General features: G+C 40.6%; 1 protein-coding gene across 1 annotated transcript; it reads right to left on the bottom strand.

Annotated features, from left to right (window-relative positions):
- Window positions 1-17,830: 17,830 nt before the first annotated feature.
- LOC126278833 (odorant receptor Or2-like) lies at window positions 17,831-51,969 on the bottom strand. The gene is made up of 6 exons (XM_049979109.1): window positions 51,631-51,969; window positions 48,872-49,320; window positions 36,908-37,007; window positions 28,051-28,155; window positions 23,881-24,042; window positions 17,831-17,910 (listed from the first exon to the last, which is right to left on the bottom strand). Exons 1-6 carry the CDS (start codon window positions 51,967-51,969, stop codon window positions 17,848-17,850), a joined length of 1,218 nt encoding a protein of 405 aa, XP_049835066.1. The 3' UTR covers window positions 17,831-17,847.
- Between the last annotated feature and the right edge of the window lie 20,120 nt (window positions 51,970-72,089).

The raw sequence follows: 72,089 nt of genomic DNA, 5'->3' as shown, positions 1-72,089 counted from the left end.
ACATTCAGAGGGTACGTACATTCGCGTGCGAGTAGTTGCGGTCTGATGAGAAATTTTCATTGTGAAATAATTTCGTCGTAACAAACTCGGAGATTGCGAACGTACATTCAGAGTAGAGGCACGTACGTTCTATCATTCCCCGTGGCCTGGGTAAAAGAATGGCAATTATTTAAATCTAAGAGTATTTCTTTTGCATCGGACTAGTATTTTTATAAGAAAAAGAAGATTGCAGGTTCTGAATGTCTCGGCAAAACGAATCGGAAGTAATTTTAGCGGCCACGAAAGGAAAGTAGAGAGCACAATCACCTACCTCTATTGTTGAGCAGCGCCGTTTTGAAGATCTTCGGTTCCATCTAAAACTCGCCTTCTCTGTTTAACATAAATACTCCATAGGCATGGGAATAAGGCTTGTTGTGCGATGAAAATAATATAAAACACATCTTGCGTCTTTTAACTCATTCATTTACCACACACACACACACTAGTAATTAGACAGTACGACATCCCACCAGCCCATCAGAACAAGAAGGTAGTCTTTCATACAAGAAATAAAAAACGAAGGGCGAAATTGTTCCTATATCTCTCAAAGATAAAAAGTTTACCAGATATTTCTCTGGTGTGTCACTGGAACAATTTTTCAGCACCTCTGTGATTAAATCACAATATTTTCAGTTCCTTTACATCGCCCCCTTGGGCGAATTGTCTGAAGAAATGTCAATTTTGCGGGCAATGAGCCCAAACACTTTGCACACTGGTAGTCCTTGACTGTTATTCACACGTAATGGGATTGCACTGTCAGTGTCTCTCTCCCGATCACTTCATTCTACAAACATGGTTTTGATGCCAGTTTTGACACATGACAATGAGGACAAAACATTTATATAAGGATACACAGAACACATGTAAGACACACATAAACTTACATACTATACACACAAAATTATTACATCGTCCTTGACACAAAATTATTACATCGTCCTTGACACAAAATCATCACATTTGGATAATTGTTACATCCTCCTATTACCTTCTTTCTTCTCTCTTTTTTTTGTATTGTATACACAAAATTATTTTATTATTTCTTGGTACATCGCATTATACAAAGGTATTACATTGTTTTATACATAGTCTATCGCTATATAAATAGTCTTCTTTTACAGTTGCTGCTCATAAAATTCATAATTCCTAAGTCTTTTTTTTTTATTAAAAAAAATTTTCAGGAAAGTCACATATTTATTAGAGTGTTCGGATCTAGATTGTGGATTAATAGTCGTGTCTGGGGCAGCAAGAGGCATTAGCTCTTGCTTAGAGTTGGTTCTGCTTTCCACTGCTTCTCTCTTCTACGCCAAGATCTGCTTAGTGACATCCTTTCCGTATTTTGATATTGTCTCGTCATGGGTAATATAAACATGTAACAAACAAAAATTCACATGGATTAATACTTAGTCTAACTTAATACTAATACATATATATACATATAAACATAGGCGTTGTTCAAAGGTAACGTGGGGCGTGAATCATGAGCTGGGGTAGTCAGACTTTATTTCGGGTTTCAGGAATCTGTGTTTCTACATGTCTTGGCACTTCGTTGGGTGTCCATTTAAACGTAGATTTTGCTTTGCATTTAAATTGTCCTTCCATGTTATGCCGTTAGCCAATAATGTGTCATATGCACATAACTGCACTCCCAACAATCAGTTTGGTGGCGCGCTGCGCGCCGTGTGGAACTCGGCAGTTGCGCGGGCCCACCGCCGTAAAGCGATGCCGCGCGTCTCGGTCCAAACTTTTCAGTGTCTCGTGCAGTGTTCGCAGAGTTTGCAAAAAAAACCAACCGCACTTGTTTCCACTTGCTGTACACCTTGGCTGTGGGAAGGGACCACTCGGTGCCTCGAAGTCCACTGCACAAAGGTAAGTACTGCACTTCACTATTTGGCTAGCAACGGCACACTGTCCTATGTAGTGCACAAACATTTGTACCGCCGCAGTCTTCGTCGATTCACTATGTCTCTTTTACCTCGAAGGAAAAGGTTCGTGATATGAAACGTATTTTCACTTGTCTATTTGCATATAGCTCACAGGTCACTGACACTGAATAACATTGTCACACTGTCCTGTCCATTCAGAAACCAAACTGTAGCTCACGATATCACTAGCTTGTCTTTTATGATAAATCCCCAAGTTCGTTATTTGTTCCAGCGATTTTTTACTGAACCTTGTCGGCGTACCTTTTTGCTCATAACATTTTTATTACATAAATTGGTAGGTGATTGTGTTCTCAGAAAGTACGTGCCTCTAATACTATATTTCGCGATCGTGACACTGTCTGACATCTCATAGAGCATAGGAGAACACGTTTGAGAACAACAGCACTTTTTTACTCTATGTCATGCTACTGATGCACTTATGTATTGAAATAACAATACTAGGACATGAACGCAATATAAGTGCTTTTAGAAGTTGTCTCCAAATGAGGCAAAGTTTGTTCATTCTCTACCCGCGAGTTACTATGTGGGAGGGGGGATTCTTTCATCCTTTCGTCACCCAAGTTTGTAACAACGCATGGTACACACACATCATAAACATAAAGGAATAAAATAATAATAGGAAATGAGTAAACAGACATAAATAAATCACTATACATAAATTGCTAGGTAGTACAAACAACAGATTAATAATGAAGCTTGGCTGCTGTGCGCTACTGCCTCTAAAGTCTGTGCTCGCGTATATGGTGTTTATTTTTTTTTTGTGTTCAATTTTGTGTTACTTCTTCTCCTTCCATCAAATATCTTCCGCTCAGATTGGTCAAAATATTATAAACACATACAAAAAATCAATGTACTGCATCCCTCTAAAGTCAGCGTACATCCTTCGTATTTTCATACTAAAAAAAATAGATTATTAAAATTCTTTGGCGTTACTGGGTATCACGTAGTGTGTTTCTCAGTGATCTTGGTAATGTTTTATTACGTCAATTGTCAGTCATAGTGACATTAATGTAACTTCATGACTTTTCCCCACCGATTGAAGTCTCGCAGTATCTCGCCGAGCGCCACCTGTAAATAATTGTGTTTGTTTCGGTGTTACCTCATTTTTTCGGCTAGTTGGCTACCTGTAACTTACCTTATACATACTCCTTTATTTTTTTTTTAAGGGACGGTGTCATGTTTGCTTCAGTTAACATTCACAGATTGTATCTCAACATCGTACTTGCATTCAAACATGTATATAAAGTTAAAAAAAATTATCTGTATGACAGTAAGATCACACAAGTTGTTATTCATGTATCCTATCTTTAGGTGCACTTTCCTTAGATCAAGTTACTGTGCGTATGGTATATATAGTACCCTACACTTTCATTAGCAGTTAGGAATCCTTTTTTATAATTGCAGCATACAAAAAAAATTTAAGGTCGTGTTTTGTGCGATATATTTATAGATAAAAACTCGTGGTGTGGATACGTCAAAGACACAAAATACTTTCTCAGCAACCTATCGTGTACTTGCGTCACAAATTTAACCTTTGTACCTTAGGGAGTCCAATATTTTTCTTTGTAACTTACCCTGTACCTTACTGCCTTGATACACAAGTGGCAAAAAAAAAAAGAATAAATAACTTACATGTATTTTGCTGTGAGGTCTGTGCCAATTGTTCGCTCCAGATACCTCCGTACATAAACTTAAAACTAAAATACCACTGTGACCAAACAAAAAACATTCCGTCAAAACTTACAAGTACACTTCGTGTTAAACATCGCTAGTCACCAACTGACGTGTATGTCCTAGCTTACCTGTGTCTTGCGTCCACGTTCACTGACAAATGTAAACAGAAATAGTGAAATGCTCTGATTCACTTAGCTGCATAAGATGTATTTTCTTTATCCTAATCGTGCTCGTTCCTTTTTTTACAGTAACTTATTTTATACTTGTGCATTATTAGATATGACTTATGATACTTAATTATAGTAGAATTTTCTTAAGTCTCTGTGTGCATACAACCCTTTGATCTTACCACTGTGAGGGTATGCAAGTAAATAACAACCGTCGTGCGGAATATGTGCGATTACGTACGGACCAGTATATTTCATTTGCCACTTAGCGTTTTTCTTAGCTAGCAAGGAAGATTTCACGTGAGTTTTGAGTAACACCTTTTCTCTGATTGTAAATCTGGTAACACCATGTAGCCGTTTATCATAATGCTTCTTTCGGCATTGGGCCTGTTGTGTGATAGAGATTAATACTTGCCTTATTTTTTCATTTAGGTCGACGGGTTGTCTAGGAAAAGACGGGATAGGGTTTACCCGTTCATTATTTTCTTTCTTATTGCATATTAGTTCTGACGGCGTAACTGCAGTGTCGTATATTGGGAGATTGTTTACCACCTGTTCAAAAACGTTTAAGTATTCAATCCATTTAGACTGCTTGTTGGCTACGTATGTCCTCATAAACCTATTCAATTCACGGAATATTCTTTCAATAGGGTTTGATTGCGGGCTATACCGGGATATCAGTATTTGTTTAACCTGTTGTTCTTTCAGAAATTTTTTCCAAGCATGGCACGTAAAATTGGTTGCGTTATCTGTTAAGATCGCCTGTGGTTTCCCAACAGACGGGAAGTAGTCGTTTAGCATACGTCTGATAATAGGCTTGGCTGCAGTTGTTTTCGTGGCATATAATTTCACATACTTTGAAAATACATCATATACTCCAATAATATATTTTACACCTCCCCTGGCAGAGGGTAAAGGACCCATAGCATCTACGCATACTAGCTCTAGTGGGTTTTTTGGTAAAATAGGATGCAACTCTGTCTCGCAGTTCAGATTGACAGGCTTAACCTTCTGACAAATAATACAAGTTTTCAAAATTTGTTGTGTGCGTCGAAGCATATTGGGAAAGTAACAGTACATATTTAATTTCTTATAGCACTTGCGGGCACCGTAGTGTCTCCAAGCGTAGTGAGTATGCCAAATTAAACTTTTCTCATATGCTTCGGGCACACAAACGCACCATGTATCGCTGTACATGTTCTTCCTGTAAAATAATACATCCTTGTGTAATTTGTAATGTTGTCTTATGGGTAAAGGGGGGTTATTGTTTAACTGGAATCTAACTTTTCTCCACCGGTCATCTTCTTCCTGTAATTTGGCCATATTATTGCACATATCCAAAAAATATTTCCTGAATTTTGTGTCCTTGATGGGCATAACTTTAAATTCTGTGTTCTCTCCTACCAATTCTTCGAACTCAGGTAGTCCTTGTGGTAATCTTGACAGTGCGTCGGCGATTACGTTATCCTTGCCATTCACATATATAATTTCAAAATCATAAGACTGCAAAAATAACGTCCACCGCGCAAGGCGATTGTGTAGCAACCTACAAGTGAGTAAAAAACTTAATGCCTGATGGTCGCTGTAGATTCGTATATGTTTGCCAAATAGATAATAGTGGAATTTTTTAATAGCCCACAAAATAGAAAGGGCTTCCAATTCTGTTGTGGAATACCTGCGCTCGCATTCTGACAGAGTATGGCTAGCAAAACTAATTATCTTAACATTGTCGGAGCTAGCGCCTATGTCCAGCTGAAATAGACAGGCTCCTAGTCCCGAAAATGAAGCATCCGCCGCTATACAGAAATCTTTGCTCATGTCAGGATGTTCTAGTATTTTAGAATTAACCAAAGCATGTTTTATTTTTTCAAACTCGGTCTGGCATTGAGGCGTCCAGATCCACTGTTTGTCCTTCTTTAAGAGGCCCAATAATGCAGGTCTATTGAGCAATTGGTTCGGCACGAACCTGCGAAAGAAAGAACACAATCCCACAAATGCCTTTAGCTGTCGTTTTGTGCACGGCGCGGGTAAGTTTTTTATGGCTAACAGTTTTTCTGGGTCGGGTCTTATCCCTGCCGGCGAAATTATGTGACCGAGAAATTTTATGTCTTTTCTCACAAATTTTGATTTGCTAAGGTTTGCTGTGACACCTGCCGCTGAAAACCTTTGTAACATTCTTTCCAAAAGCTCTATATGTTCATCCCATGTAGGTGTTGCTATTAATATGTCATCTATATAAACTGTGAGTTTGTCAAGAAGGTCAGGTCCTAAAACAGTGTCGAGCGCAGTTATGAAAACGCCGGCACTAACGTTCAATCCGAACGGTAGAACACAATACTGGTAGGACCTACCTGCAAATATGAATGCTGTATACTTCCTACTATCAGGTGATAGTGGGATTTGCCAATATGAACTACGGAGGTCTACACTAGTTAAAAATTGCACCCCATGAAAACGCTGCAGCTGTTCTTCCAGGTTTTCAGCTCGGGTGGTTACTGGAACTATAATCTTATTAATTTCCCTTGCGTCGAGAACGAGTCCCACCGAATTGTCGGCTTTCTTGACCGCTAATAGTGGACTGCAATAAGGCGATAATGAAGTCTCTATGATATTCCACGAGAGCATTTTCTTTATTTCTTGAGCCACTGCCTCTCTTTGTGACCAAGGTATAGAATAGGTATTCTTACAGAAAGTGTCGTGGGGCCGGAGATCCATGCTATACTGATACGTCCTAATGACCCCGGGTCTTTTATCAAACACACGAGCATAGCGTAACAATACACTTCTAAGATCACCCTTCTGTTGTTGTGAGATTTCCGAGCATTCAGATATTTTCTGTTCAATTTCATACTGCTCTACCTGCTGATACCACAGTTCACTCGAGTCGCTATTTCGTGAAGTATTGACCTTTAGGATTTGGATGTGTATATTTCGACAAGCTTTGTCGTTCCTACTCTTGACTTTTATTAAATCCACACTACACTTCTTTCCGTTAATATATAAATGACACTTTCCAGATTCCAAGTCAATTTTAGCACACTTTTCCCTTAAGAAGTCCATGCCGAAAATGCACCGTTCTGTCAACCCTTCTACAACTAGAAAAATTGACTGAAAAACAATGTCTTCAATCTGCACTTCGACCATGGTTTGCATTTTAATTAACTTGGATTTACCGCCTATGGCTCCTAATATCCTACAATTTTGTACTGGATAGGTCGGTAAAGTCGTGTAGATATTAATCTCTTTAAATAGTGCCTTGGATATCACACTAATTTTTGCACCAGTATCTACAAGGATATGCGTAGGTACTTTTCCTACTACGGCCTGTAAATTAGCTTGTACTATACTATCACCTTCACATGACTGTGGTTCTTCCTCCTTGGTCAATAAATCACGCATATCCGTTTCATCTTGGTACCTGAGCAATTTACTTTCATGACAGCATGGATCGCCCCCACGACAACCTATGGCCAACACTGGGGAGTATAATGAGGCCATGTTTAGTTTAACGCTCCACGGTTCATATCTGTTTGTGTTTCGTTTGCGACTTCAATTATGTTTACCCCTGACGTGTTGCTCCTTAGTTGAGTATTTCTGTCGTGGTTTTGCCCTGAGTTTAGCGGAATAGTGTCACCTAGCGTTTCTGATTGATAGGCTTGGCTGTTAGCAGGATATTGCCACTGCCTACTTTGATGATCTCCCGTGTGGTCGCGGCTAAATTCAGGCTGGAAATTATTATAACTATTTCCCCACTGGTTCCTATTGCCATTTCTGTACCAGTTACGTTTTCGGTCTCCGGAATAACCAGAAAAAATTCCTATCCCCGTTTTTTCTTTTTCTATTGTATTGCGGATGGCAGGTCTGATTGTAGCAGTTGTAATTTCCTCCCGAACTCGGGCCTGGCATCTGTGCTGTAGGGGCGCGATCGACAAAAGCCGGTCGCGATTCAGCCGCGCACGCTACATTGTTGACGCCGTAATGCGGCTGGCGCTGTATAAGCTGGTTGCTACCGCTGCCACGAAAATTGTTTTGGTAGGCTTGATTTTGCCTAGCATCCTCATTAATTAAATCGATAGAATCTAATACAGATAGGAAATATTCGAGATTGCTCTCTGGTACTTGTACTAATTTTTCTCTGATACTGATCGGTAATTTTGCCTTCAGGATGCGCAGTACGTCTGTGTGTGTGACGGGCTCGTCCCAGAATCGCGTTTTGTTTAAGTATTTTTCAAAATACTTCCGGAGTGATCCAAATTCTGGATTGTATGGCTCCGGGTTAAACAGAGCTTTTCTCAATCTCTCTTGTACACCATGGGACCAATACTTAGATAAAAATGCAGCTTCAAATTGTTCTAATGTCTGACAATTTTCCGACATTTCCATTGCCCATAGGGCACCATCCCCTTGAATATATCCAGTTACATACTGTATTTTTTGCTTTTCAGACCAGGTCTTAGGCAACACATTCTTAAATGACTTTATAAAAATTACCGGGTGGACGGATTTTTTTCTGGGATAAACACTTGAAACTGCCTGTGTTTTATAAGGCTTTCCTCTAACAGAACATCCGACAAAGTTGGTTCGGTTGTCTGGTGTCTCTCTCGTTCGTCGCGGTAATGTTGATTACCGTAACGACCTTGGTTTGGTGAAAACATGGGTACATCGGGATAAAGATAACTGTTTTCTGCGTCGTCACTCTTACCTGTGCATCTGTCATCAAATTCCTCTTCTGAATGTTGTTCTCTTTCGTTCTGTGTATGGTGTTTACTCTTTAGTTGCTCGTCTACATGTTTTTTCCAGTCAGGTAAGTCCTGCGTCAGAGTCTTTTGTAACTGAACTAGATCAGTTTGAAGTTTAGTTACAGATGTGTTTTGGGTAGTGTACACCTATTCTACAGTGTTAGTTATTGCTTTTTTCAGTTCTGTTTCTAATGTATGGTTGATATGTTTGTCTTTTTCCTCTAAAATTCGTCAAACTGCTGTTTTTGTTGTTTCGTCATGTCATCAACTTGGTCTACAGCCTCCTTCATTTTGACACTAAGCTCGGTCTGTTGAAAACTCATAGCTTCAAAATTTTCGGTTAAGGTACGGATCTGTTCTGGCATATCCTTAACTGTGGACTTTAAGTTATCAATGTCTTGGCTCATGTAATTTAAATCTTCGCGTACTACCTCTATCACTAGATCTGCTACCTCTCTTTTTAACTGGGTCAGTTGAGTCGTCAGATTATTTTGCATGTCGGTCAGGTTCTTCACGTCATTGTCTATTTTGTCCATTTGTGTCGTTACACTGGCTATCTGGGTAGTGACAGCGTTTATCTGCGCTGTGACATTGTCTGTGTGAGCTTGCATTTGTGCTGCAACATTTTCTACTCGTGTGTTAACAGTACCTATCTGAGCTGCAACATTTTCTGTGTGAGCTTGCATTTGTGCTGCAACATTTTCTACTCGTGTGTTAACAGTACCTATCTGAGCTGCAACATTTTCTGTGTGAGCTTGCAGTTGTGACGCAACATTTTCTACAACTTGAGCTGTAAACTGCGACATTAAATTTGTCTGCATCTCTCTAAACATGCATATAAGGTCTGTTTCTACTGGGTCTTGTGTATTGTCAGTATTCGTATTTGTTTCTGTAGTCGACATATTGTCGCCCGTCGCCTGCGACTGAGCACTGCCGGTCGCTGCGACTGTGTTTTCGGTATTCGCAGTACTTTCGGCCTCAAAGTTTTGTAAGGGTTGGACTATTGATTCCTCATCTGACGAACTATCCATGGTTTTTGTCTGAGATCTGAGTTTCACCATGCCGATTCACAACACAAAACAGCGTGCAGCCGAACTTCACTATCACTACAGCTCGTACTACACGTAAATAAATCACAGATGGCTTTGCACTCGTCCGTGAAAATTCACGTAGTAAAATATGTCTCTGGCAAAACAGAAGACTGATAAATGACTCTTACTTTTTTCGCGCTCAATCAATAAAAATTGTCCGCCATCTTGTGATGCATTTACATATAGAAAATGAACTAATGCAATTTTTACGTAAACTAAAAAGAAATGGAAAAGAATTTGGAAAAAGGAATTTATGCGTTCTACGCAGTGGGTGTCGAAAAGATGAAAAAAAAACTGTCCCACATTTACTTTCAACTAAAGCGGATTAGTGTTGTTGTTCTTACCTTACGTGTGTTTTCTGACGGTTTTGTAGTGAGAAGAATTAACATTAAATGGTCCAAAACTTTTTTCCGAAAATTAGTAATTTCCATGTGGTTTTTCGTTTCTGGTAAGTAGCTCGCATGACATGCAACAGAAACAATATGTTGTAGTGGCAATAATGGCTGGCAAGAAAAAAAGCTTAAATATTTCAACTAACAATTCTACTGATTTTTACCGAAATTATGATCATGTCCTGTCACGGTCGCCATTGTAACGTTCCCTCTTTCTGTTTATTTAGGTTTGATTTGTTTGATTGTTATTCTTTATTTCTATTATTCGGAATCTTTTTTTTTTATTAAATTGAGCCTGAAACTTACGTAATAAATACTTCGCGTGAAGTACGATTTGCAGCATAAACAAAAATTAATTTCGGAAATGTAATCCACTGAATATTAAAAGTAAAGCTTTTGAACAACGCGCGTGACTGACTAGATACATTCAGAGGGTACGTACATTCGCGTGCGAGTGGTTGCGGTCTGATGAGAAATTTTCATTGTGAAATAATTTCGTCGTAACACACTCGGAGATTGCGAACGTACATTCAGAGTAGAGGCACGTACGTTCTATCATTCCCCGTGGCCTGGGTAAAAGAATGGCAATTATTTAAATCTAAGAGTATTTCTCTTGCATCGGACTAGTATTTTTATAAGAAAAAGAAGATTGCAGGTTCTGAATGTCTCGGCAAAACGAATCGGAAGTAATTTTAGCGGCCACGAAAGGAAAGTAGAGAGCACAATCACCTACCTCTATTGTTGAGCAGCGCCGTTTTGAAGATCTTCGGTTCCATCTAAAATTCGCCTTCTCTGTTTAACATAAATACTCCATAGGCATGGGAATAAGGCTTGTTGTGCGATGAAAATAATATAAAACACATCTTGCGTCTTTTAACTCATTCATTTACCACACACACACACTAGTAATTAGACAGTACGACATCCCACCAGCCCATCAGAACAAAAAGGTTGTCGTTCATACAAGAAATAAAAAACGAAGGGCGAAATTGTTCCTATGTCTCTCAAAGATAAAAAGTTTACCAGATATTTCTCTGGTGTGTCACTGGAACAATTTTTCAACACCTGTGCGATTAAATCACAATATTTTCAGTTCCTTTACAGAGTGTATAGGAAAATCAACAGATATGCATCTGAATCACGAAAGAAGGACAACTGAAGATGGAGGAGTGTGCAATCTACTACGGGAGACAAAAGGACTATGTGATGTTGTAAGTTAATGAACGAAAAAATTATTCAAGTTCACTGGCCGCCTAGGTGCACCCGCTTTCTACCAGTTTTACAGCAACTTCTGTCAGAGTTGCTGTGAATGCTATTCTTTTTTGGAAGCAGAGAAACTACGAACGGAGCCCTCAGTGACCCATGAAAGAGAGGAGTTCAAAAGTATGTGTGGAGCTTTGAGCCTGCTGGATTACTCAATGATGACTTACAATTCCAAAGACCGCATGAGGAGCAGAAATTTCTGTTTCATCACGCAAACGCATTGAAATCTTCTTACGGAAACTATGGATCAAGAAAAAGTAACAGCACTTGCAGTGATGTCTGTTGAACGAGACATTGTTTTAGGAATTCCTGACTGTAATAAAAGAGTGATTGAAAAATATGCAAATATGAAGGAAGGAAGAATGAAGTTCCTGTACAAGTGATCGTCAATACATCAAAATGCACAGATACTATCGAAAGGCATCACAATCTGTCCTCCTGAAAGTATCAGTTTGCCTACTACTTTTTGTGCACACAGAGTTGCAATTCATCTTAATTCCTTTAATTCCGCAAAGTAATACCTCATTATGTGTGCATGGTTTGGTTATATTACGATTAGACGCTGTACTGACATGAGCGAGCGATATGTTTATATCGTGCGTTACAAAGTAATCAGCTCTCTCTCCTTTGCCAGTGTATTTGGTGTTCAAAGTGCTCCATTGCCACAGCCTCCCCTTTAGGTAACTAGCTGCCACTGAATTATAAACATATGTGAAAACATTTCTTCATGAATAGGTTGTAACTTTTCGCTTTGAGTCAATGATATTCGACTGTTTTTAGATTTATTTCACTATCATGTATACCTTGCGATGATTTACTAATGCTTGGAACGAAAGAATGTAAAAAACTATGTCGTTAATTAAGTAGAAAAACCATTAAAAACAAACGTTAGTATTAGAGATACTTTATCGCTGCTTGTGGCGTTGGTTCATTCCAACTGTCAGATGGCCACAGTTACGACAGCAGTGAGTTTCGCGACTGCTTTGATGAGTGCCAACGCAAGGAATTCTGTCATAAGATTGAAGTAGCACGACCCTTGAGACTTTCTCTCCTTGGAAAGTACATATTGTGTAGGATTGATGTTTGAAGCCTCTCGATTTAAGTTAGAACTGTAGTTGTGCACTGCACGATAGATTTGCTGTACTAAAGGGTGACTGGGTAAATGATGCACCATGTAACAGCCATTACTGTCTGTTACATCTCGCATTGAGTGTCACACAAGAGTATAATTGTTCTGTATGAAAATCAGAAGCAACTAAGAGGCTGATTTGTGTAAATGACTAATCTATTGGCCTACCTCAGCCAGCCCGACCCATTGGTACTGTACTTTCATTTGTTGACTATTTGTACCACTTAAATCTACTGATGCACCGTTGTACATGTTCATGTCCTTGTACAGAGGCAGTGAAACATTTTGACCTAACTCTAACGGGCTGCCTTCTGAGAAGCACTGGTAACATTCTTAGCCCCACATTCGTACACTGTCAAATCCACGACTATCATGAAATCGTACATATGGTTTAAATATTTCTTCTTGTCTCCAGAATGAGATTTTCACTCTGCAGCGGAGTGTGATCTGATAAGGAACCTCCTGGCAGATTAAAACTGTGTGCCTGACCGAGACTCGAACTCGGACTTTTGCCTTCCGCTGTAGAGCACTTGCCCGCTGAAGGCAATATCCCGAGTTCGAGTCTCGGTCAGGCACACAGTTTTAATCTGCCAGGTGGTTTCATTTCCTCTTGTCGTTTGTTCTTTTAGAACTTGCGGTTCGACAGATTCCGTTCAAACTTTGAACTTGCTAGTATTGGGGAAGCCAACGAATAAAATAAATTCCAAGCTTAGGATATGATGAGTGATTATTTATTAACATAAAAAGCAGGACGATATATGAATATAAAATTGATTTGGCTGAACTCAGTACTGCTGAAAGAAAAAAGTGGCCATGCGAGCACATTGGAAGCTGGAGAAGTTACTCGTGTGACAATTATTGGTAGAGACTTTATGTGATACCCTTCGAGACCGTACCAGTAACTGTCACTTATTTTCCACTTTCACCTGCACCAGAACCTGTCTATTCTGACATTGTTTGATCACTAAACGAGTTTTACCTCGCATTAATGTCATTAATCGTGACTCAGGTGTAAGTTAATTTGTTTTAGTTTAAACTCTAGGCAAATGCCTTTAGCGCAAGTAAATCATGACTGCAAGCCACTGAGTGAACTGGCCTGAAATGAAATTATTAGTGGTAGAGACATGTATAAATACTAAGTATACCTTTGTATTACCGAAAGAAAAATTGAATAGAACACATTTGCTTGATATTTATCAGAGGATGTGCAACATCACTGTAAGATAACGATAAAATGTTTGTGCGACGGCAGTTGTTAGCATTCGACGTCCGGCGTCTTGGGATTTACTGAAACTAAAAAGGATTTACTATGATCCGTGCTGGTCGGCCTCACGTAGCCGTCGGAAACGGGCTGCAAATCATGAACCTCTTTCAGGAGTTCGTGTCTCATCCGGCAACCTATGTAGCTCAGTACCTGACCCCAAGTGGCTCCTTTAAAAAAGTAATTAAAACTGTTTTTATGATTGTGACTGGAATATGTTACTCATGTGAGAACCAGTAACTGCTACTCATTTCCCACCTTCAGTCGAGTCAGCTTCTTTTAACCTCAAAGCTTTTACTTTTGTAGTACGTGTATTTGATTTTGGTATTAGTAATAATGATACTCCTAGTACTGGTGATGGCCGGTTGGGAGTAGCTATTGTAAGGGCAGGCGGTACGTCTCCAGTTGCTGCTGCGTTGAAGAGTTTTGATTCCCGTAATCTGATTCCTAATCGAGCTTCCCATGTTGGCGAGAAGGCAAACAAAGACTTTCGTAGGTCGTGCCATGTTTTTGATATGGAGCTGATTATCTGTATCTGCACCTGACGTAAGTCCTTTAATAATTAAGATTAGAGATATGCCAACTAGGGTTTTGTAGACTAATTTGGTAAAGAAAAATGTAAACAAATGACCTTCAAATGACATTGAATAACTAGAAAACTGTGACGTCCAGAGAAATCGTATCCTAGTGTCATCAGCCTTACGTACGAATTGAGGTATTTCTATCGTTGTATGAAACCGCCTTTTATATGGCACCAAAAGTTTCTCCTGCATAACACTTGATACTGCTGCTACTAGTTTCGACGTACCGTCGTCGGCTGTTAGACTTTACATTTAAAAGTGTTATGAACGTAAATTACAATTTGAAGGAATCGTCTAGCATAATGACCATTCTTTTGCACTTAACGTCATAGATAAATCACTATTGGAGAACTGTGCAAATAAACGAACAGCACAAATGTATGACCAACCAGCAGTCATATGTGGCTCGTCAAGTGGGGTATAGGCTATTGTTACGGTATAGTTTTCCAGTGGACCATACATTCGTTGCTAAGTCCGCCAGATGAATTTCATTAAACTGAAAACTGTCCCGATTAATGAAATTCTGTTAATATTTTTTACTACTTCTCAGGGACTTCGCAGCTTCTTTTTAGACAGAAATGCTCAAAGAAATGACACGCCAACAGTTGCTTCGTTCAGGGTCTATTCGTTAGAATTACAGTAAAACAGTGTCAATACTCTTTTCGAATATAGGATACTTATTATCAAGTGCATTAATAATATTAGCAATGAGGATAAACTGTGTAATGGAAAAACAGTCCTACGCTGCTGTGACGTAGCAACGATTTTAAAGGTTGCGATCTAATTTTCTGGCTTTCGTTTTCTCATATAATTATGATCCATGATGATATGGAAGTTCTGGTCTTACGTTAAATCAGTAAGTGACTCGAAACAGTATATCCAGACAATCCGGGATGATGATGGCATTGAAACAGAGGATTAAGGCAGAATGTCGAAGGAAGTCGGCCGTGCTCTTTCACAGGAACCATCCAGACATTTGCTGAAGCGATTTAGAGAAATCATAGGCAACCTAAATCAGGATCGCCGGACGCGGGTTTGAACCGTCGTCCTCACGAATGCGAGTCCAGTGTGCTAACCACTGCGCCACCTCACTCAGTAATGTATAATGCACGCAAGATAGAGGCATATAGACATAAATACTTATAACGAAATAATTTGACGATTCATGTCAATGGGTAAATACACAATCTATAGAGACGCTCTTCAAGATGTGATTCGTGCCATTTCATGAATAGCACTGCATTGTATGTGCGTAAATGTTTATTTGGCCTCAGATGTACTCCTGACAGTCATGTGGATGTAATAAAGAAAAGTGCAGGGCGTGCTATGTTTAACAAAGTTAAAATCTGTAACACGCGTTCAGAGGCATGCGAGAAGAGAAGAGAACGTCGGTCTTCTCTTACGTAAATCCATTTTCCAATGGGCCAGATCTTTCTGAGAAACAGTAACTTTGATTTCAAATACTGGAAAAGATTATCAGATGCATGTGAATGGAGAGACTGTACAATGTGTGGGTGAAGCATTCCCTAGAAGTCCACGTAAATCCATTTGTCACGCTGGTAGCCCTGGTCGGTCCCAGTTGGACGGTGCGCGAAATTGTGCATAAATGTCTGTGGTTGCGTTCTTAATCCTATTTCTGCACCACAATAAGCCTGAGGATCACTGCAGGTGATGTGGTCTTGCTGTTGGAATGTTGCGTCGTATAGATTACCTCAAAGCACAGCTGTTGAGCGATGAATCTACATTCCACGTCTTTGGTACTTTTAACCAACTATCGAATGTGGAGAGGTGAGAATCCAGGAGAAGCGACTGAGTACGAAACGGACAACCAAAAATTAAAGTGTGGTTGGGATTACATAAGGATGCTGTGATTCGTCCATTTTTGCGGAGTCTACAGTGACGAGGTACACCTATTTCGACATGTTGGTGAAATACGCAGTTCCACATACGCCCCCTACCGTCTTTTTCCAGCAAGATGGTGCCCCACCGCACTGTCTTGGGGACGTTACCACATTTCTCCATGAGACGTTTCTTGAGTGTTGGATCGGAAAGAGTGGTCCCACTGCGTGGCCCACTCAGTCTCCCGAAGTTTCTCCGCTGGATTACAGTGCGTGGAATTTTATCAACGAGATTATTTACAGAAAGAAAGTTCGAAATCTGATAGATTTGAGACGGTGTATCTACGATACGTTAGAGGACATAAAGCCTATCTGCCTATCAACGTGTGGCGAAAAGTGGAGCTACAAACGATGCTCACATTGAACTGTACCAACATGCATAAAAACTGAGAACGAAATTTTCAGTCTGCAGCAGAGTGTATGCTGATATGAAACTTCCTGGCAGATTAAAAGTGCGTGTAGACCGAGAGATGTGTACAACAGTGCATCTGCAGGAAGTGACGGGAACACTAGGAACCAGTAGGGCCCATGAATTCTACAGTTAGAGAAAAGTAATGGTACCAAGCACAGCAAACCTCTCACACACGTATACTAATGCGAGTGTATTTAAGAATACATACATCCATATTTAATTGGAATTTGTAAGAGACTGACTTAAATTCAGAGAGATGTGTACAACAGTGCATCCGCAGAAAGTGATAAAGATTACAAAGACGATCTTTACCTGTGTCCTATAAAATCTTCCCCTATGAGATTGGATATTCAACGTCGAAGGTCTAGATATATCATTGAATCGTATTCTATTCTCCATACGCACCTCAAACTGCAGTTGACCCGAATAGGTTACTGTTTGCGTGTTGACCAGCATAATCAAGTGTATTCTGACGAATAACGCTTTATCCTGTAGTACAGTAATAACCGCATCCGGTTTCGACGTTATAGTGGTGATCAGTCAGATATACAACACTGTATGCACGTAGATCCGAACATCATGTCTATGTTACTAGAGCACTTTATGCTACATCTGCCGCACCTAAGAGGGTTTAAGCTCCAATAAAAGCCTATCTTTACGCAGTTCTCGAAGCCATATTCTAACAGAACAACGACCAGTCGTCACATTCGGTGGGGATATGAAAGTCTTCTTGTTCCTAACAGGGTCCGTACTGAGTGACGCAATTTCTCGAACATTAGCTTAAAAAAATTCTTTTCCTGTGATGAGAAATCGCTCTCAACGAATGGTATGTTGAGTTATTAGTCATACGAATCTGACAAATCGCTACTCCTTAGGTTGACAAATGTGTTAGTTACAGTGATAGGTAAAATAAGTCGGATGATAGAGGCCAAAAATCTACTTTATTGGTTGAAGGAAGCTACGTCTAGTACATTTTCACTCAACTTATTCATAAATCCTCTGCTCAGACAAAAGTACATTTTATGAATTGAGTAGTACTGCTTATGGCTGTATCTGGTCCAGACTATTTTTCATATTGGGCACGCCGTTCGCATGCACGTTTAAGGAATTTCTCTCTGCCGCTATACTAATTTACGGTATTAAATTACGCAAGTGACGATTTCAGAAAAAAAATATACCGTTCCTTACAATTACTAATGTAATCTACTTCTGTAACCGAAGAAAGTGTGAAAGCAGTGATCCAATCAGAAGTGCGCTACTCCTCTTCATTCTTGAAATTTCGTAGAATTGCGAAAAATGAGTAAGACACATTGACGACCTGCAAAAGAAAAAAATTATGGGTAGCTGATTTCTCATGTATTGAGTTGTTTGTTAAGAAATACACCAGAGTTTATTATTACACATCGACTGTCTCTAACACCACACCTGATACAGCCTTTCGCACATGATTATGAGTTTTTAACGCATTACGAAATGACAAAGGTAATGTTTAGTTTCCTTACTGTTGCTCGTATTAACTATTCAACGAACGTAACATCTTCTGGCAATATAGCATTACATTTAAAGCGTTTTCAAGTGTAGACTGGCCACAGCAAGGAAAGCGTTTCTGAAGAAGAGAAATTTGTATCATAGTGTATAGATTTATGGGCCAGAAAATCTTTCCTGAAAGTATTTGTATGTAGTGTAGCAAAGTGTGCAAGAGAAACAAGGACCATAAACAGTTTAGAAGATAAGAGAATACCAGATGTCGAAATATGGTGCTACACAATAATTCTGAAGATTAGATGGGGAGATCACGCAGCTAATGAGGAGGTACTGAACATAATTGGGGCGAAGAGAACTTTGTGGTAGAACTTGGCTATAAGAAGGCGTCGGTTCGTAGGAAACGTTCTGGGGCATCAAGGGATCATCAATTTAGTATTGGAAGAGATCATGGACGATAAAAATTGTATAGAGGGAGACGTACAGGGAGATGAATAGGTTTGGACAGGATAGAGAAGCATGCAGAGTTGCATCAAACCTGTCTTTGGGCTAAAAACCACAACAAGATGACCATTTACCAGTAAATAAGTTCACAGTGATTTGTAATGTTTTAAGTATCCGAAGATAGGTGTTTTTTTAATATCAGTGATATTAGTACTTTGCGTGTCTCTGTAAGAGTCACGTCAGAATGCTTCTCACTTTATCCTGGTTAGCTAAGTGCTGCAAACACGGCCATCAAATTATCCACTTAAATGATACGATGTTCTTTACAGCATTCAACGTCGTTGTCTAGCCTGCGCTGTAACTAACTTTTTAAATTTCTCGCGAATATCCTGCCGATACGGTTGCGCTATCGGTCGGAGGATGGAATCACTTATCGTACAGCCGTTACGGTGCCTTCCATGACCTCCAGCGGCGTACTTCGGCCCTACATAATGCAACCCAAAACAACAGGGAACCTCCACCTAGCTGCATTCACTAGACAGTATGTCTAAGGCGTTCAGCCTGACCAGGTTATCTCCAAACATGTTTGGTTGAAGGCATATGTGACATTCATCGGTCAGGAGAACGTGATTTCAATCCTGAGCAGTCCATTCGGCTTGTTGTTGGGCCCATCTCTACCGTGCAGCATGGTGTCGTGGTTGCAAAGATGGACCTCGCCATGGACGTCGGAAGTAAAGCTGCGAATTATGCAGCGTATTGCGCACAATTTGAGTCGTAACACGACCTCCAGTGGCTGCGCGAAAAGTATTATTCAACATAGTGGCGCTGCTGTCAGGGTTCCTCCGAGCCATAATCCGTAAGGAGCTGTCATCCACAGCAGTAGTAGCTCTTGGGCGGCCTGAGCGAGGCATGTCATCGACAGTTCCCGTCTCTCTGTAACTCCTCAATATCTGAATAACTTCGCTTTGGTTCACTCCGAGACGCCTGGACACTTCCCATGTTGAGAGCCCTTCCTGGCACAGAGTAACAACGTGGATGTGATGGAACAGCGGCATTGACCGTCTAGGCATGACAACTACAGAGATCACAAGCTGTGTACCTTCTTCCTGGTGGAATGACTGGAACTGATCAGCTGTCGGACCCCCTCCATCTAATAGGCGCTGCTCGTGCAAGGTTGTTTCACAATCTTTGGGCGGGTTTAGTGACATCTCTGAACAGTGAAATGGACTGCGTCTGTGATACAATATCTACCTTCAGATGTTCTGGGAACTGGGGTGCAGCAAAACTTTTTTCATGTTTACATAAAAGAATTTAAAATAACATTTAGAAAGATCCAAATTATGTTATCTAATTACTTTTTAACTATATATTGCAGTTAATTTACTTAACCATCATACTTCTCAAATGATGATGCAGTTAGGTGGAAGTTCTGCCCACTTTTCCCTTGTTATTAACCTTCCTTTGTTATTAACCGTAACTGTACTGTAAATCTTTGTTCCTATCTACCTGTCAATTGTGTGGATTAATTGTGTAGTGGTTTTAATTCTTCGACAGTTCTGTAGCAGTTCATAATAATAGCAAGTCTAACACAGTTAGATTTTCACCTGACTGAAGTTATTCAGTTTCATTATTTTACTGATCCACTTGTTCACTGAAAACACGTTTTCTGTAATTACGTTTGTTAACTGACCATGACCACTTTTTAGGATCACATTTTCTGTTTCTTACTATGTTGTGAGCAATTACCTCATCGTTTGTGTAACAAACTACTCAACATTTCATTTTTTGTATTGTAGTAATGATCGTTGTTGAATTGTGTGTGTCACTTCACAATCTATGTATAATACGCAGTATGGCGTTACGAAGCTAATCATGATACAGCAGTTTGTAGCCAACGGTGAATGTTCTCTTACATTGTAATTAATTTTATCTGATTGAATGCAGATCGCTTGTAATTTTGTTGACAACAAACGATAACCACCAGCTTGGGTGCTTTAGGTCATGTACATGTTCGAAGACCTTGCGTCTTTTTTAACATCATTTTTAATGACATATGACCATTCTGTGAAATCAACTTTAACCTTCCTGTTACATTTTACACAATTATTTTTCAACTATGTTGTATAATTATTCACCGGCATTCATAGCTGTCAAATGACGAGGTACTTTAGTGTAAGTACTATCAACGGTTCCCTTATTATTGTGAATACTTAAGGTTTTGACGTTGCTTGTAACGATTATGATCGCACAGTCGTCTATCGCACTGGACAGGGACCAGATACTACGTTCAAATGTTGACTTCTGTCGTGAGGCTGCCCTGTGTTCGTGGTCTGCGATACGCAGCATGCCTTGGCTGCTCGCCATACTTCCAGCATGTGGTAGGCAGAATGTATTTGATGACAGTTTTGGGATGTGGTTTTTAACATTACATACAACCAGACCATTTGTGTCATTACTTTAGCAAAACTCGATTAGGATTTAGTACAAAGCTTTTGTCAGTATAAATTGCTTATTTGTACGTTCAGATGCTGTACGTTTTGCGTATAATTCTTTTTTGTTTAACTGGAGGCAACCTGAAGGTGCTCAACGGTCGAAACTAGTCGTAACAGAATAAATGTAAATAATACTGCTGAGGTAGTTTTCACTAAACATAAGAGTGAACTATCGTGTTTAACATGATCAATATTGTTAAATGGTCAAGATTGTGTTTTTAAATATTTGACAATGGTGTCACTAGAGAGACAATGTTTTCTACGTTTTGTGAAACGTAAATGCTAGATCTGTGTCATTTTTGCATTACTTTCTCTGTTTTGATGTCCTAAGTTCTACAGAAAGTTCAAGTAAAGTGTCGATGAGGCGGGTAATACAATAACACACTTCGTCACTTCCCACCCTGGAACAGTGTGTGAAAAAAGGAACACAAACATTTTATTCGATATTCTTAGATGAAAAAAGCTATATCCAATGCTCCAGAGAAATAGATTCTGATACGCTGGAGTCACTAATGATATCAGTGAGATCACTACACAAGCTACGATAGAAGATTGTGTTATTTATTTTATTAAGTTTCTGGCTTACTCCAGTTAAATGCCGAGGAACAACGAACACAAACATGTTCTTGATAGAAGTTCAGGTTGGATACTAATTTGTTAAGTGATACCTAAGGAAGTTTCTGAAAAAGGGTTTTGACAAATATTGCACATCGCTAATAATTTTAATTATGTATCATCCGATATGTTTTTCTACTACTTTTTTCGTAATGTTAGGTAATTTTTGATCTTATGGTTAAGTATCTGATTGTTTCCCATTTTTTTTCAAAATTACCTTTCGGCTGCTATAAGCATAACAGGTAACCAAGGAACGATTCTTCAATGGTTTTTGTATGTCCATCCTTCGGATAGATGGTTTGTGGAACTTTGGTCGTTAATTTATCTAATAAGATGAAAAAGCTGCAGCCGTCGTTTCGGATGGTGTTTTGAGTCGTATAATAAATAATATCAAACCGACGAGTGCAACTGTTTCATTTTATTTCGTTTTTTCTAACAGTAACGCTAAATTCTTCTAGTACTGCTTTCTTAGATAGCATGTTCAAGTCAGTCAAACTACCTCTTGTAAGACAAGAGAATTCTAGAAAGCGAGTGGCAAGTTCTCTTAATCACAAAAATTGTGCTTATGTGGTGGCTTTTAGACAGCATGTCAATGCAAAGCTTGGCGTTTGCATTTGAAAAAAAAAAAAAAAAGTATGAACTATCTGACATATCGAGACATGTTTAAGAAACTCACCATAGATTTTCACTGACAAAATAAACATCCTACCACGGCAACAATCCAGATATATGTCAAAATGCTTCAGAAGAGGATAAAGTATCTTACGTCGTCGAGGTCATTAGAGGCTAAGATCACATAACATGAGATAGAGGGATGGAGCAGCTTATTATCTTTTCAAAGAATCGTCCTGATCATTACGGAATCTAAGGAAAACCTAAAGAGGTGTCTGAGAGGTGGAAGTGAACCCAGCTCTTACTGAAGACGAATGTCGTGTAATCACCCTTTCGCCTTATCAGTTGATAAAATCCTTTGAGAATATGGAGAGGACGACCAATTACGTTAGCAAATCCTTTGCATTAAAGGGATTTAAAGATCTGGGTTCCAGAAAAATAAAAGAGATGGCGTCATCCTTCCGACTGAGTCCCTAGAAGCTCTCTAGAATGGGTGTAACATAGGTAGTATTTTGCCACTAACAGCAGATCATATTTGGAAAATTCTAGGTTCGAGAAATGTTTGTGGTTAAATTTTATAGTATATGAACTTCAGATCATGTTTCACTTACAGAATTTATGAGTGCACACACCTCAGACGTTATTGGAATGCGTAAGCATGTTTACGCATATTAGCTTCTCGTCCGTTTCAGCATTGAGTAAATCTGCATTACTAGGTTGCTCCTCCGAAAATGTAGTCATCTTACTGCAAAGAGCACAAAAAATTAAATGATAGTATGACGCCGCCGGCCGAAAGGCCCCATCCGTGGAAGTTCGGCCGCTGAGTGCAAGTCTTATTTCAGTCGACGCCACATGGTGCGACTCGCACGCCGGGGATAAGAATGAAATAATGATGAGGGCAGCACGACACCCAGTCCATGAGCGAAGAAGATTTCCAACCCGGCCAGGAATCGAACCCGGGCCAGCTACATGGTAGGCAAGCACCTAACCATTTTCCAAAATCTCATTTTTGTTCGTAAATGATCGTTGTATTTGTTTGGGGTCGACGTCCTGTGACAGTTGTTTAAGTTCAGCATTGATCCATTAGTTCGTTTCTGTAATTACAAAGGGCAGCTAATCCTTTGAGCGGTCACGCTGAGCTACTTTGCCGGCTAACCACTCAGCTAAGCAGGCGGACTGTAACGATTGCTACACTATTCGTGTGATGTGCATGACGTATGTACGTCACAGCGACACGATACCTCGAGTGTTGCAGCCCAGCTATGGAAGCTTGAAATCTGTCCAGGCAAAAAAACTTTCAAGATTCGGTTTTTGAGCAGTAAGAGTTCGTATTCATCGCAAATGTGGTACATTTCTTTTGCAGTGATTCAGACTGCCATCTGGACAACAAACTCAGCAGTCTTGCTGCAATTAACAGTAGCCTCAATTAATATTTCTGTGTTCGAGTACGAGGCAAGAGAAGTTATTATTTCGCGTCAGTTAAGTACTATGAGAAGTATCGTACAGAAGGATGCGTATAGAGTTGTACGGTGCGAATGTGTAAAAGTGATGCGGTTCAAAGTAATAATTCTCTTAAATACTCTGCACTGTACGTGGAACATGAATTATAGAATTATTGAGAAATACCAGAACAGTCTCCTTACCGAGACAAAGGACTCCCTGGAGAGTGGGAAGAATCCACCGGCTGTGACGCGCAACGGTCGCTGCGCTCGATGCATCAGAAGCAGCAGCGACCGCTTGAGGGACAGGGGGCACTCCTGCAGTGACGTCACGGCGTCGTATGCTGCCAGGGCCAGATTCTCGCTCTGCAACAGTCCACCACTATCTGCAGGAAAGTCGGTGTAACTCACAGCGATAATTTTATTCATCACAATTTTAACATTAAAATGACATGTATTTCTGACATGGGGGCAATCTGCAGTGTATGGTAACTGAAGAATACTTCACTAGTCAAGATCGCTAAAAATGCATTTTGTTGGATGGTTGGTTTCTACAGACCTATGCTGCCATCATCGGATCTTATGTGTTTTGATATTGATGGATAATATGTTGTATAGGTTCAAAAGCGTAATAACCGGTGGAGCTAAGAACCAGTGATGCCACCATAGCTCTGGCGTAACCGGTCATCCAATAAAACGCTTTTTCACCGATCTTGGGTAGTGAAGTAAAATAAGTTGAAATTGGAATGTCATATATTACTACATTCTCCTAAGCAGAGACTTTCAACTTCCCGATAAAAGCTTCAGAAGCTATTAAATCTGCTACTTAATACTGCCAGAATCACAATCGAAATATAACATTTTAGAAATCACTATACTCATTATTAAATTATTATTACTCACGCTAAAATAGTAGGGAGCGTGATACAACATATAACAGAAAGTGAATTACAACTGATGACGGTAGGGCTCAGTTATCGGACGTATGGTATCTATTTATTCCCATATTCAGTTTGACTTGAAACAGGAGATGAAAAGAGATCTCTTTTATATGGCATAAATACCTACTTCTACTCTGGAACATAGGGTGTAATGATATGAAACTTCTGGAGAGTCATTGTTTGCTGAACTGCTGAATGCATCTATACCCTACCCTCCTTCGGAATTAGCGGTCGAGTAAATACTTGACCGCTTCTCTGAAAATACACTCCTGGAAATGGATAGAAGAACACATTGACACCGGTGTGTCAGACCCACCATACGTGCTCCGGACACTGCGACAGGGCTGTACAAGCAATGATCACACGCACGGCACAGAGGACACACCAGGAACCGCGGTGTTAACCGTCGAATGGCGCTAGCTGCGCAGCATTTGTGCACCGAGGCCGTCAGTGTCAGCCAGTTTGCCGTGGCATACGGAGCTCCATCGCAGTCTTTAACACTGGTAGCATGCCGCGACAGCGTGGACGTGAACCGTATGTGCAGTTGACGGACTTTGAGCGAGGGCGTATAGTGGGCATGCGGGAGGCCGGGTGGACGTACCGCCGAATTGCTCAACACGTGGGGCGTGAGGTTTCCACACTACATCGATGTTGTCGCCAGTGGTCGGCGGAAGGTGCACGTGCCCGTCGACCTGGGACCGGACCGCAGCGACGCACGGATGCACGCCAAGACCGTAGAATCCTACGCAGTTAACTACCCTGGCCAGCAAGATCTCCGGATCTGTCCCCCATTGAGCATGTTTGGGACTGGATGAAGCGTCTTCTCACGCGGTCTGCACGTCCAGCACGAACGCTGGTCCAACTGACGCGCCAGGTGGAAATGGCATGGCAAGCCGTTCCATAGGACTACATCCAGCATCTCTACGATGGTCTCCATGGGAGAATAGCAGCCTGCATTGCTGCGAAAGGTGGATATACACTGTACTAGTGCCGACATTGTGCATGCTCTGTTGCCTGTGTCTATGTGCCTGTGGTTCTGTCAGTGTGATCATGTGATGTATCTGACCCCAGGAATGTGTTAATAAAGTTTCCCCTTCCTGGGACAGTGAATTCACGGTGTTCTTATTTCAGTTTCCTGGAGTGTATATTCCAGTGTGAGGAAAACTGCACTATTCACAAATACAGCTCCAGAAGCGAAACATTATTTCCAGCAACCAGTAGTGAACCTAATATACCGTCTCTGAAGATAAAATAGTACAGCTAAAGGTATTAACTATTCGATAACCAGCCAGGAAAATTAATTTCCTGATATACGCCAATCCATTTTCTAAGTAATACTCATTTTTTTTTTTTAAATTCCCCTACACAAGTGATAAATGCTTCAAGGAATTCATCTATAATATTACATGCCTGCATTATACACTCCTGGAAATTGAAATAAGAACACCGTGAATTCATTGTCCCAGGAAGGGGAAACTTTATTGACACATTCCTGGGGTCAGATACATCACATGATCACACTGACAGAACCACAGGCACATAGACACAGGCAACAGAGCATGCACACTGTCGGCACTAGTACAGTGTATATCCACCTTTCGCAGCAATGCAGGCTGCTATTCTCCCATGGAGACGATCGTAGAGATGCTGGATGTAGTCCTGTGGAACGGCTTGCCATGCCATTTCCACCTGGCGCCTCAGTTGGACCAGCGTTCGTGCTGGACGTGCAGACCGCGTGAGCCGACACTTCATACAGTCCCAAACATGCTCAATGGGGGACAGATCCGGGGATCTTGCTGGCCACGGTAGTTGACTTACACCTTCTAGAGCACGTTGGGTGGCACGGGATACATGCGGACGTGCATTGTCCTGTTGGAACAGCAAGTTCCCTTGCCGGTCTAGGAATGGTAGAACGATGGGTTCGATGACGGTTTGGATGTACCGCGCACTATTCAGTGTCCCCTCGACGATCACCAGAGGTGTACGGCCAGTGTAGGAGATCGCTCCCCACACCATGATGCCGGGTGTTGGCCCTGTGTGCCTCGGTCGTATGCAGTCCTGATTGTGGCGCTCACCTGCACGACGCCAAACACGCATACGACCATCACTGGCACCAAGGCAGAAGCGACTCTCATCGCTGAAGACGACACGTCTCTATTCGTCCCTCCATTCACGCCTGTCGCGACACCACTGGAGGCGGGCTACACGATGTTGGGGCGTGAGCGGAAGACGGCCTAACGGTGTGCAGGACCGTAGCCCAGCTTCATGGAGACGGTTGCGAATGGTCCTCGCCGATACCCCATGAGCAACAGTGTCCCTAATTTGCTGGGAAGTGGCGGTGCGGTCCCCTACGGCACCTCGTAGGATCCTACGGTCTTGGCGTGCATCCGTGCGTCGCTGCGGTCCGGTCCCAGGTCGACGGGCACGTGCACCTTCCGCCGACCACTGGCGACAACATCGATGTACTGTGGAGACCTCACGCCTCACGTGTTGAGCAATTGGGCGGTACGTCCACCCGGCCTCCCGCATGCCCACTATACGCCCTCGCTCAAAGTCCGTCAACTGCACATACGGTTCACGTCCACGCTGTCGCGGCATGCTACCAGTGTTAAAGACTGCGATGGAGCTCCGTATGCCACGGCAAACTGGCTGACACTGACGGCGGCGGTGCACATATGCTGCGCAGCTAGCGCCATTCGACGGCCAACACCGCGGTTCCTGGTGTGTCCGCTGTGCCGTGCGTGTGATCATTGCTTGTACAGCCCTCTCGCAGTGTCCGGAGCAAGTATGGTGGGTCTGACACACCGGTGTCAATGTGTTCTTTTTTCCATTTCTAGGAGTGTATCATTGTTTCCTCAGAAAGTATTAGTGACCTATCGTGAGTATGATATACTCAGTAACTATGTTCTGACTTCATTAGTTTATCAGTAATGCTAAAAAAACTAAAATAAAGAAATAAATTAAATAAAGTAATAAAAGTGACATTTATCTTGTACCATATTTCTCTCGACATTTTCCCACATTCCATTGTTACACATCGACATGACTTACATTAGTATAAAAACTTCTGTCACGATTGGAAACAGCAGATGTTTTGATGTTACAGATGTTTTCATACTACCCATTTCTCGTCTCCTGCTACGAAAAAAAACAACCTACATGTCCTCAAACCTGATAAGGCTTCCATTATCGATTAGTGTGGGAGCTTTGTACTTTACCCTTACTTTATAAACAGGCATATTTAATGGAGAATCCGTATTTCTGAGTATTAAATTTATATGGTAGTGGGTACATAGAACTACAAGCTCTTCACTTTCATGTGTGCCAAAATGTTCCTGTTACTATGAAATAATTTGTATGCTTCAACTAAACTTGATAGTTAATTACGACCACCTGCTATAGCTAATCACATGTTCCTCTATGAATAACTCACTTCTGTAATGAGGTCATCTCCAAACCAGCAGTAAACAAAGAGCTCAGCAAGCATTGCAAACAAGTAGCAGATAAACTTCCCAGTTTGTTGGAGACCATTGGCACTCTGCAAAAGAGGTAGTATTAGACGAAAGAAATCTTAGTACCATGTACATTATCAATGGTGTATCATCAGTACCTTAAATGTTACATTAGCCCTTAGTGTTGAATTAGCACAGTTTTGCTATTTTGAATTACCACACAAAACATATCTATCTGTATTAAGCAATTGTACTATCGAATCCCTTTCTCTATCTTGCCATACTACCCTCTATTACAAATTGCTTCAAACTAAACTTTGAATTGAGCTACCATGATAACGAAGTTAAAGTATGTAGTAAAAGTTATGAAAATTACAACTTTTATAGTATTATCAATAAAAAAGGAAACAATTGGATAATATCTATTCTATTTTCATAATCATTACTACAGTAACAACCGTACAATAATTACATCTATAGACATTAATGGGAAACTAATACTAGTCATCAGCATACTCAGAAAAATATTATGAAACAGATAGGCTTGTTAAAAAGTCCAGTACAGTTCAAGAGAGAAAATGATAAATCAGTGGATGTGAAGAAAGTGGAAAATGTGGACATGGGTAGAGGAACTTCGATGGTGAGAGGGCTAACAGAAATGTGGTGGATCGAGATGGAAGCAAATTATAATCTGAAGGGGCATATACTTTTCGAAAACAGATGAGATTAGAGTCTTCAACAGGTTGTTAGTAGTTTATTTTAGATACTTTTGAGACTACATCTAGAATTTATAGAACAGAGGCTGATAATATTATTCCCTTCTTAGTTGTTTAATGTTGCTGAATAACAGAAGTAAGGTTTCAGCATCATCTGTGGACTAGTTATTTTCTGTGGGCCCTTTCAAAGTAGATCTGTTGTCCATGTATTGTCTAAATGACAAAATCCTTCTTCTTTCCTAGCATCGGTATATTTGCTCTTCGAATTTTTATGGGTTGGATGTCACGTAATTTCAAGAAGTTGTGAACTGGTTCTTGTGATTACCTACACTGGTTTTGAAACGAGGCTCCCTGCACAGCCATATATTACTGGTTTGGGATTTCTTGAAGGCGTTTCTTTTCATCTTTGAAATCTGAAAGAGCCAAATGCATATTTTATGACAAAACCTGTCATAGTATCTTTAAGATGATACATGTTTGTGTCTGTACCAACTTCCTTGATAGTTGAGTATTGTGATACGACTATTTGGTGTTTCACAAGTGTGTATGATTTCATGTTTCTTGATTCCTTTCTTATTGAAATCAAATACTTACTTTAGTGGAATGTAATTACCCTTTTTAACCAGAAAGACAAATTCCACATTTTGAAAGTTACATGGTGTATCTCCAAATCATTTCATTAATATACAAATCATAACAGAATTTTCATTGAGCCCCTCACATCAGTATGATACTGCACGAAATGAAGTGTATTCTGCCATATTAGCGGAATTCAAATAATCAAACACACATAACGCTACTGCATTAGAATCTTTCAGGACCTCGTATTCTCTCTGCATGTAGGTATTTAAATTTTCAGGTCCAATAGATCTTTCACTGTTCCTTATAACGGCAGTGAATTTGAATATATAGAACTACTTAGAGTAATAGATTCATTTATCTGGTAGTGGGGGCTGTACTACGATATTTTTCAGTCAAATGACACTATTAATTTTGATAAATCTTCGTCTTGTAGGAGTTCAAAAGAACACTTTAGCACGAGCTTTACATATACACAGTTGTGCCGCTAGGGCTGCATGTTCTGTCATGTCTTTGGCTGAAGAGGTCCATCCTTAAAGTTGTAAGCTCAAGGAGAACATGTCTGATCTAGGAGATCGAAAACCCAAGTTATAAGTGGTGCTGAAAACAATTATGAAATAGTTTTCCCTTACTGTCAGATTTTCTTTAACCCACATATACAACCTGCACAGTCGTGTGTTGTTTAATTCTGAAGGTTTTCTGCCCTGTGCCAGGTCAAACATTCGAGTTCTTTAGTTCACGTAAAGATAAGTTATCTCATTGCGATATTTAAGCTTACTGTTAAATATATCAGTTTCCTTTATGTATTACTCAAGAAAACGCGAAAAGATCGTAAGGTCGGTTTGTAATATTACATTGACATATGTTTTGGCACAATTAACATAGAGAATCCCGCTTAACTGTTTCTTTCCAACAATTTGAGTTGAACGTGTTCATTCACTGTGAAGTTCATATTTTCGGAAAGTAGCGTAGATCTTAATCTGTTTGATCTAGAATACAGAGTTTTTACATATATTAAGACAGAACACAAGCACAAAAACATTGAGACCAAAAGATTTCTTAGTGATCAGCACATAGAAGAGTGGGCTTATGAATTAATGATGAAAAATAGTTCACTTTTAATTATAACTGTGTCTAGATCCGCACTGGGAAATTTTGAACTATTTATGAGGTATCCCTATCCTTTACTGTACTCTCTGTCAGAGAGTAGTGAGCAGTTAATAGTCTATGGTGACTTCTGTTCAGATTTTCTAAATGATTCTGCCAGAAAAATTTATGCGGAAAAATATTTCGATCCTACAGTTTGGTCTCAGTGATTAACTTTCCAACACATTTGGATAAACACAGTACGACCTTAACTGAAAGTTTTTTCTTTGATGAAGCACAAGCTAGAAAATAACAATGTACTGTTAGTTAGGATAAATTGCACAGGGCATTAGAGTGTCGCACTCCTAAGTGGGAATTACAATCATTAATGACTCCATAACAAATGATTTTAGAGTACTTTACAGGAGATGACATGAAATGTAATTTACAATGAAACAAAATTGAATCTATTCCATGATAAATTCACATTATTATTTGAAAACAGCTTTCTGCATAGGCTAATCATAAAGGATACTAATCAACCAGGTTAAAAGCCACATATCACTAGAGGAGTTGAGATATTATGTGAGGGCAAAAGCGAAATTTGTCTTTTGACTGGAACAAGTAGGGATCTTGGAGTAGTAGCATACTACAAAAACTACTCCAAATTGCTAATAAAGGCTGGGAAATAATCATTGCACATACCAGGAATCAATACTTTTCACAACAGATTTAATGCAGTATGGAATGTACTGAAACGAAAGTAAGGACTACCACCCACAAAACGGGACGGTATCAAAGCTGAACGGAATGGTTTGGGCTATAAATGATGAATCACAGGCAGCAAATACATTATTAATCATTTCTTAAATGTAGTACAAAGGATGTGGACAAACAGCTCAAGAGCAAACTCACAGGTGTTGCTGAAAATGTAACGTCCAAAAAATTGAGCATTATGAATGTATCACCAACCTCTTCTTCTGAATTTAAAATAATGATACTTTCTCTCAAAACAAAAGCTCTTGTGATGTTGGTGACATTCTCAATAGATTACTTCCAGCGTAACGATCCCAGTCTCATCTGAAAAAGGGAATACATCACTAACTCAAGGCACTTTTTGTGAAACTGAAATATGCAGTTGGTAAACCCCATTTTAAGTAAGGTGATAAGAGATATGTCAATAACTACCAATCTGATTCACTGCCGACAACATATTCCAAAATTTTTGTAAAGGTGGTGTATTCTGCAATAGCAACAGTAGTACCCTTAGTAAATAACAGTGGGTGTTTCAGAATGATAACCCTAGGGCACCACGGACCTTGCCGTTGGTGGGGAGGCTTGCATGCCTCAACGATACAGACAGCCATATCGTAGGTGCATCCACAATGGAGGGGTGTCTGTTGAGAGGCCAGACAAACGTGTGGTTCCTGAAGAGGGGCAGCAGCCTTTTCAGTAGCTGCAAGGGCAACCGTCTGGATGATTGACTGATCTGGCCTTGTAACACTAACCAAAATGGCTTTGCTGTTCTGGTACAATTGAAAAGACTGGGGGAAAGTAATACATTAGAAGAAGAATGGGTGGCTTTGAGAGATGAAGTAGTGAAGGCAGCAGAGGATCTAGTACGTAAAAAGACGAGGACTAGTAGAAATCCTTGGGTAACAGAAGAAATATTGAATTTAATTGAGGAAAGGAGAAAATATAAAAATGCAGTAAATGAAGCAGGCAAAAAGGAATACAAACGTCTCAAAAATGAAATCGACAGGAAGTGCAAAACGGTTAACCAGGGATGGCTAGAGGACATATGTAAGGATGTAGAGGCTTATCTCACTACAGGTAAGATAGATACTGCCTACAGGAAAATTAAAGAGATCTTTGGAGAAAGGAGAACCACTTGCATGAATATCAAGAGCTTTGATGTAAACTCAGTTCTAAGCAAAGAAGGGAAAGCAGAAATTTGGAAGGAGTATATAGAGGGTCTATACAAGTGCGATGTACTTGGGGACAATATTATGGAAATGGAAGAGGATGTAGATGAAGATGAAATGGGAGATATGATACTGCGTGAAGAGTTTGACAGAGCACATAAGTACCTGAGTCGAAACAAGGACCCCGAGTAGACAACATTCAATTAGAACTACTGACAGCCTTGGGAGAACCATTGATGACGAACCTCTACCATATGGTGAGCAAGATGTATGAGACAGGCGAAATACCCTCAGGCTTCAAGAAGAATACAATAATTCCAATCCCAAGGAAAACATGTGTTGACAGATGTGAAAATTACCAAACTATCAGTTTAATAAGTCACAGCTGCAAAATACTAACGCGAATTCTTTACAGACGAATGTAAAAACTACTAGAAACCAACCTCGGGGAAGATCAGTTTGGATTCCGTATAAATGTTGGAACTCGTGAGGCAATACTGACCTTATGACTTATGTCAGAAGAAAGATTAAGGAAAGGCAAACCTACGTTTCTAGCATTTGCAGACTTAGAGAAAGCTTTTAACCATGTTGATTGGAAAACTCTCTTTCAAATTCTGAAGGTGACTGGGGTAAAATACAGGGAGTGAAAGGCTATTTACAATTTGTACAGAAATCAGATGGCAGTTATAAGAGTCGAGGGGCATGAAAGGGAAGCTGTGGTTGGGAAGGGAGTGAGACAGGGTTGTAGCCTATCCCCAACCTTATTCAATATGTATATTGGGCAAGCAGTAACGGAAACAAAAGAAAAGTTCGGAGTAGGTATTAAAAACCATGGGGAAGAAATAGAAACTTTGAGGCTCGCCGATGACATTGTAATTCTGTCAGAGACAGCAAAGGACTAGGAAGAGCAGTGGAACGGAATGGACAGTCTCTTGAAAGGAGGGTATAAGATGAACATCAACAAAAGCAGAACGAGGATAATGGAAAATAATCGAATTAAGTCGGGTGATGCTGCGGGAATTAGATTAGGAAATAAGACACTTTAAGTAGTAGAGGAGTTTTGCTATTTGGGGAGCAAAATAGCTGATGATGGTAGAGGTAGAGAGGATATGAAATGTAGACTGGCAATGGCAAGGAAAGCGTTTCTGAAAGAGGAAAATTTGTTAACATTGAGTATAGATTTAAAGATCAGGAATTCGTTTCTGAAAGTATTTGTATGGAGTGTGGCCATGTATGGAAGTGAAACGTGCATGGTAAATAGTTTAGACACAAAGAGAATAGAAGCTTTCGAAATGTGATGCTACAGAAGAATGTTGAAGATTAGATGGGTACATCACATAACTAATGAGGAGGTATTGAACAGAATTGGGGAGGAGAGGAGCATGTGGCACAGCTTGACTATATGAAGGGATCGATTGGTAGGACATGTTCTGAGACATTGAAGGATCACCAATTTAGTAGTGGGGGGCAGCGTGGAGGGTGAAATTCGTAGACATGGTCCAAGAGATTAATACACTAAGCAGATTCAGAAGGATGTAGGCTGCATAGATACTGGGAGATGAAAAAGCTTGCACAGGATAGAGTAGCATGGAGAGCTGCATCAAACAAGTCTCAGGACTGAAGACCACAAAAACAACAACAACAACTCTAGTGTGAATGCCATTTACACATTCACTCACCAGATATTACAAGCATTAAATAATAAAATATCGCCGTTTTGTATTGTAATCGACCTCTGTAAGGCATTTGACTGTGTGAATCACAGTGTACTGCTTATCAATTGAAGTTTCATGGGATTGATTGTATAGCCCACCAATGTATAATGTCATATCTGACCAAAATAATACTGCAAGCAGTACTTAGTAATAGAGGAACTATAGTTTGAGAACAGATTCTGACTGGGAGACGAACTGTATATGGCGTTCCCTAAGGTTCAATCTCAGGTCCACTCATGATCCACATATATACCAATGATCTTCCACCTAGGAGACAACCACCAGAATTATTTCTTTTTGCAGATGATACTAGTATTGTTTCAGTAAGGCATATGTACCGATACAGAAGGAATGGTGAACAAAGTTCGTAAAAGTGTCATTGACTGGTTTTCTCCAAATTGTCTCACCCTCAATTTTACAAAGACAACGTATTTGGTTCTGCACATCTAGAGGTACTAAATCAGTGACAAGAGTAACAAATGGTGAGGAAATAATAAAAAAGTTGGAAACTTAAAAATTCTTGTGAGTCCATATTTCTGAGAATTTTAATGAGAAAAAATACATTTAGGAACTCCTGAATCAACTCAGTTCACCATATTTGCAATTAGACTGAACGGAAGCTTTGGGAAAACACAAATCAGTAATTTCACATGTTTTGCATATTTTCATTCAATAATGTCATATGGAATAATATTCTGGGGTAACTTATCTTTAAGAAAGAAAGTCTTCATTGCGCAAAAACCTGGTATGAGAATACTATGTGGTTCTCATCCATGATCAACTTGTAGACAACTGTTTAAGGAGTGGGCTTTCTGACTGGTGCTTCACAGTATATTTATTCCCTTGTGAAGTTTGTTGTACAGAATCCACTTTAGTTCAAGAGGAGCAATGAGGTTCACAATTACAATATCAGAAAGAAAAAAGACATTCATTACACCACATTAAGTTGGTCTTTAGCACAAAAAGTGGTGCACGATGCGGCAACAAAAAGTTTTGATCACTTACCCAGTGACAAACTGAAAAGTAAAATTTGATAACAAAATGAGAAAGTCTCTCGTATACAACTCCTCCTACTATCATCTGCTTTCAGTTATTGCAATATGTAGAAGGTGGTGGGTAGTAATTACTAAGTCACATGTGCACATCTTCTATTTTTCTTTTAAAAAATTAGAACTCTTTGTAATGTAACTTTATGTACAAATTAATTTGCTATGTATATGTAATATGACGTGTTCCACATCATTAAGATCTATCATGTGAAAGAACTAGTGTAACTTGTAACTAACTAACTAACTTCAGTTACCCTTTTCCCTGCAGTGTTGTGATTCTACACACTTAAGAGTGTTGGTGAACTGAATCACACATCGTTTCTTATCTTGATATCAATCCTTTCTGCAAAAATCAACTGTCTTATAATTGATATTTCCACTATGCTAATATTTCTTTTGGATAGTATTAACTTGCGTGGCAGCTATACCAATAACAGAGAGAAATGACTCTCTATCCACTCAAACATCGCTTTCTGGTTTGGCACTAATAAAGTACTCTGCTGTTGCATGGTTCTTTGTATCAGTTCCTTTTGCTGCTGTTCTTCGGGCTACTTTATGAGTATGTTTTACAATGAAGTGGATTTGAATACCTCTTTCATGCTCTTTATAGAACGTTTCGTTAAAATGCATTTTTAGTGTTAAACGTTTTTGCATATTTTGGTCTTCATGATTACGTTGTGGGTGAATGGGCTACTCTTTGCTTTGTACCTATAGAAAGAAAGAAAAGAAATAACAAGTGTTTCATAATTCAACCATGAAGACCTACCTAACCTCGACAAGCTTTATACATAATGATGTGACCAATAAGAAACTTTGTAGGCGTAATGTAATTTGGATTCACATTAATCTTCTGCTGTGTATAACTGTCTATGACAATGAAATATATTTTTCTCTCTTAACATCACATTTTAATTAGCTTTAGTTTATGTTGAGTAAAAATATTGAACCACTGACCAACCTTCTTCTATGGTTCAGGCTGTGAAATAACTTTAGTGCATTTATCGCCCTCCGAAGTAATATTAAGGTCCTTGTTTTACAGAAAGATTCTACATATAATAGAAAATTCGGTTAATAATTGTAGCTTATAGCAATTAAGAATAACTTTCAATGCAAACTATTTATCTCAAATAATCAAGTAACTTCGTCGCAAATGGAAGGCTGTCATTGACTGGCGCTGCCTTGGAGTCATTCTGTCCTTTATCTGAGGGAGAAAGTACTGTATGTTTCCAACAGTGATTCTCTCGTCCGTGCATGTAGACACCAACCGATTAGTGGATCATGTTCTTTTGGAAGAAACACACTGAAGCTAACAATCAATAACCTCATTTTAGATAATTTTGGAGAAAGTGCAGTTTTATTTTAGGCTACATAATTTCCCTTTGTACCTGAATGATGCACACATCATTATTACATCGTAGCTGTTTTCACATTCAATTTTTCCAGCTGTTGTGTGATCTTCTACTGTTGGATTTTATTGTATTTCATCATTTGGATTCGTACTGTGCTGACCATCATCCTTAATCCAGTTATATATCCTGCATGCATTTAGCAGTCTCAGAATGCTCAACACAAAGTAGTCTACAGCAGTAAACAGAAGTGGTTTCAAAGTTAACTCTTTCCACACTAATGGAAACAAATGTAGTTCATGGTCTACTTAAACTACAGTAAAGCGTAGATCAACTATTCGACATCGTCCAGATAATAATATAGGAGAACCAATGTGTACTGGCAGAGCTCCGTGTTACAGTTATTGGGTGTGTTCACTGACCGTGGCAATTTGGAACATCTGGAAGCATGCAGAGGCACCGATGGACAAGCTCTGCGCCAATAACATCGCTCCGAGGCTCCTCTCCAACAAGTCAGCGTTCCTGTTGAAATACATAGCAGAGGAAATTGACCGCTAGACTTCAGCCAGACGCGTTTCAGAACTACATAATAGTAAACAACATCCACACTAGGGAAATCTGATACCCAACTACCCCATAACGATAGATTTCATACAATTTAAAGGTTTATTACGCTTGAGATTAATGTCACAAGCTTCAGTCATTAAGAACAAGAAGGATGCATCGAGCTGAGACACATTTTGTATTAGAATTTAGCTACATCGAAATACACTACTGAAGTATGATTTTGAGAATTCAGCGTAGTCTCAGGATCTTCCGTGCTGTAAACAACTTCTAAGCGTTCTGGCCTAAAACATGAAATGTTCCGGCCAAGTTACTGGCATACCTCACTGCACGTACATTGTTTGCGGATTCACTAACTAACAGTGTTTGCTGCAGTATCGCGACATACGTTATAGTCTCCCGCACTAGCGGGAAGTAGCTTTATCACGGTACTACGTACAGCCAGAGCGATGCGTGTTCTTCCATCACAAGGTAAACATGGAAAGTGGTCCCACAAAATGTCTTAAAGGCTACACCGACAGCCTGCGCTTCGCGTTATTCAATTTACTGGCCATTGGACTGTTTAATGAGTGTTCCTAGTGATGGGAAAATTGCGGGATGTGCAAACTAACTGTTAATGAGAGTTAGTGGTACGCATTTTCCGGCAAGAGGGGCATGACGGCAAACAGTGTGATTAACGAACGTATCCCAAAGGACGTCTGGATATAAATATCTCATTGACAACATGGATAAGTGTGTTGTTAGACAGTAATACCTCTAATACAATGAACAGTTTGTATAAAGGTGGTAAGGCAGCTAAGACAGGCCACCCAAAACATATCCTGAATGAATAAATATATCGATGTGCGGTTCTCCCCAAGTCTTAGCGGACAATATGGGGAATGCACTAACGGTCGTAGGTAATGTTTATACTTTATAGTAGCCAAATTACGTCAGAAATTTTGTTTCTTTTCTGATGGAACTGGATACTTTTAGCTGTGGCACTTCGAAGAGGGTTCTGAGAGAGCTTCAGTGACACAACTCGCTTGGAACTTGATCAACAGTCACAAAATATCAGCGGTGCAAACCACTGTCGCGCCGTTTGGAGAAGAGTTTTACAAATGTTTGTCCTATTGCACCAAACGTAAACACAAAAGTAACTCAGATGTGGTTCGTGTGTTTGTTATCACAACTGTCATACAAAGTGCTGAAAATGGTGACTTTGAGCGTAGCCACAAACTATAAAATAATGCCGGAAAAACAATACTGCACTTTGAACTTCGTCTGGCGTTAACGATAGCACAGGTTCGCGTTATAAGGCATTTCGCTCATTCTGAAGTTGTCAATGTTTTCTAAAAGACCTCATGTTTTAATTTTCGCCACAGATAACAATACACAAGGGTTAAGTTTGTTGAGTGTGGAAATCATTTCTCGTTTCCTGAGCGATGTTCTAATGCTCTGCAGATGTTCTATTAAGAGGGTTTTTCATTAGATGTGTGGAATGGAAGGGACATCCGTCACGTTTGCACCACACAAACTGCCTTATATCCAATGCTATATCTTCCAACAACTGCGGCAGCCACGTGGCTTTAGAATTCGAGCTATTTGCGTGTATTTAGGTTAAGCCAGATATGTCATGTGGACATCGGATGGAATTCCCAAACATTGCTAAGGAAGCAGTAGAGACCTCGTGAACATCAGCTGCGATAGATATGGGCACCAAGCCATGGAAGTTAAATTAATTTTTGATAATGATGTTAAAAGATTTAGATGTGGTCACACAAGACATATGAATCATAATTGCAGAGAAAGCATTACTGGATACGCAGAAGATGTGGACATTCTGAGCAGAATTATAATGAAAGAAACTTCCAGAGGCAGGGAGACAGTCACAGGGTTAAACTTGCAACCCACAGTTACATGGGGTGGGGGTGGTATGTCCATTGTACAATACTCGCGATGGGAGTTAGCGTAAGTAAATAATCAGTGGTTGACTTTCTCACAATTGCTTGTGTAAAAGGAAAGTTGTGTACATTTTTATTAGATGCTTGAGCTCACGTATCTGTGGGAAGTGTGGGTATTTTCAGTAACATAAAATTAAATTGGCCATCCTGGGCGGTATGTGGTGTAAGTGGGGGTCATCTAGATTCTCAGGTTAAATTCCATTGTTGCACATTGTGCCATAGTTGACTGGGAACAGTGTATGAAAGCAATGGATGGATTCTTCTTTCATCTTGCTTTTATGGCTGGAAAATAATTATTCTTGCTTATACCTAGGCCAAGGACGGCCACCTAAATTTCGTACAAGGTCCATTAAAGATATGTGAGGATATGGCATAATCTAAATGACTGAAAATATCATTTGGGTCGATAGACAGCTAATCTGATGGTGAATTCTACGAGTTTTTCTGAAAATAAAGAACTTGATAATGTAAAATGCTTTGCACAACACAGTTTATCCTACTGATGGGAAAAAGAAGAAAGTAAAAGTCGTGCCTATCCATATTCATGACTTTAGCCCTGAGGAAGTGCAGCTATCATGTGGTACTCTGATAACTAATTTAGAAATACTAGATGCATTCGAATCGGACAGGGAATTCATGTTAACTTACAGGAGACTGGGACAGACCATAGGCTTGGCCAAACTAAGAAATAGAGTAGCACATTTAGAGAGACAGGACAAGGAGGACATCGTTAGACTTTCGGAGAGACACGTAGAATTACTTAATCCTCCAGGCTCATTGCCTGATACACTATTTGCTCACAATTATACTTCCAATGGAAAGAGAGAACCCGTCTACACGGAACTATATCGACTATTTCGAAGCCTACATCCAATAATGAAAGATTCGAAAAGTCAACACCTTAGAGGATAGGATTACAGAAATAAGTAATAGTCCCTCATCACGACTCATGCTCATCATGCCCAAAAAATCTCCAGAGGGTTGCACAGCGTATCAGTTCTATTGTGTTACTAGTACTTTAATCGTCTAGGTGATCATCGCAAAACTCATGGTGTCACAACACTATTAAGACTTAGTTCCCAGCAATCTACTCTATTTTGAACTGGACTACTGACCCCTTGATGTTTAAACAGTTTCTGAACAAAAAGATGTTGGGTCATCTACTGCTTAGCCGGCCAATGAGTTTTAGGCGCTTCAGTCCGGAACCACACTGCTGCTACCGTCGCAGATTCGAATCCCGCATCAGGCATTGCTGTGTGTGATGTCCTTAGGCTAGATAGGTTTATGTAGGTCTAAATATAGGGGACTGATAACCTCAGATGTTAGGTCCCATAGTGCTTAGAGCCATTTTAACCACTTGATACATAGCTCAGGAATGTCACCCACAAATGTGGCCTGACTGTGTTACAAACTATGTATCATGGAGTGTGGTGATGTACACAAGGATGAAAGAAGGAAATATAAAGTATTAACTCGCATTTCCATAGTTTTGCAGTTTTCCAGAGAGCTGTAATTCGGCATGGAGCATGGAGTGTGGTGTAGCAAGACAAAGTGCCGGCTACACATTTTAGTACCAGAGAAATTACGAAACAAGGATCTGAGGCAGGCCCACGATTCGATTTCAGCGGTAAACACTGGTCACAAGGTAGCAGAATGCAGAAAAAACACAACTGCTGGCAGGTAACATACAGACAAGACATCGGTCGATAGTCAAGAATTTCACTGCACGTGGACCAAGGGTGAAACTCATTCACGAAAGGATATTGTTACAAAGAGTACCCTAGGCAATTAAACCATTTCAAATGATTGGGATCGGTATTATTGGGCAATTCACACAAACAGCAACTGAAACTCGTTATTTGCAGATCAAGAAACTTCAGATTAGCACTTTACATACACAAGCAATTGTTTGAAGAGAGAGGATTCATCAGACGATTGCTAAAAAGGTTAAGGTACTACATTAACTCATCTTTGTATCAAGTTGATTTTGGCCAGAAAATGCCTTTCCTCTTTGAATTTTGTAAGCCTCCGACAGTAATTGATATTACTGCAAAGTAAGACACATGTGAAAGACACGAACACGAAGGCTTTGGAACAAAGTCTGCAAAACCATAATTGGAAACCTGTTTAATTGCTTTAAGTATCAAGTAGGTCAATGAGTTATGATAAATAACCCACAGGAACTGAAAGGAAAAACTAAGGAGAGAGTTACACGTTTCAGGCTCACTTTAAGGTTATGTAAATTACGTCAACTTTTAGCGTTATGCTACAACTCCCAACTCATCCCATAATGATTCATGTCAATCAAATTCATCCTTTTAATGGAACCATACAGATGCTGCCACCACCACTAGCGACGCCTTCAGGAGAGGAAAGGGGGCGAAGGACAAAAGGAAAACAGGGGAAAGGTCAGGTAACGAAAGCGAAACAATTCTGTAGTTGCCCAAACAAATTACTTTGCATTAGGTCACAAGTCAGAGTAATGAATTAACAATAGAGAGCCTTCGTCTTTCGGAGCACAAAATTGTACATCAAGAAGAGAGGAAGCAATTCCAGCACGCAACATGGTGCTTTGGATGAAAGGAAAGGAACACGAGAAGTCTCATCATAATAAGTCTACTACTCGTATGCTATTGAAGAGTAACAGAAGCTACAAGGTACATAATCTAATTGCTTACATTAAAATGGATGTGATAATCGCAAAGAATCAGTAGAGGTCAAGTTTAGATTGCAGCATTTGGACACTAGAGAACGAAATTCTGATGGTATAAAACAGGTTTGGCGAACTACAGGTAATGATAAATAACCAAATAAGATTCAGCAATACATAGGAGGACTGTCAGTTGCATTGGTCAGCTTTTGCACTACTGCAGGCAAAGCTACGCTGGACTATGGAGTTAGTCCCACAGGTGCGACCAGAAAGAGGTTAGTCACATGTGAAACACAGAATTTTGAGTATAGTTTTATGAACAGCTGATGGACACGACATGGAAAATAATAATAACACGTTTCAGTTAAGTGCAAACGGGTGTATAAAGCAACCAAGGAACAATGGACGTTAACACTACCCAATTCGACAGGCTGGAAAAAGCCGTCTAAAGTACCAGACAACAGGGCAAACTGGCTACAGTAGTGGTATCTCACATTCAGGCAGCAGCCATTAAAACTAATCACGATTTGGGCATACTTAGAGATAGTCTGGATAACGTAGATAGTTAATTACACCGCAACGTCGCTGATAGTATCGCTGATGCATGCACTGAGACCACCAAACAACTGGAAGCCCTGTTACAATCTCTTCGCAGGCATTTCACACCAATACTGCTGCCACTGGATCATTTCCTGGACGGATTACAGAAAATCCAAACCAAATTACCGTCACCATTAGGATTACTACCAGCAGTAAGGGAAGAGTTTCTATTTTTATATCATCATATAACCACCATTATGTGCAAGTAAGTAGGCACCCATTACGAAATCCATATACAGAGAAACCCCTACTCGGTCGCACGAGCTATACTTGAGTGAGAGACTGGGTTTCACCTCTTCTATAATACCTAAAACGACCTCTAATTATATGTCCTAAGTTGAACAACACGCTACTTAGTACTCTGCAAGGCTGAATGTTCTTCATGTTTCACAACATGTTTAGCTATTCGACACTGGTCTACTACAAACCTCATGTGTAGTCCAACAACTAAACACAGCAAGAGAACCACTTTTGCCCATATAAGACACATCTGGCATTAGCCCCTATAACAATTCATAATTGTCCTAAGGCACCTAAACATGAACTGCCAATATCAGATACTGACATGGTAAAGGAAGAAATCAATGGCACCGACACAAATACTTTACCATGCTTCATAACCAACTGGATATCTCAGTGACAGCCCTACTTAACAACTTATAAACCAGTGACATTGAGGTAAACCCAATCTGCTAAGTCAATGAAACACAAACATTATCCAACCTTACTGATGAAACAATAAATATAGGCACAAACGCCTTGTGAAGCAGTACAAAATTCTTTATGTGCTGCAATACAACCACGAGCAAAATCACCCTAGTACTATCTATTAATAGACAGTTTAAGGAAACGCTTGCAACCAAAGGTATTCCCCTTAAATGGATATTCTTATACACTAATCGAATCCGTACCTCATGAACTTCACTAACGCCGATGGACTTATACACGGTAAAACGACATATCATGAGCACATAAAACTTAATAGGTGCCACTCTAATCAGTGAACACTTAAAAACCACACCATCATTCAAAGAAAACTGTATCAGCTTAATATACATCACACGAATTCATGACAACTTAAAATACACAAGCTCAACAAAATATCACTATTATCGATAAATTCTTAGACCTAGGTCGTATTTCCTTAACAACAGCCACCAAAAGAACGCACCCCTGAACTTGAAACCATCGGCTCCACTTCTTAGCTTGATGTCGATGTGCTGTATAGATGTTAGCCTTATCCACCTTCCTCTGCCATGCAGCTTTTTGAGCACAAATCTGGTCGCACAGCAAATTCTTTGTGCCTCAAAGATTACTACAGTGTTAGTTCATTGTAAAGGCAAAATGCAGTTAAGCCAGAGTGCTTTATGTGGTTGATGCCTGGCTGTGTTATAGGGAAACAGGAGTCATTGCAACGACTGATCTCATTTACACTGATGAGCCAGAGCACTATTACCATCGACCTACTATCGATGCAAACCCGTCCTGGCGATAGTAGCATCGCCCGATGAGAAATGATTGCTAGTCAAACATACACATGTTGCATGCAGTATTACTAAGTACGCTGTCTGTGTGTAGAATGGGGGAGTCACGTGATCTGTCTGAGTTTGACTGAGGACTTAATGTGATTGCCTGAGGCTCAGCACGAACATTTCGGAAACTTTGCGACTTGTGTCGGGTTTTCGAATGTAGCTGTGGTGAGAGCCTTCAACATGTGGCGAAACCAAGGTGAAACCACGTCCAGACATCGTGGGGTTCGACGGCCACCCCTCGTTACAGATGCTGGAAATCGTAGGCTGTGCAGGCTAGCAAAGCAGGACAGTAGGCGAACCACAGTTTGCAGTAACCTCAAACGTAAATGCTGGACATACTAAAAGTGTGTCTGACCACACCGTGCACTAAACATACCTAATGACGGGTCTCCACAGCCGACGACCCATACATGTCCCAATGTTAACACGGTGAATTTGACCATCTTGACTGAAATTGTCACCCAACCATTGGTACTGGACGTTGGTACAATGACAGAGGGTTGCGCGGTCTGATGAATCCGATACTTTCTTCATCATACCCATAGGAGGGCGTATTTTCTTCTTCCAGGGTACAGCTCCTTCGACCTGCGCTGCGAGACATAGATGGGCTTGCGGCGGCTCCATTATGCTCTGGGGAACATTCGTGTGGGCATAAATTGGTCCAGTGGACCTAATGCTAGGCACCATGACAGGCAAGGATTGTCGTACACTTGTAGCTGATAATGTACACCACTTCATGACCATCATGTTTTCCAACGGCAGTGGCATCATCTGGCAAGATAATAGCGCGAACAATGTCGTGGAGAATAAGTAGCAACTGAGGGCAGGTTTTGTGCATTTTCCCACACAGGTTTTGCAGGAAGTAGCGACGATACACTGCTGTCACACTTGTTCCACATGGGACTCTATCTTTCGTGATGATTCATAGACTATCCAAAACAAAAATCATTATTTGCTAGAGCTTTGATAGAGCGCGTTGAAATTCGTTTGGACGTGAATAATCTGGAACTCTCAACTCGTTGGACCGTGATTTCAAGTCTGGTTGGAAGTCTCTAATCTAAATTTTATTAATAACGAGAATCTGACGCAAGAATAGTTGATCTTCACTGTCGAGTCTCCGTTTAAGCAAGGTTGGAATGTCCAGGCGTCTCTTCAGCAGTCAAACACTTTATGACCCATTGTACAGAAATTGTTCTCTTCTTCAAATAATTGGTCAGAATATGGAATACTGATTTTGGGAGAATTGCTATGGCTTCAGAGACTTCCTTACAAGTCGCACTGCCATCTTTTTCAAGATCATCTGCCACAAGTTTCACTCTTCTTTCATTTGTTGACGTTCTTGGCTTTCAGGATATTCGATTATTGTCTATGTTCATCGATCGACAGGAAAACAATTAGCCCTACGTGAAACTGTAGTATGGTCCACTGTAAGCTCACCACAAACTTCGCTTAACGCATCGAGGATTTCTGTTGTGTTTTTGCTGCGTAACGCTTCGAGCTTAGTGTACGACTTCCGGTCTTCAACATTCACGGGATCCCATTTCTAACTCACGCTAGTTCTGTGCTACAGTAAACAGTGAAAGGAAAAAAAAGAAAAAAACATGTACCTCTTCCTCGAGCTCCCAACACCAACTCACGTGAGTTTCATTGTTGCTGCATCAAACAATCCACAGTAATAACAACTTATACATTGTTTATGAAATGTCCCTCGAATATCTTAGTTAGTAGTTGTGACTGTTCAAAGAGTTGACGGTATTTGGCATAACGGTAATTTCGTCGACTTGGCTTGTTGTCTCAGTACCTGGAGGTATATTGTTATACAAAATATGTATGTCATGTACAATTATGAATGTTTCTCTATGTTGTTGTTCAAATGTATGTTGTTGAGCGCCTCTGTAAAACTGAGAATCTATGATTTACAACGCAACAGCAGATCCCACAGCAAAAATGTAACTGCACAAAGAAAATGAAGTGGCAGCGGCCCTTAATAATAATTATCTAATTGGTAATGGTAATGATAGTGCTGTACATTTGTTATCTTTAATGGTTCCAAAAAGGTTTAACGTGGATCTTATGGGGTGAGGCGCAGTCCGAGAACGACTGCAGGTGTAAGTTACCTGCGACGAAAGTGACTACCAGGATATCTTGAAGATCCTCGAATTTGCCATCGCTAAGAGACGACAGAGTAGGTTCCGATTTAATTGCGAGCACTGGTTTGCAATGCGGACTAGCACTGCTAGTAAGGGAATATCTCCGCCACAAACGTTATAAAGTGATATGGCGTGAATGAATTGGTAAGTTAGTGCAAGATTGGGTATACAGAGCTGTATCTTTACCATTGTTGGTAATTTTTTATGTGAAGGTTAAGTGCGATGGAACAGTGATCCAACTTGTTTCGTATCTTGTGGCTGCTATTCCCGTTCGGCACTCTCTAATGTAACTGAGTATCTGCTGTATTGTTGAAATTTGCACTCTCTATTGTAATTGAGTAAATGCTAAATTTTTGTTGGCATTTGGCATCCTCTAAATTAATGTAGTAGTTGCTTTGTTTGTGTGAGAGACTGGGTTTTGATTTCCACTGAACAAGGAACTGACTTAATTACAAGGTACCTTCTGTAAAGGGCATTAGATATTTTAAAAAACAATTTCTCTTTCGTCATACAACGTATGCTGTCGGAAATTTCACAAAGACCATCTGTAGAATTATTTAACAGTTGTCCTTATCGGAGCCATGAGAGCGAGCTTTGTACAGAGCTACCATTGTTTGTGGAATTATCTGGCGACTAAACATTCACTTAGAAAACTTTAGTGGGAGGCATTTTCCAATACCTGAAGGACCACGATTTTGCTTCAATCGTTTAATTTCGGGGCCCACAGTGGTAGTAACAAGAAGATTTTTTGTTTGTAGTATTTTTATGATTCACTAGCATTGTATTTTGGAGATACGTTTTGCTGGCTCTCATCCATAGCTAACGGTTACCTGCTGTAAGGAGACAAAGATGTTAAAAAAAACTTTTATTAGTAAAAATTTAAAATACAGATTCTTAATTAGAAGCAAAATAGAATTTGATAGTAATATTTATCTTCAGCCCCAAAGAAAGAAAGAAAAGATACGTTTGAGTTACATAACGGACAAAAAGGCAAAAAAATAAGATTTTTCTGGTAGCTATATTATGGAATAACATTTGAGAGATGCTAATTATTTGTGATCTGTCTGACTATATGGCTATAATCCTCTAAACTCAGCTTGATGAAAAGAGATAAAAACTGAAAAATAATTTATCAATATAGGTGACAGTTAAAAAGGAATATCTGATAGTAATTCTATAATACAAAAGGAAATTTTTAAAAAAATATATGTTCGCAGCAGAATAATGGTGTATCGGAGACAAAAATCATATCTCTGAATCGACAGTAAATTTGACCGTTGCTTGAAGTCATCATCAAATAGAAGGAAGGTTCGTAGCTATTACCCTTATTTCGAATAACTGTAAGTAAAATATACTTGACATTCGTTAGGCTTGCTTAAATGTAACATCTTTTCTTCTTTAGAGACACAGGAAGTACAGTATAACGGTGGTGTCAGTAAACATTCATTCTATTATTAGCACAAGTCAGTGATAGGTTTATGGTCCTGCCGCGCATCCTTATGTGGTGTATAACTAAACTATAAATAACTATACCACAGTCATTACTGTGGCGCACCTCATATACAAAACTGTTGACTAATAAGAAGTAAAAAAGGATGCCCGCTTTCTTTCTATCTGGACTAAGCTATAGCAAACATGCTTGAAGATTTCTTGGTTTCAAGCTGTGCTAGTATATACTTGAGAGTTTTTCGTGTGTCAAAAAATACGCTTAGATATCTCAATCACCACGAATAACTAGGCTGGAAAACTGAAGGTGTTGGCATAACTTTATTCAATAATAAAAAATTTACATTAAATATGAAGAAAAACTGTTAATAGTTACAAGTCGTGCTGGAGTCTGCATTGAAATAAATTCGCTATTTAATATTAGAAATTCTGAGCATGTACAAGCAACATCCTAAGAATATCCGGAACATTGTACCAGATATCAATCAGTCAAATGCGAATGTGCGTAAGGATGCACGTATATAAGAGTATATAATCAAAACTGAGTTGGAAAGGACTAATATAAGATTAATATTAGGGAGGCTTTCACTCACCACTTATGCAAGTAGTCGTCAATTACTAACACAAGTGCTCCAGACAGTAATATGTACTAGAGGAATTCAGTAAATGACGTTGCAAGCCTGCATTCCTCAGGATTCCCGTGGTATGTAGAATCATGCCTCCTCATACAGATTAGACAAGAAGAGAATTAAAGCTGTGAGGACAAGTAGTAAGTCGTGGTTGGGTGGCTCAGTTGGTAGAGCACTTGCCCACGAAAGAGAAAGATCCCGAGTTCGAGTCTCGGTCCAGCACACAGTTTTAATCTGCCAGAATGTTTCATATCAGCGCACACTCCGCTGCAGAGTGAAAATCTCATTCTGGAAGAGAATATAAGCTTTCGAAATACGATGCTACAGAATAATGGTAAAGATTAGATGGGTAGATCACGTAACTAATGCGGAGGTGGTGAACAGAATCGAGCAGAAGAAGAATTTGTGGCACAACTTGACTAGAAGAAGGAATCGGTTGGTAGGACATGTTCTGAGTTATGAAGGGACAACCAATTTGGTATTGGAGGGCAGCGTGGAAGATAAAAATCGCAGACGGAGACCAAGAGCTAAACACAATAAGCAGATTCAGAAGGATGTAGGTTGCAGTAGGAACTTGGAGAGGACGAAACTCGCACAGGATAGAGTAGGATGGAGAGCTGCATCAATCCAGTCTCTGGGCTGAAGACCACACCAACAACAAGGCGCCTCATGTTTACACAGCACTTCAGTCTAAGAACTTCCTGACGTAGAAAGAATCCATGGGGAAAAGTGGAATCTGAAAGAAATTATTAGTTCACAAACGTGATTGGTGCTTAAATGCTACACACAAAAGACTACTTCATATTCAAACACATATTAAGCACGCAGCACGCAACGGGTAGTACTAATGTGTATAGTTAATAAGAGCTTACTTGATTATTGTTTGATGATGACGGATGCATTTCAGCAGCCGGTAACGAAGTTCATACTGAGCGTACGTTTCTGAACAGTTCTCAGGTCTCTCAGATACTTCTTTGGCGAGACTAACAATTTTGCTGCTGAGTAGTGTGATCTGCATACGTAGCTGCGCAATGAGGCTGACGTTGAAGGAGTCGAGAATCATGGTCATCACCACGACGTGCAGTGTCGTAATCATGCAGTACACCCACGTGACGCCGAAGCCTAAGGGCTGCGTCGCGTCGAAGGGCAGAGCCAGTATGAAGGGCAGGCCCTCAGCGCTCACAGGGGAGACCAGGTAACAGGAGCATGCGCCAATGCCAAAGGAGATGTAGGTCAGCGTGAAGCGGCGCACCTTGCGACACTGCACGCGTAGCATTGGAATGTCGTCCCACGTCAGGAACTCAGCGAAGTCGTGGCCCACCTGCAGGCCCAGTCAAGCGGCACTGAGTGAGACCTCGAGTACTTGACCGCTGCCGCTGTTACATAGAACCATGAGACTTCTCAAGTGCAAATACTGATACTCATTAATAAAGGCAACAAATTCAATAAATGTGTCGGAAATCATTGTCGATTCTTGCGAACAAAGCTGTCTAAGGACGTCGGGTGCACCCATTATCAACTGAAAGCTCAGAACTTCATGAATAACTTGACACGGGTTTTATTGCTTCTGATACCGAATTTTCCTTTACAAGTTCCCATGTCTGATCTGATAAAGGCAGTATCCAGTATCTGAAACGTCGTCATAGATAAAGAATTGCACTGACGTGACGAAACTCTTGCGATAGCGATTTGCACACATAAAAAATGCTGTTTTATCGCTGGTTGTTGCCCCATAATGGTGAGGGCTTAGTTTACTTGGAATAGAATGGCTCGTCTGGTCCAACTCAACTACTTGGAGAATACACTACCGGCCGTTAAAATTGCTACACCAAGAAGAATTGCAGATGATAAACGGGTATTCATTGGACAAATACATTATTCTAGAACTGGCACGTGATTACATTTTCACACAATATGGGTGCATAGATCCTGAGAAATCAGTACTCAGAACAACCACCTCTGGCCGTAATAACGGCCTTGGTACGCCTGGGCATTGAGTCAAACAGAGCTTGGATGGCGTGTAGAGGTACAGCTGCCCATGCAGCTTCAACACTATACCACAGTTCCTCGAGAGTACTGACTGGTGTATTGTGACGAGCCAGTTGCTCGGCCACCATTGACTACACGTTTTCAATTGGTGACAGATCTGGAGAATGTTCTGGCCAGGGCACCAGTCGAATGTTTCCTGTATCCAGAAAGGCTCGTACAGGACCTGCAACATGCGGTCGTGCATTATATTGCTGAAATGTAGGGTTTCGCAGGGATCGAATGAAGGGTGGACCCACGGGTCGTAACACATCAGAAATGTAACGTTCACTGTTCAAAGTGCCGTCAATAGGATCAAGAGGTGACCGAGACGTGTAACCAATGGCACCCCATACAATCATGCCAGGTGATACGCCCGTATGGCGATGACGAATACACGCTTCCAATGTGCGTTCATCACGGTGTCACCAAACTCGGATGCGGCAGCCATGATGCTGTATACAGAACCGAAAAAATGACGTTTTGCCATTCGTGCACCCAGGTTTGTCGTTGAGTACACCATCGCAGGCGCTCCTGTCTGTGATGCAGCGTCTGGGGTAACCGCAGCCATTGTCTCCGAGCTAATACTCCACGCTGCTGCAAACGTCGTCTACCTGCTCGTGCAGATGGTTGTTGTCTTGCAAACGTCCCCATCTGTTGACTCATGGATCGAGTTGTGGCTGCACGATCCGTTACAGCTATGCAGATAAGATACCTGTCATCTCAACTGCTAGTGATACAAGGCCGTTGGGATCCAGTATGGCGTTCCATATTACCCTCCTGAACCCATCGATTCCATATTCTGCTAACAGTCGTTGGATCTCGACCAACGCGAGCAACAATGTCGCGATACGATAAACCGAAATCGCGATAGGCTACAATCCGACCTTTATCAAAGTCGGAAACGTGATGGTACGCATTTCTCCTCCTTACACGAGGCATCTCAACAACGTTTCACCAGGCAACGCCGGTCTACTGCTGTTTTTGTATGAGAAATAGGTTGGAATCTTTTGTGATGTCAGCACGTTGTAGGTGTCGCCACCGGCACCAACGTTGAGTCAATGCTCTGAAAAGCTAATCATTTGCATATCACAGCATCTTCTTACTGTCGGTCAAATTTCGCGTCTGTAGCACGTCATATTCGTGGTGTAGCAATTTTAATGCCTAGTATTGTATTTGGAGCAATTAATGTCCTCCATTTTCCCGAACAACGATGGAATTTTTATAGATGACAATGCGCCCTGTCACCGAGCCACTGTGTTTCGCAGTTTGAGGAAAATTCTTGACGATTCGAACGAGTGATTTGGCCATCCATATTGATCTACATGAATCCCACGGACCATTTACAGGACATAGTGGCCAGATCAGTATGTGCACAAAATCCCTCAGTTATGGAGGCAGCATAGCTCAATATTTCTGCAGGAGACTTCCGTGGACTTTTGAGTCAATTTCACGAGTTGCTGAACTGTGCCGGGTAAAAGTAGGTCCAACACCACATTAGAAGTTTTCCCACGACTCTTGTCACCTCATTGTATGAAGTAATGAATCAGGAGCTGAAGTAACACTAGCCAGTGAAATACTTTTATCGTGTAGTTCTGATACTAACCTGAAGAGCAAGCTTATGGAAAGCACGCTCGCATACAATTGCGTGCGCCATGCGGAAGAGCCAGATGATGTCTGTGTCTGCAACACTGAGCGTCAGAGTGAAAACGTCCAGATCTTCCGTGCCCTCGCGGTACAGTACTATGACTTCAGAGCAGAAGAAGGACAAGGTGAAGGATGCCATGGCGAAGGTGTAGAGTCGGAAGCAGAGAGGCGACCTGCCAGCGCCGCTTGGGTGTCGCAGGACGGCCATCCAGTGCAGAGGTCGAAGGAGGTAGTTGAGGTCGCTGACAGACTCTGCTACAGCCGCCGCTCCTGAAGAAGACGGTGCCGTGCCGGCCATATTGCAGAATTTCCTGCACATAGAAATGTGTTGTGGGAATCGCTGTTTTGGTACACACAACCAGCCAAAAACTTGGTAAATTTATTAATCAAAATTAAGTAACTTAGCATGTGCAGCTACTCGCAGTCGTAATGTAAAATTTTTGGGACCTGAACTCTAGTACTTTCACGTCCTGAGCTCTGGACGATTCCGTCCCTTTCTTCCAACTGCACTCTCCCAGTCTGCACACATTAAGCGTTCCCTTCGCCCGCTGCCGATTCAGTGAAAGGTATGCATAATCAGGCTCTATTATATGCAAAGGCGAATGAGTGAGCAAAAATCACCTCAAAATCGCATTTCACAGGGTTGTCCCAACCGCTAGCTATTTCGATCTCCAAATATAGCAATTAAAAGTAGGCGACATTGTCTTGGAAGCAATTTTTTTCCCTACTTCTGTTTTCCAAGATATCCTTCTGTCAGTGGGTAGTTCGGCTTCTTTGATTTATCAGTTTCTTCGTGATATTATTTTTCTTTCAGTACCCTATTAAGGAACAGTTGACTTCGAACATCTGAATTCGTTGCTCTGATGTATTATGTCAATACAGTCTATTACAGGACTTGTTAGGTTTAGTTTTCAACTTATACGAGACATGCATTTGTTAGCAGGCTGCAGCTGTGGAACTGTACCTCAGCTATTGTGCAGTGGTCTCAATGGAAACTCCAGTACTACTGTTACCTCCTCCACTTGCTATGCTGCCTGTACATCTGAGGGTCAACTTAGTTTATGTTTGTTCTACCTCTTGAAACATCTGCAATGGATGCAGTATGTGGATGTGAATGTGGTACATGGAAACCACATAAGTAGTGTTAGGGATGATGATTAAACTCGTATTATGAGAGTCAAATGTACATTCTGTAATGTAGATCAATCACTTGCTCTTGCAGTGTTTGCAGTCTGAGTCACGCTACTCTTAATTTCGTGTATGGAATTTGAGCTCAAAATTCAGTGAATTTTCTTGAGATTTTCAGAGCTTCAGCGCGGAATAATATGTTTTTCTAATAGAAAAATAGACAATGAAAAACTATAGCAAGGTGTACAGAGCAAATACAGCAAAGTAGAATACCATGGCTAAGTGGCATCAGCGAGCAATGTGGGGTGAAACGTAGAAAATTAATCCTGAATTGGTGTCCCACGTTTTAAAGGGAAATCTTATTTGCCACAGAAGTTGAAGGCCTGGCGGTTGACAAACTTTTTATTTATGTCGATTACATCGAGGAGATGATGCGCATAAAATATGTCTCAGGAAAATTCATTTCGTAAGCTTTTACGTTACATCGCAAATGTCTGTCAGAGGGGTGCCACGCTTCGTATGAGTGATGATATATCATTGACCAATAATGATAGTTTTTTAAATATCGATACATCGGATTCCCCATATCTTTAGAAATACCAACAGTCGTAATCCTCATCCTAATACAATAGATCTATTCAAATCTGCCAGTGATTTCTAAATGATGACACTCAATCTATTTTTCGTCACGTGAGGACTGGTTAATGCTGCTTTGGTACATGAAATTTCAGAACACAAATTGTTATGCATCTGTTAGTCGCATCATTCAGTTCCACAGCCATTGAACAGCGAGACTTATCCGACATGTTTACGTTTAACATTCAATACTTATGTTTAGCTTGAAAAGTTTAAAATACATGCATTCGTCATCTATGAGTCTCTTCGCAAGTGCATAAGTGTAGGAAGCGTACAGATTTTGTAAGATTGTGCCTACATACATCTCACATATATCGTACCCAGGGACACATGACAGTGTATTGGCGGCCTGGCACATATCATGTGCTGTTCATAACTGATCGAAAATCATTCGTATGTGAGCTCTTTCCCCAACAATTAGAAAATATTCAACACTTGTAATTAATAATTACAGTGATTGCAAGAAGTAAAATGTGTACTTCAATATTAATTCCTTCTCTATACAGGTGGGTGCTTAGCATGTAATTTTCTCCGTAGTTCAGTTACATATGTAATGAACCCAGATGGACACAGTAGGCGGGTCATTGGTTAGAAGTTTTGCCAGACGCCCCTGCAGACTACGTCAACCTTTGAGGGCGGAAGCACAAAAAATGGCTCTGAGCACTATGGGACTTGACAGCTATGGTCATAAGTCCCCTAGAACTTAGAACTACTTAAACCTAACTAACCTAAGCCCATCACACACATCCATGCCCGAGGGAGGATTCGAACCTGCGACCGTAGCGGTACGAAAGCACAAGGCGAGGCGACAACTACGGATAAGTACCTGATAGTGACTTGTCGATTGACGGGGATGGCGTCTGCCAGTTGCCTAGCTACAGTTTTTACATAATGTAATGCACCCTGAAAGATATGGTGGCGCAGCCATACCCGCAGAAACATTTAATGTAGTGTGACAAACATATGCACTCATGGAGAGCCTCAGAATTGTAATACTGTGTCAGGTGCACTCAATGACAGATAAAAATTTTGGCGGTCCATGAGAAGCAGACGAGTTAACACGTAAATTGGAATTCCTTTCACTTTGCATAGCACCGGGCCAAATTTTTTCACGGCTTAATATTAGGTGAAAAATCTCCGGCCTCAAAATTTGTAATACATGATCTCGTTGGCTAAACCAAACAAATAACAGAGCAGGACAAGTCAAGATGCCAACTGCTGAGAAGTGCGGTTGTGGAGACGATAGCATTGGTTAAAACATCAAACTTGTCTGAGGAGTCAGAACTGTTTTATCACAGCATGCCTGTGAATGTACATAATGATCGCTTAATATTAATACAACTTTTACAAGAAGAGGAGTTAGTTTTCTCGTCAACTAAAATAACATTGGCCACCAATTTGCAGAACTGTATCAATTGACCACAGGAATTGCATGGATTTGACAGTGAAGAGGGAACTCTGCGTCGGTAAAGCATACGTTTTACATTTTGCCTCTATTCCGAAACTTTCACTTGGTTTTTCAGTTTTATTCATTATCTGTGATTAAAGAGATCATTTAATACTTTGTTATTAGTTTTTGTTGTATACAGGGATTAATACGTACCACTGTTGAATTTCAAATATCAAGACACTGCTTCCTATAGCCATACATTGCAAATAAGTTATGCTTTCCACGACACCTTTTCCACTGAGTGCATCCGGCCCTATGGGGACTGATCTGACAATTGGCCAGTCGAACAGATGTAGATCATTCTATCATCAACAAGTTTAAGTCAAACACTAAGCTGTACGTCACGCACAGAATTGGCAATACCCGCGCAGCATTTCGGTTACTTAGGATAATGCAATCTGCAGTTTGAACATCTAGCATCAAATTTTCAATTTTTTATAAAATCATGGTTTGATAATTTGTTATGATTTCATATTAAACTTACACATTTAATTAAACAATGAACTTTCCTTACAACCTTTTTTTTCTGTATCCAGGATGGTCTGTACTGGCCCGTCTTGATTTGGTGTAGAGCGGAGGAATAATCTCTTCTATTTTTGGAGGGGTAATTGCGTCAATGATTTTGTTTGTGGGCTAACGGGGCTAGCGGATTTTTTTACTCTTGAGATACTTTCTTTTCGTATGTTATTTGTGTTCCCCACATTAACAATTTGCAGACTTGGTAAGGATGCCTAAATTGACAAAAGCATGAGTGAGGAATTTCGTTGGAAAAAGTGCAAGGGAACAAGGTTGTGGTAATCTGGAGACGTCAGATAGTCATTTTTAATATGGAGACCGAACAGGAAACTGGTCTTCAGGTTATCCCCGATTTACATGAAGGTAGCTCACGGGATGCAGTGCGGTCTGTCTACCACGAACTCAAAACAGTGGTGGGGCCCAGTCCAGCAGTGAACGAGGATCTAGTGGTAGATTCGCATTGGTTGACAGGTAGGTCACGAGGAAACGGCATCAAGCATATTGGGTCGTGAGCTGACGTCTCCGGCACCAGACCCATATCTCCAGTCTGCCCTAGACACACTTAAAAAAAGGGATCCCAAAACCTTAATAAAGAAAGCAGGGAACAGTTCAAAAACATGGCGAATAGCTCATAAGCATAGACCAAGATATTCGCTCACAAGCTAAGGAAGTCCAGGGTAACTTAATTAACCGTTTGGCTGTTGCAGCTGCGCGCCCGGCTAGGCCTCTTCGAGCGTGCCTTCAGAGTTGCCTGCTCCTTTTGCCCCCGACTGTCTGTCAGTCTGAATGCGATCACCGACGTCACGAATAAACACAGTGAATTTGGAGGTGAGTTGCTCTACAGACGTAATGTACACTGAAACTACAATGATGCCACCATTTAACTACTCATCAAAGGCTTTCCTTCATATCCAGTTAGTTATTGCGAATCCTCAAGGTAGTTTATGACATACTGATATTTAATAATCACCTTTATATACGTAACTTAGCATCTAAACGCTGAGGAAACGATCATGCGTTGACGTTCGTCCGTACTAGCGCAATAATTCGCCCGCAAACAACTGTCGAGGAAAGCGTCTGGATACCGAGACACACTTTCGAAGCTAATCATTGTATTTCAAGCTCATTAACCCAATAAATAACTCCAGGGAGACTTCGAAACCAAAAAGCGAACTTTTCTGAACTCCTTTTACAGGTGACGCATTTGTTATTATATAGTAGATACAAACGATGATGTATAACTTTTCTTAGAGAAATCGATAAGGAAGTTCTAAGGTTTCTACATTACCTGATTACACATCACCTTTAATTCCTAGTGACCTTTTGTGTCTGAGAAATGGGCCAGTGTGTGCTACTGACAATCGTCTAATTAAGTTACGTTTGTACGTAACATCTCTATACATAAAAATTAACTGTTGTGCTTTAGTCTCACAAAAATTCAAATATGGCATAACCAGATGGATGATTTTTTTTTGTTACGTTCTTAACTGTTAGGCAAAGTTTGTAAGAACAAAAAGTTTGGAAAAGTGGCCTAGAAAATTGGAAAATTCTGGAAGCACTTAAAGGGCCATTTGCTACGGGGTTTTCACGATTTTCGTTATTCGCGATTGAAACGATCGATATGAATAATTCTTTTTTTTTTGCTTGTTCGTTATCGTCTTGGACTTGAAGCACCCAGTCTGAGTTTGAAACGTTCGTACATTAAGTATTTGTCAGCACAGTAATGTATTTGGAGCGAGTCTTGACGATAGAGAATCCTGTGTTTCTATCTATTTTTTTAATTATTTATTTTTTGTGCTTCTTTCTCATCCGGACTTTCGACCGGCAATGACGAAGTTAAAAATATGTTTTTTTTTTTATTTTTGTACTTATTTTTCATTTAATTGTTTTTTCGTCATTTGCTTTTTATTTTCCTTTCTTAAATAATTTTTTTCAGAAGTAAGGACTTAATTTCATATTCCAGTTGTAGCAACTTGACTAAAACTTCTTCTTTCTGCGTTATGTTTCGAAACATCGTACAACACACAATGTATGTCCTAAAATCATATTTCGTTAATCGGTGCACATTCTGCTTCGAGCAGACTGAACATATACGACGTAGTCCGCGTTTCCTGGACTGGTCGCTTGGAATGACATTTGGAAAATGCCTTCCAGTAAGGTGCAGACGATTCTCGTCATCGGAACGTCTTTCTTTTCTGGGCGGTATTTTTGTTCTGTCACTGCAACTACAAAAATGCGTGATTTTTTTGGGAAGACACGTTCCGCTTTATTGAGGTAAAGCATCTTCAGTGTTTGTGATTTTCGCTTGATTTCCCTCTTTCCTCTGTCTTCTCCATTCTCTAGCAAATTATTCCACAATTACTCGTACCAGAAATAAATGAAAATCTGCTAATGGTATTTTTCTCCCTGTCACTGATGTGTGAAGAGAGTGAGCATTGAAAACACGAAGGTCCATAAGTTGCTGTTAATAGCATTTAACAGATTTACGCACACATTCTGACCTTCTGATAATTATAGCAATGTGAATAAATTATCTAGTAAGTCAGCATGAATAAATTATTAGCACCACACCGTGTGTGCTCTGTGTGGAGATCGTACAGTGGGTGTAAAAGAATCTAAAATGCAGCAGCGTTCGAAGTCAATCTGCCGTAGGATATTTTCTGGCTCATAACGTGAAAAAGACCTCTGCCAACTCACTCCACATGAAGAAATTGCAGAAATGCCTTAGCTTCGAAATACGCGTTTAATTATATCACCTTCGTCGTATTTTGAGTAAGTTCATTTACATAACGTATAAAGGAAAGATCGAACCACTTACAGTTTAGTTATGTTAATGACGGGGTCTAAAGTTTAGCCTTATGTCAGGGTTGTTTTCGAAGTGTATTTTGATTCTTCTATTTACTATAGGGATAAATAACAGTCAAAATGTACTAAAGATGTGCTCGCAGTTGAGTTGATTTTTTATGCGTTTTCTTACACAGGGTGAATGATTTCGGTTGGTATATGGAAATACAGTAAAAGCCAAAGTCGCATGAATGACGGGGCCGTAAAAGATAGCATTATTCATTTGTTTTGGATGTCGTTGCTTTCAGTGAAACACATGGCACCTCTTTGTTTTAAGACGAAAACTGTACTTTCTAAATCCATATTTGTGTACTGCGGGAAAAACTTAATACTTGGTAAACAAACCATATTTTCGTATGAGTTATGAGGCAGAACTTCCTCTTTTTCCAATTAATGGTTCTAGTTCGACGGAAAATACCCAGGTAATGGTGCGATGAGGGCTTTGCAAGGGACCTCATTCACGGTAGAGTAATACTTTTTTATGAGAAAATAAATTTCAGCAGGTTTTCACTACCCAAACGATGGAATTGTGTAGTCATGAAACGTTAAAACGTTCTGGATACTATTTCTTGGATTTTTGACACATGTGTCAAATAGCACTGGGTAGTCATCGATGCTGTAGCGTAACTGGTATTTTGACATATTCAAACACGTTACATTACACTGATCTGAGTAGAGGGTCAGCTGCCAGTCACTGCCATCTTCAATTTTCTCATTAGTATCTTACAGTTTCCCAACAACATCTTCAGTCTGTACACATCGAATGAGTTCTTCAGTCAGTACACATCGAATGAGTTAATGAAGTGTATAACAGTTAGCACTCGCGCTGGCATGGAGCGGAGTCAGATCCCTGCCTGGTCTCCTAGATTTAGGTAACAGGGCTTTTGCTAAATAGCTTTACGTGAATGCCTAGGTTATTCCTTTGACAGGCTCAAAACAGACTTCCAGCACATCCTTTTCCTATCCGAGCATGACCTACGTTACTAGTACCTCGTCCTCGACAAGACATGTTGTTATCCTTCCTTCACTTTATCTCTCTAATAATAACGTTGTAAGTTATGGCCCCGTCTGATCCAAGCCAAGCAGCGTGAATACAATTCTCTTTATAAAACAAATCTTTGATCAAGACTGGCGAGTGTATTGCTCGTTTTGTTCTCTGACATCTTAATATAGCTAATCACTGGAGGTGGCCACTGTGCACACCTATACCGCCTTTACAGTGAGACCAACCTGATTCAGAGTTATTATTAGAGGACAGCTTAATCATGGAATAGCTATGGTAGAATGTGAAGAATTCTTGGAGTGTAAGTTAAGACTGAGATTAACAGATGTTCATTTGCTGTAAATGGACAAAAACTGCAATAAATATAAACATAGAACAAAATTCTTTAAAACTCAGGCCATATTATAAACTGATGCTAATACCGTGGAGAGTTGCCAAAGAGCGTGGAAGACTATATGGGAAAGTTCATCAGCATTTGCTCATCTTGACACCTCAAACAAATCAAAACGACGATACAACAAGATAGCAAAAAGTATAACCAAATTAAGCAACATACTTTGCATGGCATCCTAAGTAAGTAACGAACTGCTCGGAATACACATCTGTTACCGCAGTTAGGACACTTACGTTTTCACAAGTCAGCGAACTATCTGCCCATAAGCACCAAACGGCGGCCAGGAGACAAGCGTCTCTCACGGCAGTTGGTGACTGAACGACCACGAAATAAGATCTCACTTTACAATCCCAACCTTTTAGAAAAATTCAATATGAAGGGGAAGACTTATGGTTGTTGCCAAAGTGAGGAAAAGGAATATCAGTTATTTCATGAAAAAACGTGAGAAGGCTGCAGAAAATCCCACTACTTGTGTACAGAACGTGCTTTAACAAAAATGATGTTGATACTTGGATGAAGCAGTTTCGTATTGTTTCGTCGGCTTTCTCGAGGTGAGCATGGTGGTCGGGGAACTAAATGCAGTTGGGTAGACCAATGTTTGGAAAGAAAGCCACGAACCTTCCTCGTCTTTAGAAGTTTGAACAGAACATGCAAAAATGACGTACTAATGTATTCTCTGGAAATGGTGGCATCCACTCAAGGCTAGGAGAAAGAGGTACTTGTTGGCAAACATACAGCCTTACGTCTGCAGAAACTGCCCAGCTGCCAGGGGAACCTTTTCTTGCAAATGGGATTCTGCTGGCAAAGAGGACCCAACGAACACATTGAGATAAATAACATCTTCCCAGTGCGAAAAACGCGAAGCTTTCCTCCTACCAAATGGGGCCGGTATAAGCTTAACAGAATTAACCTCGAAATGTTGGCAAAATGAATGAATATTGCTTGGCGATGTGTGGCAGTTATTGTGTATACCATCAGAGGGCTACAAATGTGGATGAAGAACGCACGTGTGAACAGAAAGAGTCCTATAAATATTTGTTGAGATATGCCAAAATATAATTTCATTTCTGACGTTGGCTCTCTATTGACTTGAATTTGCTGAGAAAAGTTCAGGAACCTTGTAAACGCTTTTCGATATTCAGTAAGTGCATATTTTGTTTAGTAAGTGCGAGGGTCGAACTTTGTGCAGTGTCTTCTGGAAGCGAAGAGACGCAAGACGCAAGCTATCAACCTCAGCTCAATGCTTTATTTCTATCTACAGCAAAGAGAGCTGGAATTCATCATAAAAAAACCGCAATAAATCTGTGGGAAAGAAATCACGCTCCTGTGCTTCGTCATGAGTCATGGCAAGAACAATATCCATCGTAATCACCGGGAAAGGGATTTACGTCAACGGTAAAGTCAACAACGCTAAATTCAACATTACAAGGGAACATCTGTACATCTAAATAAAAGACTCATCAGAGAACTGTGATACAGACGGAACAACAAAGTAAGCTATTCCCCGTTCTTGTAACTTGCTGTCCATCGACGGAAGAGAAAATTTGTTCGACTGCACTGCAACTGGCGTACTGCCGATTCAGTGTCGCTAAGATTCTCTAGTAAACACGTGATGTGCGTCATAGGAAGCACGCGTTTTTGCGTGTTCGTTGGGAAATGCCAGATGGAAGGAAGGAAGGTTACGATTTTTGGGTCCCATGTGGAATAGTGTTATTAGTGACGCGGCACAAATCTAATTGGTAAACATGAGGAAGGAAATGAAGTCATCTCTTAGAAAAGGGACCATAACGTCATTTCTCATAGACGATTCAAGAGAACGTAAGTCTGAATGGTTGAACGGAAATTATGACTGAAACCAACATAACACAGTGGACCTCGGTTTATGTGACAAATGTCAGACAAACATTTATTGGCAGAAATATGGTGTAAGTAATGTGTACGTGCAATTCTGTATAAACTGTTGAAGATACGTGGCGCTGATTTATTAGTGAATATAATCACCTGTGTCCAGCGTTTCATTTACGAGTGGAATATGGATTCCTTCAACAAAGTAAGTAGCCTAATCATTGGGATTGAGGGTACCATAAAGAGCTGGAAGTGGTACGATAGTGGGTTCCTCGAAACGGTATCCAAAACATGACCTAACTTTAATCTTTTGTGCAGTATCCCATCAGAAATTTAGCTGTTCAGAATTCCGCGAACGACTCCCTCCTATGCTTTTCGACTGTATTCCAGTACACCTGAAAGCCGTGAACAATGTGTGTCTAACTTAGGACTCAACTAAAATGGGCATAAAATACTTTTGCAACTACCAGTAGGAAGACCTTCGTGCCTATGCCCACAGAAAGTTTAGGGACATGTTTCTACGAGATATGAAATGTAAATTATGCAGTCATTCGTTCTAGCGAAACTCTGAATTGTGGAGTAATCCAAGACGGGAAAAATAGCGAGAAACCCAGTCGCTTAATACTAACCATAAGCGCTTCTGTGTGTTATATATTTATACTTATGTCAATGCTTCATATGGACAGTTTGGTTGGTTTCGACGAGGCAAACTGTGTGGCTGTCATACACTACGTTTACTTCGCCATCTTCTCGTTGTGCATGTACCACATTAACTGGGTTCAAAGATTAAGTACCTGACATCTCGTCACAGTCGGAACACCTATCCAGTAACCCATCTGTGCGCATAGTACTGAAACGTAAGCAAACTTCTTTTCTGCTGCTGCAGCCCCTCTCTGGTATAAGATACTGCTTACTCCGCCCACCACTCTTTGCCCTGCTTCGCAGTAGGAGCCATTTCCTTTCGTCACCCTTGAAACGTTTCTCCAGAAAATAACGTGCATAGCTACTTTAACCTCTGTGAAACAGTAAAGATAGTGCTTCCTTTTACTCGATTATTCCTTTTTGCCTCTTTATTTCACAGTGAGTCACGTCACTTTCGTTCCCCTATCTTCATTAATTGTGTGTCAGCACGTTTCTCGTGACTTTCATCTCCCACCGCTACCGTCATGTCCATTGTTGCTAGCGCTCATTTTTTATTATAACGTATTTATTAATTAGTTCCTCAAGAGCGTATGTAAACGGTGTAGATTTTTTCCGCGCTATACTAATAGTCAAATATCATGTCCTATGGTAGAGGTAGTTTATACCATGCGTATAGTAATACGTAGAATATCTATTTAAATAAGTAAATAAATAAAAATATGCTTTGCCTCTACTTTTTGAACACATTAGGGAACATATTAGTCAGATGCGCCCAGTTTCCCGTGAAGACCTGTTACCACATGACACATTTCTCGGCTGTCAGCTGCTTCATAAACAACAAACGGGGATTGTTCCAAGTGCTGTCGGTAGTTCTGATAATGTTACACGACAGTGTGCTTAACTGTTCCAGGAACACATGAACAACTAGTCGACCTCGGTGCTTCATCCAAACCCCAAACAAATTTGCAATTTACTTTTGCCGCAAGTAACTTTACTATCATAATACCTTGAAACTATTCGAAAATGTGAATTCTGTTAGCATCTGACGAAAAACGGCGCAATATGTGGATTAGTACAAAATTAATTTGGCTGTGCCAATGTGTGGCGATACTAGAAGGCTGACAACACAGGACCATAAATTCTATCACAAAAAGGAATTTACGAAGTTAAAACGTACTCTTCTACTTTCGCTTTCTCTTGCTCTACCTATGTTCTAGGCGGTATGTATAACATTTTGTTTTTTTAAGTTGGGATTGAAACAAAATGCTCCTTATTGTATCTTAAAAATTTTGCAATTCTAAATGCAAAAATAACTAGTCCAAAAGATGAGCGTCTAATTTCAACGTTTTAAAATTTAACGAATTTCAGAACAGGAACTAGTACTCGATAAACGTGAACGAGTATAAATCTTCATCCAGCAACTAAAATAATTCGAAATATAGCTGAGTTGACAAAGAGCTTTTGACAATGTTGACTGGAATACTCTCTTTCAAATTCTGAAGGTGGCAGGGGTAAAATACAGGGAGCGAAAGGCTATTTACAATTTGTACAGAAACCACATGGCAGTCATAAGAGTCGAGGGGCATGAAAGGGAAGCAGTGGTTGGGAAAGGAATGAGACACGGTTGTAGCCTCTCCCCGATGTTATTCATTCTGTACATTGAGCAACCAGTAAAGGAAACAAAAGCAAAATTCGGAGTAGGTATTAAAATTCATGGAGAAGAAATAAAAACTTTGAGGTTCGCCGATGACATTGTAATTCTGTCAGAGACAGCAAAGGACCTGGAAGAGCAGTTGAACGGAATGGACAGTGTCTTGAAAGGAGGATATAAGATGAACATCAACAAAAGCAAAACGAGGATAATGGAAAATAGTCGAATTAAGTCGGGTGATGCTATGGGAATTGGATTAGGAAATAAGACACATTAAGTAGTAGAGGTGTCTTGCTGTTTGGGGAGCAAATTAACTGATGAAGTAGAGAGGATGTAACATGTAGACTGTCAATGGGAAGTAAAGCGTTTCTGAAGAAGAAAAATTTTAACATCGAGTATAGATTTAAATGTCAGGAAGTGGTCATGTATGGAAGTGAAGCGTGCACGATAAATAATTTAAACACAAAGAGAATAGAAGCTTTCGAAATATGGTGCTACAGAAGAATGTTGAAGATTAGATAGGTAGATCGCATAACTAATGAGGAGGTATTGAATAGGATTGGGGAGGAGAGAAGTTTGTGGCACAACTTGACTAGAAGAAGGGATCGGTTGCTAGGATATGTCCTGAGGCATCAAGGGATCACCAATTTATCATTGGAGGGCAGCGTGGAGGGTACAAATCGTAGAGGGAGACCAAGAGATGACTGCATTAAGCAGATTCAGAAGGATGTAGGTTGCTGTAGGTACTGGGAGATGAAGATGCTAGCACAGGACAGAGTAGCATGGAGAGCTGCATCAAACCAGTCTCAGGACTGAACACAACAACAATATCAACAACTGAGTTGACGTTAATTTCTCCATGTAGGTGTGCTACCTGACTGTAGATTGGACTACTTGAAGAAATTTGAAAAAAAAGTACAACAAACAGTATGGCATGAACTGGTCCGTTTGGTTAGCCGTTCCGTCTAATGCACAGCTATCCGGACTGGGAAGGAGTGCCTGATCCCCGGCAGGAATCCACCCTGCTGACTTGTGTCGAGGTCCAGTGAGCCGGCCAGTCTGCGGATTGTTTTTAGGTGGTTGTCTATCTGCCTTGGCGAATGCGGGCTGGTTCCCCTCCTTCCGCCTCAGCTATACTACGTCGGCGATTTCTGCGCTACCAAGTTCTCAGTGTACGCGTACACCACCACTACTGTAACATGCAAACAGAGGAGTTATACTCGTCCGGTGTGAGACGTTCCCCGGGGGGGGGGGGGGGATGGCGTCCACCAAGGGCCGAAACACACAAATAGAGTGGTTCGGTGTGGGGCGGTGGAAGGGTGAAGTGGACTGCGGTAGTCGTCGTGGGGTTGTGGACCACTGCGGCTGCGGCGGGGACGGAGCCCCTCCGTCGTTTCTAGGCCGCCGGTTAACATACAATACAATACAATGGCATGAACTGGCGTAATACATTTCTAACTTCGTCCATAAACCACTATACTGATGAAATGTATTACACGTGGTCTTCTTTGCTTTTCAGCTGGTAAAAGTATAAATACATACACACACACACACACACACACACACACACACACACACCAGTGGAAAATATATGTAAACACTCACATACTAATAACCCTACCAGTCGCTTTCGTTATCACTCCAACGAAACTAAAGCAGAACGCAATCCGCAGAACAAAACAAAGTGCACGAAAAGACGAGATGGCAGTAGTTCTTCACAAGAAAAAACAGTGAATATATTTTGCGTTAATGATTATTCTTCGTGCTAAAACCTACCTCATATGTATAGAATAACTTGAAGATTTGAGAACTTAACACAAACCAGTGACAAAGGGTAAGTCTTAATAATACTGTTTATACATGCGTAGTAAGATAAAGCATTAGATTTGTTCATGGTCCCAGCAATTCATAGCTACAGTATAAGAAAAACCATATTGTTACAGTGACACTGAATATTCTCGACCAAAACACGTTTGGTCTTAAATAGACTTTAATGCAGTCGAAAAAGGCAATAACTAACTTATATAATTGAAAAATGTCATATTACTGCCCTGAGCTGCTGGCAACCAGTTTCAATCGTTCGACCATCATGCGATTCATAAAAATATCCAAAACGTCATGTTAAGCACAATATAAAATCGTAGTTGTCGTGTGATAAAATCGAGAATAATATGCTGTTATATAACTGTAATTAATAAATAACGTTGCCAGTCTATAAAAATTTTGATAGGGAGTGTATTCAGTTGTTTTACAAATGTAATCAGCTTTAATGCTGAGAACAGTTTCGTACCACACATAGACGACGTAATTTGTGTTACGATACGGTATTACCCCCGGTTTTATAACCTGACTACAACGACTTCTCATAACATTACGGTGATGATGGTCATACGACTGAAACGGGTTGCATAAGTAAAGCATTTTACCAGCAACTCAAGGTGGTAGTACATTTTTCATATACATAAGAGCTAAGGGCCCACACCCCCTGAAAATATATTTGACTTACATAAACAGTAAATGTGGTACGCCAACAGAAAATGAATGACGTGGTTAAAAGCGTCTTGGCACAAATAAAACTACACAAAAAAATGTCTGGTTTCAGTATATGTTGAAGTTAAGTAATTTTGACGTCCGACACGTGTAATATTTTGCAGACCTGGCATTCTGATTATGTCGGACTGAAAGGCGAAGATTCACAGAGAAGCTTCACCCATAGGGCACTTTACGTCCCAGACAAAATTATTCTCAAAATTCAGAGAGCCTAGTCTCCTATACGAGACAAGGAACATATTACTGAATCCAATTTACAAGTCTCAATAAAACAACAAGTAATTTGCATGAATTTGGATTTGTGGAGAGGAAAACCAAAAATTGATGTTCCCATGCAACAACCTGGAATTGAAAGGAGGGACATGATTATCACACAGTGGATTTCGGAGTAAGAATTTAGATGTAAAGAAAATCGAGTGATAGATATCAGGAAGTACAGACAGGAATTAAAAGTTGGTAAATAATGGTGGACCTACTTGGTATTCTAGCTTTTTACAGATTGTTAATACATTTCTCGTGAGCCTCTCGGAATATTGTTCAAATGGCTCTGAGCACTATGGGACTTGACATCTGAGGTCATCAGTCCAGTAGAACTTAGAACTACTTAAGAACAACACACACATCGATGCCCGAGGCAGGATTCGAACCTGCGACCGTAGCAGCAGCGCGGTTCCGGACTGAAGCGCCTAGCACCGCTCGGCCACACCGGCCGGCTCAGAATTTTGTGATCCACTGAAACAATACTGAAAATGTCATCATTTACTGTTTTACTCTTCACTTGCTCTGAATAAATTTCATTCAGTCACCATACTGGGCTCTTATCAATTAGAATTTCATGTTTCGTATGAGAGGCCTTAGGATGACGGATTCAAAATGTCACTGACATATTATAATTTTATTTTCTCTTAGTTTAGAGACTAAAAACCGTAAATAATGATAGTATGGTGTAAATACAGCGCGTATCTTTAAAATACGGAACGTTCTTACCTCGCTGGCCTTACTTCCAGGAGCACAGGAAATATTGAGGATGTCTTGGCAGCTGCGATAGGGACACGTCGCTGCTCCCACCTCCTGTACAGCTATTTAAGAGCTCTGGTGCGTGAGTCTGGTGGCTGCCCTTCCGTGATTTAATCTCGTTTTAATCAAGTCGACAGACGAACGCTGCGCGCCCAGCTATTACTTCCGTATTACGACTTGGCGCATTTTCTTGCGATTCCCGAAAAGGGACCGAGCACGCCTCCGCTCTTCTGCATAAGTGAAGACGCTTCGGTGACGACCCTACCCCGTCATTAACACTCGAATAAAATTTTTATAGTTGTCACCGTCCTCATTTTGTCTGTTGGTCGGTGGAGACAAACACAGTAAATTTTTTATTTGTAGCCTAAAAGGACAGCGAGAAGATTTACTTCGGTCGTTGTTCCCTGCCCAAAAGCTGTTACATAATCGAGCTTCTGAAACTCAGTCGAGGGCACTTTGTTACCGTTTCCGTCTCTTATTCTTACTTCCATTTACGAGGAGCTTTTAATGCGATGAGAATCGTGTCACGATTCTACTGCTCCTCAAATGTAAATTATTACTTTCAGTCTGATGGATGAGAACACGAGCTAGCAGATGTAGGTTCGTGACGTTTACGCTCAATTTCCAGGCGGATGAAGCCACCTGTAGCTTGTATCCTTTGGTTGACAGTCTAGCGCAAGTGTTCTGACCTGACGCCAATTCAGGGCTTGCGTGCCACTATCGTTACTTGTTCACGCAGAAAGCATTTCATTTACTCTTGCATTGCTTAGCCCATCTTGTTCCAACTCCCTGTAAGGCAGAAAAATAACTGGAGTCAACGAGAACTGAACTCATGACTTCCGTACGTTGATCTCTGTCTAAACAGAGTATATACTTGTATTTGTTAGTGTGGCGGTGAAACATCATGTACTTTGTGGTTGACATACTGCGTTTACGCAGTTCCATAAATATGCCCCTAAATGACAGGTGTCACTACCAAGCAAAAGCACTCGTTACGACCCGCGTCGGGAAAAATGACAAGGGTCGTGAGATCGGAGTGCTGACCACATGCCTCTCAATATCCGCATCCAGTATCGCTTGTCGGCTGTGGATGACACGGCGGCCGGTCTGTAGAGTTGGGCCTTCCGAGGCCTGTTAGGTCGGAGTTCAGATCTAATGCTGGCCTGTGTGAATGTTTGTATGCGTTTTCTTTCTGAAGACGGCTTCAGCCGAAAATTCGTGGTGTAACAGTCTTTCGCTGTTCATGTCTGCGACTCATCCTGTAATCTTTTGGGTGCATAGAAAACCATCCTTTCCATAATATTAATAGTGTTTGTCCTTCGTCAGCTAAGAAGCGAATAACAGCACGATGACCCGGTTTCGACGTATTCGGTAATAGCATCGCCATATTTCACATCTACGTCTTTACCGCTCAATCGTCGGATAGACACGAATGCCACAGTAATTTGTTGTTTACATGTGGGTGCTTATATACCCGCCTAGGAGTTCCGGTACGTTATATGTAGTTGCAGCAGCGACCTCAGATTGAAACATTTTGATCGTCCCTTGTACATTCCCAAAATTATCAGTGACACAAACATCTAGCAAATAGCAGGAATACACCAACTACTAAGTAACACAATTGAAGGACGGAACGTTAGATAAATCTGCAGGACATTGGACATCAAATTCAAAGAACGTACCAAAGCATGTAAATATGGGACAAACCACAAAATTTTTACAGAAAGGTATCAGAAGCCTGCTATAGGAGAGGAAGGAGTGAGATTAGTTAGAACTCATAATGATAGATACCTTCTACCTTAACAGGGGAATTATCGCACTAACAAAACAATGAGTGAAAAGAAACTACTACTCAATGACGAAGTGAAACTCACAACGTACTCACTCTCTACACATTCATTATGTAATAGTCTGACCGCCATAGCTGAGGGGTCAGTGCGATAGAATCTCAATCCTCAGGGCCCGGTTTCGGTTCCCGGCTGGGTCGGAGACTATCTCCACTCAGGGACTGGACGTTGTGTTGGCATAATCATCATCATTTCATCCCCATCGACTCATAAGTGGCCAAAGTGGGGCCAAATCGAAAGACTTGCACCCGGCGAACGGCCTACTGCACAGTAGTCCCTAGTCACACAAATTTTTTAAATGTAATAGACAGAAATACTAGTACACGATTACAAATCGCATTCGTCTCGTAAGTCTCGTAGTTCAGAAGATGTATAGACAAACACACACACACACACACACACACACACACACACACACATGCTTGCCCTCAAACAATACTTACATTCAATCAAAAAATAAACCGAATGAAAAACTGAGGAATTTGGCAACACTTACTAAGCAAGTGACACTCCGGACACAACAAATGTCACTGTCTGTGCTATGCATCGAAAACAGAGTGACCACGAGGGAAGTTGCAAGCATTCAACCAGATTTCCACGTGAGAGATAGCTGCTTGGTTTACAAAGAAAGAAATCCAAGTTGATTTGTAGGTGCTTTTCCATTACACCTCACCGGTTTATTACAGCAGCACCGGGAGCACTCCCGCAATTGTGGGCCACTGATTCAATGTTTCTGCAGGGGACCTCGAACGACGAGTCCATGCACATGGAGGCGCTCCACTACTCCCAGCAAAAGGGGGTCCTACGCTGTACTGCGAGTTTCGTTACGACGGGGATCTTCTCATGAAATGTCAACCACAAGTTTCCTCCTCCGATTGCGAAAACATTCTATTGGTACCCGCCTACATAGCTAGAAATGATCATCACGATGTAATAAGAGAAATCAGGGCTCGTACAGAAAAATTTAAATGCTCATTTTTCCCGCTCGCCGCTCGAGAGTGGAACGGTAGAGGGACAGGTTGAAGGTGGTTCGTCGAACCCTCTGCCAGGCACTTTATTGAGAATAGCCGGGTAACCACGCGGATATAGATGTAGATATAAAATCGCATTTTGTTTCGTATGCATGGTATCACAAAAATATGTATTGTTCAGAAAATTCATCCATGTGACGTGTGTCCAAGTAAATAATCTGTAACAGTATCCTGAACGTAAGTATAGTACAGTTCTGATATGTGTGCGTTAGAGTATAGGTTTTACATTTCTTTGTTGTGTTTCATTCCACTGTGCGCTACTCGTGGTCTAGTAGTAAACACAGCACCATTTAGTTTTTGAAGTCCCGGATTCATTTCCGCCTCGGTTGCATATCTTCTTCACTTGGGGACTGGTTACTTCTGTTGTATTGCTCACTTCATCTGATGTTCATCGCAAACACCCGCAAGTCACCAATGTGGCATCAAACCGGGAGGCTTGACGCAGGCCGATGAACAACGCACGACGGGATTCCCGAGCGACTATGCCATAAGAATAATTTCATATCGTTTCATGCCACTATGTTTCGTTGAAAGCTATTTACGCCTTCAGATTCTTATATAAATCGCAGCTCATCTCAGTTTTGTGGCTCGTCAACGGCAACTACAATACCTGGTGTAATAAACTAATATAGCAGATATACACAGGTTTTAAGCATTGTGAATGATTCTAATTAGAAATATGTAAGACAACTATAGAAGTCGAGTTCCTCCGAATGCCTGAAATATGTGTCCCTCGATAAAGTGTCGTGTATAACTTATGTTGTCTTTTTTGCGTCAATTATACCCTTCTTCCGTACAATCTGTTGTATACTATTGCTAACTTGACGGGGGATAGTCGAGTCTTAAAAAACTCTCCTGTAGTGTACAGTTAAGTGTAAGTATTTTATAGTAATATCATAACTATCTTGAAAACCATTTACATATCAAGTATTATGCGTCGAAAATCATTTTACAACAGCGTCACTTGCCATGGAAACGTTAACCATTGCCACGAGTATGGTCTGTTGCTAGCCGTTAAGCAGGCATAATAACTTTTTGTTTCAGTTACAACAGATCCGAACATTTGTGAGGATACACACGTGACGTTGCGTCTCACTCAACATAGCGAACTGGAGAACAGAACATACACTCTAAGACGGAAAGAGACAACGCACCATGAAGGAGTTATTCCAATGAAACGGATATCGGTAGACTTGATGTACACGTACAAACAAATAACTTATTACAATTTCAGAAAAAATTGAGTATTTATTCAAGAGAATGGGATTCACTAACTGAGCTTGTCAATAATGCATCGGTCCACGTGTGGCCCTTATGGAAGCAGTTATTCGATTTGGCGTAGATTGATATAGTTGTTGGATTTCTCCCTGAACTGAGAGGTATTATGTAAACTTCGCCTGAGATCGTCAAAATCCCGAGACGGTAGGAGAGCCCTGCTCGTAATGTTGCAAATGTCCTCAACTGGAGACAGATTCAGTGACCTTGCTGTCTCAGGTGAGATTTAACATGCACAAAGGTAAGCCACCGTGGCCGGGAAAGCTTTATCTTGCTGAAATACAAGCCTAAGATGGCTTGCCGTGAAGGGCAACAAGACGGGGCGTAGAATATCGTAAACCTGCCGCTGCGCAGTAAGGGTGCCAAGGAGGAAAATCAAAGGGTTTCTTGATGCGATAATCAATACAATTCTATTCCATTCAGTGACAATCCCAGTTGAATCGTGCATGGAGAAGACATTAGACAACGGTGGGATACCAATCCCGCTGACGCTCCCCATTCTGAACGACAACCAAAAGTGGTGGCCTAGGGCACCATTTCTTTTCATACCAGGACCACATTGGTTGTCAGCCGATACACCCTTACAGTA

This window comes from Schistocerca gregaria, chromosome 6 (assembly GCF_023897955.1).
Source record: "Schistocerca gregaria isolate iqSchGreg1 chromosome 6, iqSchGreg1.2, whole genome shotgun sequence".
Lineage (NCBI taxonomy): Eukaryota > Metazoa > Arthropoda > Insecta > Orthoptera > Acrididae > Schistocerca > Schistocerca gregaria.
The sequence above is the reverse complement of the archived record's forward strand: the minus strand, read 5'-3'. Positions and strand labels throughout refer to the sequence as shown.

Excerpts from the sequence above, each read along its gene's own strand:
- LOC126278833 (XM_049979109.1), bottom strand. The coding sequence starts at position 51,969 with ATGGCCGGCACGGCACCGTCTTCTTCAGGAGCGGCGGCTGTAGCAGAG. Across the intron at positions 49,321-51,630 it reads TCCATAAGCTTGCTCTTCAG|GTGGGCCACGACTTCGCTGA; the intron begins GTTAGTATCAGA and ends CTGGGCCTGCAG. Across the intron at positions 37,008-48,871 it reads CATCATCAAACAATAATCAA|GAACGCTGACTTGTTGGAGA; the intron begins GTAAGCTCTTAT and ends GTATTTCAACAG.